The sequence below is a fragment of the Oryx dammah genome, unplaced genomic scaffold (genome assembly GCF_014754425.2).
Source record: "Oryx dammah isolate SB20612 unplaced genomic scaffold, SCBI_Odam_1.1 HiC_scaffold_20, whole genome shotgun sequence".
In the NCBI taxonomy this organism is placed as follows: domain Eukaryota; kingdom Metazoa; phylum Chordata; class Mammalia; order Artiodactyla; family Bovidae; genus Oryx; species Oryx dammah.
Window position 1 is genome coordinate 40047879 of NW_024070204.1, and position 72089 is coordinate 40119967.

Below are 72089 nucleotides of genomic sequence, written 5' to 3' on the forward strand. Positions count from 1 at the left end.
TCCATCACCAACTCCCAGAGTTCACTCAAACTCACATCCATCAAGCTGGTGATGCCATCCAGCCATCTCATCCTCTGTCGTCCCCTTCTCCTCCTGCCCCCAATCCCTCCCAGCATCAGAGTCTTTTCCAATGAGTCAACTCTTCGCATGAGGTGGCTGAAGTATTGGAGTTTCAACTTTAGCATCAGTCCTTCCAAAGAACACCTAGGACTGATCTCCTCCAGAATGGACTGGTTGGATCTCGTTGCAGTCCAAGGGACTCTCAAGAGTCTTCTCCAACACCAGTTCAAAAGCATCAATTCTTTGGCGCTCAGCTTTCTTCACAGTCCAACTCTCACATCCATACATGACCACAGGAAAAGCCATAGCCTTGACTAGACAGGCCTTTGTTGGCAAAGTAATGTCTCTGCTTTTGAATATGCTATTTAGGTTGGTCATAACTTTCCTTTCAAGGAGTAAGCATCTTTTAATTTCATGGCTGCAATCACTATCTGCAGTGATTTTGGAGCCCAGAAAAATAAAGTCTGATACTGTTTCCACTGTTTCCCCCTCTATTTCCCATGAAGTGATGGGACCAGAAGCCATGATCTTCGTTTTCTGAATGTTGAGCTTTAAGCCAACTTTTTCACTCTCCTCTTTCACTTTCATCAAGAGGCTTTTTAGTTCCTCTTCACTTTCTGCCATAAGGGTGGTGTCATCTGCATATCTGAGATTATTGATATTTCTCGGACTAGATCTGATAGATAGAGTGCCTGATGGACTATGGACGGAGGTTTGTAACATTGTACAGGAGACAGGGATCAAGACCATCCCCATGGAAAAGAAATGCAAAAAAGCAAAATGGCTGTCTGGGGAGGCCTTACAAATAGCTGTGAAAAGAAGAGAAGAGAAAAGCAAAGGAGAAAAGGAAAGATATAAGCATCTGAATGCAGAGTTCCAAAGAATAGCAAGAAGAGATAAGAAAGCCTTCCTCAGCGATCAATGAAAAGAAATAGAGGCAAGCAACAGAATGGGAAAGACTAGAGATCACTTCAAGAAAATCAGAAATACCAAGGGAACATTTCATGCAAAGATGGGCTTGATAAAGGACAGAAATGGTATGGACCTAACAGAAGCAGAAGATATTAAGAAGAGGTGGCAGGGGTTCTTAATCTGCTAAAAGAAAGTAGGCTTGGGATGAGTAGAAAACAGTTTATTGGTAGAAGTTCTCCTGAGTAGCCAGTATAACGGAAGTGGCTCAAGAGAACAGTAGGCTGGGAGGTCAGATCAGTGATACAGCCAAGAGAGAAACATTACAAGAAAGGAGAATATCTATAGAACAGAGAAAACACACACGTACAAGGACGATACAGCATAAGTTGTACTGACACAAGTTCTTCTGCTAAGAGAAGGAACAAAATGGTGGCATGGGAACTTGGCCACTATATCTCTACAGGTTAGAACCACTGCTTTCAGAGACCACTTAGAGGACAATAAATGTTTCTGATGGTGGAGGTAGGAACAAAGATAAAGCCACACTTAAAATCCGAAGTTACTGTTTAAGCAAGGAGACATGGTCAAAGTGAGTTCCCACTCTAATGAAGTTAGGACAACCTTCAAAATGCCCATGTGACATTCTTATTTAAGGCCCTATATTTTATATTAATTTGTTTAATACAGAGAAGGGAAAAAAGGGAGAGTTGTGTAATTCAGTCAGAAAAATTACACAAGATAACTTTATTTCCACGGATTTCTAAAATCAAAATGCTTTTAAAAAATCTCTACCTTAATCAATTTACCCCCACTATATAATGTATACTATTAAACCAACCAAATTGACACAGTAATTGCTCTGGAAAGACAAGAATGGATTGTAAGGGTGAATTATTTTATAAAATATAACAGATTGCCACTAATTAGTTAATAATAAGAAAAACTAAAGAGGCTGACCCTTTATAACAATTTACAGAACTCTGTTTAACTTAAAAGAAAAATCTGTTTTGGATAAGGCATTGCTTCATCACTTCTCAGAGATTAAGGCACAAAATCACCAGCATTACAAACTCAAAATGTGTAAGAAAATCTGAAGACAGCAGCTGGTACAGATGCTACAAAAACAAAAACAGGTGCTTTAGGGGCACTGACTTATATCAAAGTAACATTAAACTGCAAATGTAAAGCTTACAGCAACTCAAGTTTTCCTTCTCCAATGAAGGTTAATCATTTTTAACAGAAAATCAACTTAAAGAACAGAGGAAAAAGCCAATCTCTTAATACTACCTTTTTTGGAAAAAAAAAAATTGTCTGTCAGTATCAGGCAAATTTTTAAGAAATGATTTAGCTGGTATAGTATTTTAGAATAGCATATAAACAAATTGATAGCAACTAAAGCAATTTTAATGGCACATTCAGGAGCTTACATTTGAAATGACATTATTGGTTAGGTCCTTTTTTGTGAATTCTATGGTGATGGGTCAAGTATCAATATTTTGTTAATGTTCACTTTAAACAAATATTTTGTTAAATTTAGTTATGTTTTTCAAAATAGTTAAAACTCCAACACATGAGATTTGATGGCGAAGATACTGAAAAATAATACTTTGGTAGAATGTTACTACAGCCAACACGTTATAATAATTTCCCAAAGTTATTTCTGAAACAATAATCTAGGTCTCATGCTATTGTCTTTTAAGAATATTATAAGTGCACTAAAGCAGTTTCTGGCAGTAGTCACAACTCACTAAAGCACTTGGCAAATGAGTCAGGATCAAAATATATAAAATGAAGAAACGTTAGCATTCATTATACATCTTATTCATAACGGCATTTACTTTGCCCATTTTCTTGTTTCTATATCTCAGGAAAACTGGGATCCAAATAAAATGCTAACGTTCCACAAATTAATCATCCTAAAATTTGAGCTGTTTTTCATCAGGAAATGAAGTACCTTAAAGGTATATTTCCAGAAAACTTAGTTGGATATTAATCTAATAATATTAGTAAAGCCAGATAAAGAAAAGAAATAATAAAATATACCACGGAGTGAGTGAAGCTCTGATATTGCACTACAGTGTTATAGAAGAAAGGAATACAAATACAGATAATTTTTTAAGAAATGTACATGCCTCCTGAGCAAGAGGATTTAGGAATTATAATAATTACTGTAAGTACCTAACATGTGTTTTGAATTCACTTTAATGTTGGTTGTCATTGTCTCAACCAGTGGTTCTCAAAGGCTTCCACATGGTTACCTCACACATCAATATGAACTCCATGTTTTGAAGACATCATTTGTCTTGTCCCTGTGAAATACATGATGAATGAACAGATGTGAGGTAGAGATGATGTGATTATTACATAAAGCCAAAATGGCAAAGGAGAAGTTTTTCCAAATGGGCATATCCACAAGCCATGGCGAATTCCATCTCGGATGTGGTGTGAGGTCCAGGATATAAATAACATCCAGGGAAGAAAGCACCATGAGTCTTTGAGCTTGAAGAAGTGCATTGTAAACTTTAGGGTCAGAACCACAGCGGGTATCACAGTAGAACAGTGAAGGAAAGGGCGTCGTGGAAGACTCAGAGCAGCCTGCAGGGAGAAAGCAGTAGCTAGTATCATCTCCTTGGCAAACAACACTTTATAGATGCTGCCTAACATCGTAAGCATGTGTTTTCCTGCAGGCTACTGGAAAAGGGAACATTTTCTATGTCACCTCCAAATACACTTTGCACTAAAAATGAAATCAAGATCTCAAGAACATGTGACTTTTTAAAGTTTCCTACTATGTGCTCAGAAAAGTCACAGTACAATTTATATCCTAAATGTGTGGTTAGAGTAAATTTGGAGTTTTAAAGAATTGTTTGGGGGCTTTGTTGTTGCTGCTGCTAAGTCACGTCAGTTGTGTCCAACTCTGTGCGACCCCATAGACGGCAGCCCACCAGGCTCCCGTCCTTGGGATTCTCCAGGCAAGAATACTGGAGTGGGTTGCCATTTCCTTCTCCAGTGCATGAAAGTGAAAAGTGAAAGTGAAGTCGCTCAGCTGTGTCCGACTCTTTTTAACCCCATGGACTGCAGCCTACCAGGCTCCTCCATCCATGGGATTCCCAGGCAAGAGTATTGGAGTGGGTTGGGGCCTCTAAAAGCAATGAAAAAGTTTCACAATTGAATAAAATACACTTCAATTAAACATAAAAAACTGTGAGGTATAGTTGATTTACAATGTTATATTAATTTCAGGTATACAACATAGCTATACAATATTTTTATTGGTTATATTCCATTTAACATTGTTATAAAATATTGGTTATATTTCCTGCTCTGTATGCAGAGACATTACTTTGCTGACTAAGGTCCGTCTAGTCAAGGGCTATGGTTTTTCCTGTGGTCATGTATGGATGTGAGAGTTGGACTGTGAAGAAGGCTGAGCGCCGAAGAATTGATGCGTTTGAACTGTGGTGTTGGAGAAGACTCTTGAGGGTCCCTTGGACTGCAAGGAGATCCAGCCAGTCTATTCTGAAGGAGATCAACCCTGGGATTTCTTTGGAAGGAATGATGCTAAAGCTGAAGCTCCAGTACTTTGGCCACCTCATGCGAAGAGTTGACTCATTGGAAAAGACTCTGATGCTGGGAGGGATTGGGGGCAGGAGGAGAAGAGGACGACCCAGGATGAGATGGCTGGATGGCATCACGGACTCGATGGATGTGAGTCTGAGTGAACTCCGGGAGATGGTGATGGACAGGGAGGCCTGGCGTGCTGCAATTCATGGGGTCGCAAAGAGTCAGACACAACTGAGTGACTGAACTGAACTGAACTGATGTTACATCTTTGTATTTTAATTATTTTATACTTAGTAGTTTGTACCTCTTAATCCCTTTCTCCTATTCTGCCTCTCCCCCACTCCATTCTTCAATTAATAAATGCATAAAGGGGGGTATTTTTGTTGTAACTATTTTATATTGGCCTTGAATACTTTCAAATTTATTTACAAAAGCATTAGAAAGAGTGCATTATTTTAAACATGAAAGTTGCGTTAAATAAACTAATAGAATTTCTAAACTATTGTAAAAATGTAATCAATATCTAAACAAATGCAAGTTTTTCAGGCTTAATTCGTGAATGATCCATGGGAAACTCTTGGAGATGATGAAGGACAGGGAAGTCTAGCCTGCTGCAGTCCATGGTGTCGCAGAGTCAGACATGATTTAGCGACTGAACAACAACAACTTGCTAAACATCAATCAAAGAGTTTATTTATTCTACATTCTTATTCCCTCTCCCTTCTCCATACTTTTAGTTGCCTATTTCTATTTTGTCAAAACATAAAACATTTCTGCATATGCCGTTTTAGTCTCTACCTCTGTTTTTAAGTTCCATGCTGTGCTGTGCTTAGCAGCTCAGTCATGTCCAACTCTGTGACACCATGGACTGCAGCCTGCCAGGCTCCTCTGTCCATGGGAATTCTCCAGGCAAGAATATTGGAGTGGGTTGCCATGCCCTCCTCCAGAGGAATCTTCCCAACCCAGGGATTGAACCCAGGTCTCCTGCACTGCAGGTGGATTCTTTACCATCTGAGCTATCAGGGAGCTACTGGAGTGAGTAGCCTATCCCTTCTCCAGGGGATCTTCCTGACCCAGGAATCAAACCAGGGTTTTAAGTTCTATACCCACAGCATAACATGCTCCCCAGTAACAGGGCAGGATGGGGGCGCCTATGGTAGTCACTGCTTGGAGGAGGGCAACAGCCTCCTGTTGAGATGATTAGTAGTTATGCTCTGAATGTGTGGACAGATATTGACTATTTATATTAACAGTTTCTAAGGAAGAAACTTTCCTGGTGGTTCAGATGGTAAAGAGTCTGCCTGCAAGGCGGGAGACCCAGGTTCAATCCCTGGGTTGGGACAATCCCCTGGAGAAGGAAATGGCAACCCACTCCAGTATTCTTGCCTGGAAAATCTCATGGACAGAGGAGCCTGGGGGGCTACAGTCCAAGGGGTAACAAATAGTTGGACACAACCAAGCGACGAACACACACACACAAGGAGGAAACAAGATATTTCTGTTGCTTGCCTGATTTTGAAAATATTCATGCAGAACCTTTATTCATAGATAAATAATAAAAGAAGGATATATCATAAAATCATAGATGTAAAAATAGATAGGTCTTCCCAGGTTGCACCAGTGGTAAAGAACCCACCTGTAATACAGGAGACTTAAGAGGTCCAGGTTCCATCCCTGGGTGGGGAAGATTCCCTGGAGAAGGGCATGACAACCCACTCCAGTATTTTTGTCTGGAGAACCCCATGGACAGAGGAGCCTGATGGGCTACAGTCCATAGGGTCACACAGTTGGATATGACTGAAGTGACAGCTTGCCCGCAAAAATAGGTAAATTCCTATCAGTCCTGCTCTAGGACATGATTTTTCCTGGTTCTGTTCTTCACTTACTTCATATCCTGTGCTTGTCAGAAGTATGTGAAATGCTGCTCTGATATTATTCAATTAGCATTTGTCTTTATACTTGTGCCCTTGCTTACTGCATATGTCACTTACAGAAGCAGTTTGAGAGGCTCTGCAGGGCTGGAGAAACCATGCATTCAGGAGGCCTGTGTGCAGTTGATAACACGAGATACATGCCTTATGAAGGTAGTCAGTAGACAAATCTATAGCTTTGCTTCTCTACATTCTGATACCATGAGCTAATGGGAACAAGATTTAGGGGGTCTTAAGTCTGTGGGGTCGCACAGAGTTGGACATGACTGAAGCGACTTAGCAGCAGTGTGCTAATGGGCTTTCCAGGTGGCTCAGCAGGTAGAGAAATTGCCTGCAATGCAGAAGATGCTGGAGATATGGGTTTGCTCCCTGGGTTGGGAATATCCCCTAGAGGAGGGCATGGCAACCCACTCCAGTATTCCTGACTGGCGAATCCCATGGACAGAGGAGCCTGGCGGGCTACAGTCCATAGGTTGCAAAGAGTCGGACAGACTGAAGCAACTAAGCACAGCACAGCATAGAACTTAATCTTTCCTTCAAGACTTGGCTAATGGATAACCAACAATGTCCTAGTGTATAGCACAAGGAACTCTATTCAGTATGCTGCAATAAACCATAATGGAAAAGAATATTTTTTTTAAAAAAGAATGTATATATATGTTTAACTGAATCACTTTGTTGTATAGCAGAAATTAACACAACATTCTAAATCAATTATACTTCAATTAAAAAAAAAAAAGACTTGGCTAAAACATCTCGTATAAAGCCAGAATGGAACCCTCAGTTACAATCATTGAACTTTGCTCTAGGCATATCCACAGCACTTTGTGATGTGATATAATGTGATCAGCAACATATCTGAACCCTCAGGAAAGTGTTTGGTGCTCAAAATAATTGGATGAATGGGCTTTCTTGTTTTAAAATAAGGCTAATCTTCTCTAGCTCTAACTAAACTGATGCTATAAATATCAATATCATGGCATCAAAGAAATCAAAGACCAGAAAAATTAAACATATAGGCTTCTTACCTTTAAAGACATGGATCCAGATAGCAAAAAGTGGTCTATATCAATAACAGAGGCTAAAAATCCAGCTAAAATGATTTCTCCAAAGTCAGTCTTCTTCCTGATTCCAATGACTATTGCCCATGACCACATGCCAATCATGCAGTGTACTGAATTATCTGAAAGTGCACGAAGCCAGGCATTTTGTTGAATTATGGGAAACTGAAGAAGTCTGTCAGCTACTGCGCAGAATAAGCCCAGACCAAGGCTGGAAAGAAGAGATTCAGTGCTGCACGACTGGAGTAAAGCATGAGTCTTCTCAGTCTCTGATGCCATTGCAAACAGTACGTCAGTACATGCTAAAAGCCATCACAAAACAAACAGCTTGTTCTTGTTTACATTCCCAGCCATCCTAAAATAGAAAGGAGAGAAAAATATTAATGAAGACTATGGGAGGCCATATGATATATAAATAAAAAAATATCAGCAATAATTCTAGAAGTATAAAATCAAGTTGTAAAAATTGGTCTTTCTTCAACTGCTTGCTTAGTTTTGGCTGTGCTGGGTCCTCACTGCTGTTCAGGCTTTTCTCTAGCTGTGGTGAGCGGGGGCTCTCTAGTTGTGGTGCAGGGGTTTCTCATTGCGGTGGCTACTCTTGTTGTGAAACTCAGGCTCTAGGCACGTGGGCTTAGTTGCTCTGCAGCATGTAGAATCTTCTCGGACCAGGGATCAAATGAGTCCCCTGCATTGGCAGGTAAATTCTTATCCATTGTACCACCAGGAAAGTCCTTTTTCCTCTGTTATCTGTAATTTCATTTCCCCCCCCAGCTTTATTGAGATATAACTGATACACAGCATTGTGTAAGTTTAAGCTGCAGAATGTGATGATTTAATATACATATATATTGTGAAATGATCACAATACAATTAGCATATCCATTACTTCACATGGTTACCTTTGAGTGTGTACAGTGAGAACATTTTATGATATACTGTCTTAGAAACTTTCAAGTATTGAAAGAAATAGTATTTCTTAAGTTTATATATAATAAGCCACGTGGCCCAAAGAGAACAGATTAGCTTTGTAGGAACAACTGTTTAGATGGTAGCATGTATCAAGGAAAATTTAAGAAAACCTGCTGACTAATCTATTACTTTGAAGTCATCAAATCTTTCTTTCAGCAATGTGTACTACAGAGTAGTGGGCATCCACTCCAGCAACTGCTTTCCATACTTTTTCTGATAACAGCATCACCTTCCTTTGGGAAAAGTGCTCATCACAATACCCAGACTCTGGAGCTGACCAATTAGAACTCCCTGCCTCCCTTACTAGTAGTAGTGATTAAATAGCAATGACTAATTAGTAATAATTTTATAGTAGTGAATAGGAGTGATTACTTTGCTGATGAAGGTGACCCTGGCTAGGCCAACTGGACTCCTTATCAGAATTTTTCCAAGTGGAGCTGAGGGAGAAAGTTCCTTTACTTCTTATGTAGCATGGACTCCACTACATGGAAGGGCCTAGGAAAAAAGAATCATAAGGACATCAAGTTCTCAGGACCAATCTCTAAGGTTCTCAGAGCTGCCCTGGTTCCTGCAACTCACCTTTCACTTCTATGAGCTACTTCAGGATTTTCTCAATAAGTCCCCTTTTCCTTACTATTATCTCTAACCACAGGACCTTAACTGGCATAAAAAGGCAATCATAATTCTGAGTGCTCACCTGGCATACAATATTGAGGTCACTTATCAAGTTATTAATATTGTGTGATACCTGAAGTTTTTGATTTGTATTGTTGTGCCTTAGTTCTGAGCATTAAAGACTAAATGATTTATTGAGAATGACTCAACTTCCATTCTGTAATAAAAACTATACATAGATCACTGTATATACTCTATATATATATATATTCATTCTAACAGTTTATAGAGAAATGCAAAACACCTAGAATAGGAAAACACCTTTAAAAATGTCTAAGTTGAAGGACTTGCACCATCTGACTTTAAGTCTTACTATAAAGTTACATAACCAAGAATGTGGTGCCATTGTGAAGATGGACAAATATATCAGTGCAACAGACTAGAGAGTGGGTTCAAACAGATCCACACACATGGTCAACTGATTTTTGACAAATATGCAAAGGAAAGTCAATGGAGAAAAGACACTCCTTTCAACAAATGGTGCTATAACAACTGGATAACCATATGCAAAAATAATGAACCTCAATCCATACCTTCCTCCCTATATAAAAATTAACTCAAAATGGATCACAGTAAAAGTAAAACAAATCTATAAAACTTTTGGAAGAAAATACAGGAGGATATCTTTGTCCTTGGGTTATACAAAGAGTTCTTGGTAGCAGTATCAAAACTCTATTGTTTAAAAAAGTTAATAAATTGAGCTTCATTAAACTTAAGAACTTCTGCTCTTTGAAAGACAATGTTAAGGGAATTAAAACACAAGACATAGATTGGGAGAAAATATTTGCATATCTCATATTTGATAAAGGATTTGTATACAGAATAAAGAATTCTCAAAACATGATAACAGAAAAACAGGCTGATACAAAGATGTATGAAAGATTTGAAAAGGTACTTTACAAAGACGATATACAAATGGTCAATAAGCACATGAAATATGTTCAACATCATTAATTACTAGGGAAATGGAAAGTAAAACCACAGTGAGATTCCAAACGTAACTATCAGAATGGGTAAAATTTAAGGCTGACCATTTCCAAATGTTGGCAGAATGTGGATCGATAAGAACTCTCATACATTATTGATAGAAATGTAAATGATACAACCACTTTCCAGTTTCTGAGAAAGTTAAACATACTCCTACCATATGACTCAGTCATTCCATTCCTAGGTATTTACCTAAGAGAAATGAGAGCAAACATCCACACAAAGACTTGCACATCAACGCTCATAGCAGCTTTTTTTTTTTTTTTTTTTAAATTAGCTTCAAACTGGAAAAACCCAACTGGAGAAACAAAATATGGGGGGAAAAAAAAGCCTACAGTAAAAGCCCATAGGGTGCTTCCTAGATGGCACTAGTGGTAAAGAACTCACCTGCCAATGCAGGATCCCTAAAGAGATGCAGGTTCCATCTTTGGGTCAGGAAGATCCCTTGGAGGAGGGCACGGCAACCCACTCCAGTATTCTTGCCTAGAGAATCCCTTGGACTGAGGAGCCTGGCATACTATAGTCCATGGGGTCACAAAGAGTTGGACATGACTGAAGCGACTTAGCACAAAAACTTATAGAACTGTACAAAGAATAAACCCTAATGTAAACTGTGGACTTTAGTCAATAACAACATATCGATACTTATTCATTAATTGTATCAAATGTGTGTGTGAAATGTAATGTGTGTGCATGATCAGTTTTGTCCAATTCTTTGCAACCCCGTGGACTGTAACCTTCCTGGACTGACCCAGGAAGATCTGCGTCTCCTGCATTGCAGGCAGATGCTTTACCGCTGAGCCACTGGGGAAGCCAAACAAACATGCCACACTCTTGGAGAAAGTGTAGAGGAAGAATGGATATATGGGAATACTTTCTACTCTGCTCAATTTTTCTGTAAACCTAAAACTGTTATAAAACAAAGTATTTTTAAGAAGCAAATAAAGTATGGGAAAATGTTATAATTGTTAAATTTAGGTAATGAATATACTTTAGTTCATTATACTCTACTTTTATGTTTGAATTTCTTATCTAGAAATGTTTTTTTAAAAAGTACCTAGTATGATCCCACTTATATAAAATTCTAGAAAATGCAAGAAAGGAGGGGCAGGAAGGATTAAAAAGGAACATAAGAAAACTGGAAAGACAGATTCATTACTTCATTACCTTGACTGTGGTAACAGTTTCATGGTTCATAGTTTCATAGCCACACCAAAATGTATCGAATCGTACATTTTAAATATATGCAGTTTATCATATGTCAATTATACTCCAATAAAGATGTTAAAAAGTTAGGAAAATATACTTTATTGTCAGTAACAATAGCAACCTTTCATGTAAGGAGCAATCTGAAAACAAGGAAGAGATTATGGAAATAAAAAACCTGACTGCCCAAATAAAAAGTTAAAACAAGCAACGCATAGTAAAATGAATGCTTCAAAAAACACAATTAATAAAAATACATTCAAAGAATTTTCTAAAAGCTTGAGGGAGAGAAAAAAAAAAGGTACAAAGAGTTGGACACTGAAAGAAAAAACAAATTCAAAAAATAAAGAGAGGACTTCCCTGGTGGTCCAGTGGCTAATACCCCATGCTCCCAATGTAGGGGGCCCAGGTTTGATCCCTGGTCAGGGAACTAGTGGAAAAGGAAATGGCACCCCACTCCAGTACTCTTGCCTGGAAAATCCCATGGACGGAGGAGCCTGGTAGGCTATAGTCCCTAGGGTCGTGAAGAGTCGGACACGACTGAGCAACTTCACTTTCACTGTTCACTTTCATGCATTGGAGAAGCAAATGGCAACCCACTCCAGTGTTCTTGCCTGGAGAATTCCTGGGACGGAGGAGCCTGGTGGGCTGCCACCTATGGGGTCACACGCACAGAGTTGACACAACTGAAGCAACTTAGCAGCAGCAGCAGGGAACTAGATCCCACATGCTGCAACTAAGATCCTGAGCAGCCAAAAAAATAAAAATAATAAATACTAATAAATAAATAAAGATAAAATCCTTAAGACCCAAAACAGCAACAACAGTTATCTGCGAAAGAAACAGAATGTAATTTACACCAACACTGAACATTGTGGGACAATTACAGAGCTCTGAGAGAACAGGACCATGACAACAGGGACTCTAAACATAACCAAATTATAGCATCTATGTGACAACTGTAAATTTTAAGTTTTTTGCCTTAGAAATTATAATACTTATATATAATTTTTTGGGAAAAAATAATCAAGGAGGTTTTTAAAATTTTAATGGGAAGAGAAAAACACAGAAAACGTGCTGAATATAGCAAAGCAGAAAAGTAAACTATGAAGAAGACAATTTTACTCCCAGCCTCACATACCAAAAAAAAAAAAAGGAAACAAACACGTCAAACACAAATACTATAATAGATGTGAATGTATTAAATTTGTCTATAAAGAGACAGCTTGGAAAAGAAAGAAACATCTATTAAGTTACTGTTCATAAGAAAACATCTCAAACAAAAAGTCTCAGCAATATTGAAAATAAAGAGCTGAAGAAATAGCTAGAAAACACAAACAAAATTAAGCAGCAGTGGTGTTAGGCTGGTGCAAAAGTAATTGTAGTTTTACATTGTTGAACTTTGCCATTTGATGTTGGAATACACTCTTAAATGTGGTTATGTTATATACCATTTCAATGTACATTTCTTGCTTTGTTTTTCACCAATGACTTATTACTTGCTGTTTATTTTACATTTATTTTAGACTATGGAAATGATGTTAGACAAAAAGCAAATTTGAGTGATTTTTAAAATCGAGTTCCAAATGGGTCATAAAGCAGCAGAGACAACAAGTAACAGCAATAACACATTTGGCCCAGGAACTGCTAACAAACGTACAGTGTAGTTCAAGAAGTTTTGCAAATAAGACTAGGGCCCTGAAGCCAAGAAGCATAGTGACTGGTCATCAGAAGTTGACAATGACCAACTGAGAGCAACCATCAAAGCTGATTCTCTCACAACTACGTGAGAAGTTGCTGAAGAACTCAACATCAACCATTCTACAGTTGTTTGGCATTTGAAGCAAACTGAAAAGGTAAAAAAGCCCAATAAGTGGGTGGCCTCAAGAGCTGACTGAAAAAAAAAAAAAACCCAACACCATCATTTTGACGTGTTGTCTTCTTTTATTCTACGCAACAACAACAAACCATTTCTCAATCAGATTGTGACCTGCAAGGAAAAGTGGATTTTTTATGAAAACCGGTGGTGACCAGCTAAGCAGCTGGACAGAAACGAAGCTCCAAAGCAGTTTCAAAAGCCAAAGTTGCACCAAAAAAAAGGGTCATGGTCACTGTTTGGTGGTCTGCTGCCAGTCTTATCCACTATAGCTTTCTGAATCCCAGCAAAACCACTACATCTGAGAAGTATGCTCTGGTTGCGGATGCTCAATAAGTATTTGTTGAATGAATTAATGAAAATTCATCATACACTGTATCTATTATCCACCAGGTATTGCCTAGTAAAATGCAGCATTTTTCCTGGAAATCTCCATTTTTAGCAAGTGTGAATACCAGGTAATTCTTATGTTCACTAAACATTAAGAATTGCTAGGTTATAAGAAACCAAAATGAATGAAAACCAAGAAACATTACCTTTAAAGTCAGACACAGGACAGCTATTATAATACTGTTCTGGCATTTCTAATCAATGCGATGAAGCAAGCGTTGACTTGAAAAAACAGTCACAGCCTAAAAGTTGAGAGTTACGCTTTATTTGGTGGGGATTTTTAGGACTTCAAGCCCAGGAGATGGGCATCTCAAGTAATCCTGAGAGAACAGCTAGGCTTGAGAAAGAGAGGGGCGGAGGCAGGTTATATAGAAGTTTTACAACAAACGGCAGGTAGTCTGAACATCAAAAGATTACTGTTAGTTAAACCAGATATTCCAACTTAAGGAATTTAGTGCTTTTCTATGTATGAGAAGATGCAAGAGTCTGGGCTCACTGAAATCATTCATTTGCATCGCAGCAATCCTGGGCCAGTATCCTGTGTTTTTCACATCTTGAGGTCTCTTGAGCTGACTCTAGGCAGTGGCTGCAATCTGATGGGTATGAGGTTGCAGGTATTCTTCTCTTTCCTGAGTTCCCTTAGGGCTCAGGAATTCACAGTGGAGAACTGAACAGATGATGACTGTGAAATCCTTGTTTACTGGCAGAAAATACTCCATTTCTTGGGGCTTCCATCTGCCTGCAGTGCAGGAGACCAGGGTTCAATCCCTGGCTCAGGAAGACCCCCTGGAGTAGGAAATGGCAACCCACTCCGGTATGCTTACCTGGAGAATTCCAGGGACAGAGGAGCCTGGTGGGCTACAGTCCACGGGGTCACAAAGAGTCGACACAACTGAGAGACTAACACTTTTACTCCTTTTCTCAGAAGAGATAGAGGGAGGGAGAGTGAAAATGTATCATTACCCTCCTCAGGAAGAAAAAGACAATTACATTAATTTGTAAGTAAAATGACTGCCTATTCAAGTAATAAATTGAAAATTGTGAGAATTTAGAGCTTCTCAGATCTCGCTAGTGGTAGAGAACCTGCCAGTCAATGCAAGAGACAAAAGAGATGTGTGTGGGTTCGGTCCCTGGCTTGGGAAGATCCCTTGGAGGAGGGCATGGCAACCCACTCTAGTATTCTTGCCTGGAGAAACCCATGAACAGAGGAGCCTGGCAAGCTACAGTCTATAGGGTTGCACAGAGTCGGACACAACTGAAGCTACGTAGCCTATCCTAGAATTTAAGTTGCAAAAGGTGGCTTAGCCAAGTCTAGAATTTAAGTTGCAAAAGGTGGCTAATTCAAGATAAATTATACCAGCAATAATCGTAAGGGGAAAGTACAGGAAAATGAACATTCATAACAGCAATAAAAACTCAAATATCAAGGATAAACAGATAATGCACCACACGTGAAGAAATGACAGAACTGTATTATGTCAATTAGCTATGTAGAGCTCTGTGGCTTTGTGCTATTTTCCAGCTAAGCTGGAAGTACACTTCCCAGAACCCCCTTCCTCGGATGTGTAGTGCCGTCTCTAGGAGACTCTGTACACGGAACTTGGAAAGCAGAAGTGAAGCAGTAGCCATATTTTTAAACTCTGAAGGTTGGTGCTAGACACACTGTGGAGGTTGCACGTGTTGTTGCTGATCTGTCAGCTCACTTTGCTTGCGTGAGCAGGCTAGGCCTGCAGTTCCTTCAATTCCCACTATATCTTCTTTCACCCTCTCCAAGTCCTGGGCCTCTCCTGCAGGTCACCCACAGCTTCGAAACTAAAGCCGGTGAGAGGCCAATGCAGATTGCAATGTCCTTGTTCTCACCCACATCCACCTTCCCGTCCCAGCTGTCTAGCTGACATGCTTCAGGCCCAAAAACAGACTCAGAGGCAACTGCCTGCTCTCCCAGTCCCTACAGTTACAGGTCTTTCTTATTCATTGGCATGCAAAGTGGTTTTGCTTCTTTGATGAAACTTCATTGATAACAAGAGCCAGACCATTTTACTGAGTAAGAAGACAACATGGATGGTATTGCTGTCCTCATATTAATCTATAAATTTAATCTACCTCTAATCAAAATCATAACAGGGATCTTCTTTTAGCAGCTTCACAGACTGTTTTCAGACTGGCATTCAACCTCAGGTGGTGCTAGTGGTAAAGAACCTACCTGCCAATGCAGGAGACATAAGAGAAGCAGGTTTGATCCCTAGGTTGGGAAGTACCCCGGAGAAGGAAATGGCAACCCACTCCAGTAATTCTTGCCTGGAGAATTCCATGGACAGAGGAGCCTGGCGGGCTACAGTCCCTTGGGTTGCAAGGACACGACTGAATAGACTTAGCAAGCAAACTTGCAAAAGAAGAGTGATGTGAACACTGAAAGGTGAACACAAATTCTGAGACAGATCAAGTGTGTGTTTGCAGAAGGGGGAAATGTATGTACCATTCCAAATTGGTAAGGAACAATTATTATTTTACTCAGATCCTATGTCAGTTAGCTTTCTTAAGTACATGGAACAGAAAGCAGTCTGGCAATAAAAGCAAAAAGCATTTATTAAAAGGATACTGGGAAATCACAGACTTGCCAGGTTTCAAGAAACAAGTTTCACACTATGCCTCAAGCACCTCAGTGCACAGGACACCAGACACTTGCAGTGAAGACTTCCCTGCCCCTGAGCCCAGCTTACACTGCTTAACCCATCACCAGATATTATCACTGGCATTGCTGCTAGTTCTGCCTCATCTGCTGCTGTTATAAAAAAAGTCTTGGAGTTCTGCTTCTTTGCTCTCAATACAAAATTCAGAGTTGGGCGCTGGCTGGGCCTAGATCACATGCCCATTCCCGAGCTGCAAGGGAGGTTGGAAAAGATAGTATTTGGCCTTTTCAGCATAACTAGCAGAAAGTGGTTCTTTTCTCCTTCTACATGCGCTAGAAGAGGAATCTCAAATATATACTATACTGAGCAGGATAATGACCAGTCTGCAATGGTAATGGGTTCTGTTACAAAAGGTTTTAATTGCTAAGTGGTACTGAAAAGGCAATCATCAGGTGAAACTTGAGATTGGATCATCTGTACAATGCTCATTTTTAAATGGCAGAGTTGTTTAAACAACTTTAGATTTCAAAATGTCACATTCACATGGATTAGAGTGTTATATTAATAATACAGACCATTTCTCTGGTTAAATTGAGAGGGAATCAGTTTGACTGACTAGCTGCCTGGAAATTTTCCATGGTCAAGAGAGCTTTTGTAAGGGATATTTACATGAATTTGTATACAGACTTCTACATAGTCCAGCTGGCTAGACTTTTAGAGAGGAGCTCAAAAATATTTTAAAAATAGTGACAGACACTATTGTATAAAAATGTAAACTGTATGGCAAAGTTAAAGACTAATACATGAAGGAAATTTTGAAAATTTATGATGGAGAAAGATACGAAGCCTTACTTTACAAAGAGTTTTTAAGATTAACGAGAAGATGGGACGGCCCAGTGGTTAAGAATCCGCCTTGCAGTGCGCGGGATTCAGGTGCAGCCCCTGGTCACGGAACTGAGGTCCCATATGCCACAGGGAAACCACACTCACGCGCGACAACTGCTGAGCCTGCGCGCTTTGGAGCCCACACACCACACACAGCTAGAGTTTGTGAGCCACAATGCAAGACCCCACATGACACAATGAAGACCCTGAGCGCTGCAACTAAGACCTGATGTAGCCAAATGAAGAAGAAAAAAAGATTAACACAAAGAAAAAATAAGTATCTCAGTGATAACATACCTATGTCTAAGAAAAGGCAATTTGGAAAAGGAAGAAATACAAAGATCAAGAAAAGTATTAAAATATTTCAACTTTATTGGTAATCAATTGAATTTAATTTAAAACAATGAGATTTCAATCTAAGATTGACAAAAGATCACTAATGATCTGTTAGTGGTGGGGAAATGATCACTTTATTATAATAGAGTATCAGCAGTTGTATAAATTGGCATAACTTTTCTCAAACAATTTGACAATATGTACCAAAAATGATTAATAAATGAGCAAACACTTTTGACTCAGCATTTCCATTTCTACAAAATTATCCTAAGAAACTAATTAGATATATACAAAGAGTTACATGTGGATGTTCAGCATGGCATTGTTTATAAGGAAAAGTTAGAAACTGTATGTCCAAAATACAGGACTACTGAAATAAATTCCATATTATTATGCAGTCATTAAAAAGTACTTATTCCCAATTTACTGACATACTAGATATTAAAATTTTAAAGGTATCCTATAAAATAATACATAAAATATTACATTTTTGTTAAAAATATGTACATACATGTAAAAAATCAGGGAGACTGTTCATTCGACTGGTGGGCTTACATGTGATTATTTTTTTCCTTTCTTTGATTTCCCCCAAATTTTTAATATATATCATGAACACAAAACCAATAAAACTCCTTTGAAAAGTTAGTTAGGATTAATTAAACTCAGACCACAATTTTAAACGCAGCTTCATAAAAGTGCAATTTTTTAAAATGCAGAAATATATATATATAGCATTATAAATGTTAATAAAAATATTAGACTATACAACATTAAAAAATATTAATAAACATGAATAAAGTTGTATGCATGCATGCATGCTGTCACTTCAGTTGTGTCCGACTCTGTGTGACCCTATGGTCTGTAGCCTGCCAGGCTCCTCTGTCCACGGGATTCTCCAGGTAAGAATACTGGAGTGGACTGCTATGACCTCCTTTAGGGGATCTTCCCAACCCACGGACTGAACCTGTGTCTCTTACATCTGCTGCAATGGCAGGCTTACCACTAGTGCCACCTGTGAAGCTATAAAGTTGTATGTAAATCTCATAAGTCCAATTTATAGTATAATATAAAAATAATGTATTTACATTTATGTATTGGTTGGCACATGAAGTCTGTATGAAAGATTTCTATATCTCTAAATGAAATAAATTTAAGAGGGTTCCATTAATATTTTTAATTAATTTAAATTATTATTTAATTAATTTAAATAATTTAATTAATAGTGTGAAGAATACTTGCTTTGTAGAGAACAGCTATTTTGTTAATGATATTGGACCCTAAAACAATCCTCAAATTCTTTTGTTGTTTAGTCCCTTAGTAGGGTCTGACTCTTTTGTGACCCCCTCATGGACTACAGCCCACCAGGCTCCTCTGTCCATGGGATTTCCCAGGCAACAATACTGGAGTAGGCTGCCATTTCCTTCTTCAGAGGATCTTCCCAATTCAGGGATTGAACTCTTGTCTCCTGCATTGGCAAGCAGATTCTTTACCACTGAGTCACCAGGGAAACCCCCTCAAATTCTTAGTCATTTTCAAAAACGAAAAAATGAAAATTGTTCTCTAAAGCACAAATATTGAGTTATAGTCTACAGATTCTTCCAGGATTAGGAAATAATGATTTCAAGGTATTTTCAACCAAGAGATACAACCAAAATGCAAAAGAGACCTCCAAGGTCATAATCCTTTCTATATACCTTAAGATTTATAGCTCCATAAGTCATGAATCATTTGTTTCTACTTTGCAAAGTAAGCATTTGACATCTGAATGGATAAAGAAGTCAATGTGTTTAAAGGCTCAGTATATATAAAGGTTATAAAATATTCCTTGAACCAAAGATAATGTCATTATCCACTTAGCTGGATGGAAACTGGGACACACAAAGCTTGAATTAATGACCAAGCCAGAGATGTGCCACAGCATCAAACAATATCCCCCTCCTTCAGTAAGCTGTGGCCTGTAAATTAGCCCTAAGGAGAAAGGCGGCCAGTCAGGTGGATGAGTGCGAGGAGAACGTAGGCTGTGCACAGTATGCACAGAGTCCTAACGGAACAGCTCTTCTGCCACTCAAACTTTGCTTCCATATGCATTTAATTACAGATTCACTGTCAAATCTCATCCCAGAAAGCATACAGAAATAAAAGGTCATCATCCACCTAACTGCAAATTGCATCGTCTCTGTAAAGCCATTTCATGACATCCATCTTTTTTTCACTCACTAAACAATTTTCACACCATCAATAAATATATTTAAATGTTACTCACCATATATTTTACTTGATGAGTTCAGATACAAAAATGATCAGGTAGCTAATGAAGTGTCATGACCAAAATGAAACAAGAGAAGATCACTTAAAGTATTTAAATGATGATCCAAATTTAAAGTGATCTGAAAAAGAAAAAATTGTTTACAAAATAACTATATAGTAGTTTATGAATAGGAACGGATACATGTAATAGGGTAGCACAAATCGCATTTTAAATGGAAGGTGTAAGCAGCTTGCTTGATGAGAGAGGAATAAAAAGCACACTTGAGTAAACTCCGAAGCAGATCCTTGAGCCCCAGTCAAGCCTTCAGATGCCTGCAGCCCTGCCAACATGTAGAATTACAACTTTGAGACCCTGAGCAGAACCACCCAGCTAAGTCTCTTCCAAAAGTCCTGGCCCAAAGATACAGTGAGGTAGCAACGGTTTACTCTTTTAAGTCTCTAAGCTTTGCGGTAATTTGTTTTGCAGCATGGATAGCTAAAACAGTAGTTTCTCTTTTCAAGAAAGGTATAATTATGGCCCCAGAAACACACAACTTGAACATCTATTCCACTGCAACTACTGGTGCAGATGTATAGAAGATTCTGGGTATGAGAAATTTAGTAGGTGTACTTCCTCTTACTATCTCTGATTAGAACACTCAGTCCATGGGGTCGCAAAGAGTGATTCGGTCCATGGGGTCGCCGAGTCTGACATGACTAAGCGACTAAACTGAGAACACCCAAGTGTCCCATTTTTCATTTCCCTTCCAGTTTCCCCACTTCCTGCTCCTCCCCCATAAATAGAATGGGCTCTAGAACCTCTTAAACTGTAAAACAGCTTAACGTTTATTTTACATATTCAATTTTGTTGGGCAAGTTCATTACAAGAATTGTAATTTTCTTTTAAACTTGTCATGCATGAAGCTAATGTGCTCAAGGTGTTTAATAGGTCATTATACTAATACAAGGGGGAAGCAAGTTAGCAATCCTCAGCCTGTGAACCAAAGATATTATTTGTAATGATATCTGCCATTAACAGCCAGTTACCCAGATCATCAATTTCCATGACTTGCAGGAGACACTTTCTGCAACAGCCAAACACACCATCTCCATTACAGTATAATGCCATCAACTATGGGGCCTTCAGGGCTTCCCAGGTGGCGCTAGTGGTAAAGAACTCTCCTGCTAAACCAGGAGACACACGAGACACAGGTTCAGTCTCTGGGTCAGAAAGATCCTCTTAAGGACACGGCAACCCACTCCAGCATTCCTGCCTGGAGAATCCCGTGGACAGAGGAGCCTGGCAGGCTACAGTCCAAGGGGTCGCACAGAGCCGGACACGACTGAGCGACTAAGCACTTGAGCCGGGGGCGCATTAAGGGCCCTCGAGCCCGGTAAGGATGGCAAGGGGCAACGCAAGTAAGAGCGCCGGCACCCCGCCCAGACCCAAAGAAAAGCAAGGGGCGCGGAGCTTAGGTGAGGGCTGGACGCCTATGGCACCTAGAAGGCGCGACAAAGCCGAAGGGCTCCGGGCCACTGCCCGTCGAGCACATTCCACCTGCTCCCGGGTCCCATGCGCCTGCCGCCCCGGCACGCCTTCCCCACCGGGAACCTGGATCTTCTAGACTTTCAGATTCAAGTGGTCCCCGCTTCCGGCCTCCCACCTCAGGACGCAGTTTCGCGGCGTCCATACAGTCTGTTCGTGGCTGAGGACCAAAGGCAACCACCATCTGCTCCGCCTCCTGAAGCAAGCCTGCGACGCGAACGGCGGCCCCGCCCCCGTATACCCCCTCCACCCGCCTGTCGGTACCATAGAGATGCCGGCCGCAGGCCAGAGCGGTTACATCACCGCCCGACGCCTGGCTACGCCGTTACGGAAGGCGAGAGGGCGCCGGGATACTAGTTCCATCCCCTCCGACCGGAAGGCTACTTGAGTGTTCGTTAGCCGTGAGGGTGGGTATCTCGTGTTAACCTCGAAAGTAGCGCTCCCCAAAAGGAGACATTTGGGACAATGGGGTGGGAAGTGAAAAGTGCCTTATTGGTTTCCATCTTCAACATGAGGATTCGTTTTCGGCTTAGCCGGAGCTGTCCACAGCCCACCCAAGCTGCGGCGGGAAGCGGGGACACATAGTTAATTAACCTCACCAAATGCGGGAAGCGTGGCCTTAGACACTTGAGCTCGGAGACACCGGCTGTCCCGGATGTATTGAGATGTTTCCGATTTCCTGCAAGGGATCCTTTACGGCTGGCGTAGGAGTTTTTCACTCCGCGAGACCGCGCGACTTTGTAGGCCTGAAGCTCTTTTGTGGCGCTCCACCGCCCCCTTGGGGAGTTCTTGATAGTTACTCTGCCGTTTGTACAGTGGACTTTGGGGGCCGCTCCTTGTGATCGGCAGTGACAAGGCTAGAAGGCTTAATCATGACTGTTAATTCCCCCGAGTTAAAAAAGAGACAAAGGGCAGCTTGACCTTGATTAACTGGGCTGACAAAGTGCAGGTGTTTAGTAGGTCTGACCAGTTCCCATCCCGACTCCCTGCCTTGAGAGTGGTGGGTGCTCTCCAAGCACCAAGGAGACATCTAGCTTGACATTTGACCCTAGGAAGTACTGGCCCAAAAGAAGGGACTCAGAGGAAAATTTCTCCTTCTTACCTACTTTCTCAAAACAAGTGTTGGATGTAGTGCAAGGGCAGCAGTGGGATTGTATCAATACTAATATATAGTTGAAGGAGACGGTAGAAAATTGGAATCTTCCATCTCAAGCAAACTTCTAGGTCTCTCACAGATCCTTAAGGTGTGGCTCAGTTTTTGCTATAGAAGTTTACATTGCTTGACACACGCTTCAGTTCAGTTCAATTGCTCAGTCGTGTCCAACTCTTTGCGACCCCATGAATTGCAGCACACCAGGCCTCCCTGTCCATCACCACCTCCCGGAGTTCACTCAAACTCACGTCCATGGAGTCGGTGATGCCATCCAGCCATCTCATCTTCTGTCGTCCCCTTCTCCTCCTGCCCCCAATCCCTCCCAGCATCTGAGTCTTTTCCAATGAGTCAACTCTTCGCATGAGGTGGCCAAAGTACTGGAGTTTCAGCTTTAGCATCATTGCTTCCAAAGAACACCTAGGACTGATCTCCTTTAGAATGGACTGGTTGGATCTCGTTGCAGTCCAAGGGACTCTCAAGAGTCTTCTCCAACACCACAGTTCAAAAGCATCAGTTCTTCGGCGCTCAGCTTTCTTCACAGTCCAACTCTCACATCCATACATGACTACTGGAAAAACCATAGCCTTGACTAGACGGACCTTTGATGGCAAAGTAGTACTCTTGGTTTTGAGCTAATGGGAATGACTGAACTGAGGGAGGAAATTATACATATTTTACCTGCACAGCTTAAAAGCTTATTAAACATATTTATCACTGAATACATTAACCACAGTGCTTTTAGTCATGTTACGGGCAGTTTTTTTTTTTTTTTTTTCCTGTCTGAATGCAGTAACAATTTGGCATTACCCTTATGGCAGCATGGGTACATGTCTTACTATAGTCCAGGCTTTCTGGAGTTATTTAGGGACGACATAGATGGTTTCCTGCGACCAAAACGGAACTGTTATTTCTGTGGTCAGTCTACTGCCCAAAGGGGCTATTCATTTACACACACAGAGTGTTCCCAACATGCCAGACACTATGCTTGTTAATAAGACTATAAAATAACATTATGGGGCTCAAATTCTAGTGGAAGATATAGACCACAAAGAATAAATATGGTGATGTAATAGTAACTGGGGGAAGCCCCTCTGAGGGATATTTGTGCTGATACTTGAAGGTGGCAGGGAGCCCAGTGGGAGAGAACCTGAAGAAAGCATGGTGCTCAAATTGCTTACATTGTATCTCCTAACCTGTTACACTCTGTCCCCCCCCCCACCCCCCCCCCCCCCCCCGCACTGTTTTTCTTGTTTCCTCTGTTGCTTCTTCCCTTTTATGTGAAGAGGCTGGTCTTCTCAAGAAATCATAATTTGAACATTTCTTGTTATATTTGGTATAATCCTGAAGTCTTTTTGTAAGTATGGTTTTGTTCTTTCCCAACAGGTGCAATAAATAGTACTTTTGGTGAGCTTATTTCTCTTTTGGTTTCATGTATTTTGTAGCATAAATCTTTTGAGGTGTTCAAAACAAATGAAAATATTTGGTAACATGAGACAAATTCAGATAAAATTTAGTCTTAGCTGAAGTGCTCCATTCTTAGCTTGCAGGAATATTGCCCACATTAAGGTTTTTTTTTTTTTTAAAGAGCTGATTCTCTTCTCATAGATCTGCTGAAAAATACTTGGAGTAGACAGACTAAACAGCAAATGACCAATGCACACAATTCTGCATATTAAAATTAAAAAAAAAAATCTTGATTAATAGTGAATGCTCCACAAGACAAAACAGCAACAACTCTAAAGTTTTATAAAATTTTCTTCTCAAATCTGAGATAAATTGTTCAAATTTCTTAAATGGTTCTTTATTAATAATATACAAATATATATTTTAAAATTTACAAGTTAGATAAAACACCTCCAAAGTTAGATATCATTTCTCATATAATCATTGTACACAAGTCATGTATATATATAATTTCTTGGCTTTCTAATAATATTCTACCAATCACTTGAAATAATATCCTCAGGGTTTAATAATATATTGTACTAATTCCATTTTTCACCATTTAGAGTTTGATAGAAGATTGTCAATATCCTGAAGGATTTCAGAGGTTTTTTTCAATGCCACTGATACACTCTTTTCATTAACTTCTTTTAGCAAGGTTTCTGAAGATTTTGGTTTACAACAATCCAAAGACTGTTTGTTTTTCTTGTTAGAAATCTGGTTTAGGACACCACTATTCTCCAATAACACTAAGTTGTTTAGTTAAGGAGCTTTCCCCCTCTACAGAAAACCTAGCCTTCATATTAAAATATTATTTTTCTATTGGGAGGAAGATCTCTTGGATTCATAATAGAGTTGGGACGTCAGAATTTATCAAGTCTTATATAAATGAAGAAACTAGAATATACGAAGGGGAAAGGAAAAGACAGTATGTATGTCTGTATTTGGATGGAAGTTTGGTGACAGGGAGGAAATAAAAGAATTAAAATCTTAGTAACATTTCTTTAAGGGCTTCCAGGTAGCTAAGAATCTGCCTGCAATGCAGGAGACTGAGGTTCAATCCCTGGGTAGGGCAGATCCCCTGAAGGAAATGGCAACCCACTCCAGTATTCTTGCCTGGGAAATCCCATGGCCAGAGGAGCCTAGGGGGCTACAGTCCATGGGGTTGCAAAAGAGTTGAACATTACTTAGTGACTAAATAACAACAACATTTCTTTAAGTGATGAAGTGATTTGGGAATGAAAGGGAACAAAGTAGGGGTGAGAGGAATATGAACAGTCTGTGCAGGGTATTTTTAAATAACTTAAAACATCTAGAATGAAAATAAATGTATCCACTATTTCAGAGCTGCTTTATTTGAATAGGATTATGGAAAAATTAAGAGGATAAAAGAAATTTAGATGAGTGGGGTAGGAATGCACAGAACAAAAGGTCTAACAAGAAAAAGAAGTAGGAGTCCAGTCTAAGCTGGTAACAGAGGAAGTTCCTGAACTCACCTCCTCCCACAAACACACTGAGTCTATGCTACATACAGAGCAATTCTCACTGTCAGAAATGCAGGAACTACCCAAGTGACTGCTATACACTGAATGAATAAGAAAACATCCACAATAAAAGAAATGGGTAAGAATGAGACAGGCTTTCACTATAAACCCCACCCTCAGCACAATAGGGGGGAATTCACAGTTCCCAGCTTCACCCCGAGGAGTAAAGGGTTTGGACCCAAGATCTAATGCTTCAATTTTTTAAGACTTCCAAGTGTGGGACAGGCCCCTAAAACTCCTAGCTCTGAGCAGACAAACACTCATCTCCCAATCTTTCCCTAAAAGCGGCCTATCTGCTACTTTAAAAGCTTCTAGGACTTCCCTGGTGGTCCAGTGGCTAAGATGCCACTCTCCCAATGCAGAGGGCCTGGGCTCCATCCCTTGTCAGGGAACTAGATCCCACATGCTGCAATTAAATATCCTACATGCTGTAAAAAAGATCAAAGATCCTGCACGCTGCAACTAAGACCCAGTGCAGACAAATAAATTTTTAAAAAGTTTCTAATTTAGCACACACCTTGGGGCAGAGTATGATCCCCCCCCAGAGGAAGGCTGGCAGGTGATATCTCCACATTCCTTCTCTGGCCTGCTCTAGGTTGTTTCTGTCTCCCGGGAAGGAGCTTATACACAACAGAAAAGATCAATGAAAAAAAGCTGGCTCTTTTTTTTTGCAAAGATAAAATGAACAAAACTTTAGCTAGACTTATCAAGAAAAAAAGAGAGCTCAAATTAGTGAAAGAGGGGAAATTACAACCAATACCATATAATACAAAGGATCATAATATACTCTGAACAATTATAGACCAACATATTGGACAACTTAAATGGATGGTTTCCTAGAAACATACAACCCATTAAGAATGAATCCAGATCAGCTGCTAGTAAGGAAATTGAATCAGTAATCAAACACCTCCCAACACAGATGGTTTCATTGGTGAATTCTACTAAATATTTAAACCAATCATTTCCAAAAAATAGAAGAGGAGAAAATACTTCAAAACTGATTTTACGAGGCCAGGATTACCTTGATAACCAGAACCAGATAAAGACACTACAAGAAAAGAAAATTACAGGCCAATATTCCTGATGAACACAGATGCAAAAGTCCTCAACAAAACATTAGCAAATTGAATACAATAATATATTAAAATGGTCATACACATGATCAAGCAGGATTTATTCCAGGGATACAGGGATGGTTCAACATATGAAAATATGATACACCACATGAAAAATGAAGGAGAGAAGTCATATAATCTCAATAGATGCAGAAAAACACTCAACAAACTGGATATAGAAGCAACATACTTCAACATAATAAAGATCATATATGATTAGCCCACAGCTAATATAGTCAACAGTGAAAAGTATACCACAACAAAAGATCCTCATGCTGCAACTAACACCTGAGGCAGCCAAATACACAGACATTTTTAAAAAAGAAAATAAAGTTTATATATATATATAAAAGACATAACGAGTGTCGGTAAGGATGTGGAGAAAAGAGAACCATTGTGTACTTTGGGAGAAATATAAATTGGTACAGCCACTATGGGAAACAGTATGGAAGTTTCCTCAAAAAATTATAGACAGAACTACCATATGATCCAGCAATCCCACTTCTGGTTATACATATATCCAAAAGAAATGAAAACAGTCTACTGAAGAGAGATCTGTACTCCTAGGTTCACTTAAGCATTAATCATAGTAGTTAAATATGGAATTAACCTATTGTTGTCCATTGTTGGATGGATAAAGATGAATCCCACATATATACACACAATAGAATACTATTCAGCCATGAGAAAGAAGGAAATCCTGCCATTTGCAACACCATGGATGGACCTAGAAGGCATTTTGCTAAGTGAAATAAGTAGAGAAAGACAAATATCAATACTATATGGTGTCGATCATATATAGAATTTTTTAAAAAAGTCAAACTCACAGAAACAGAATGCAGAGTAGTAGTTGCCAGGGGCTGGGTGGTAGGGAAAGAGGGAGAAGTTATTAAAAGCATATAAGCTTTCAGCTATAAGATGAATAAAGTCTGAGGATCTAATGTATAACATGATGACTGTAGTTGATAATATTGTGCTGTATGACTGAAGTTTGCTGAGAGGGTGGAAATCAGATGTTCTCATCCCTCTTGTCCCCAAGAAAGAGAGAGGTGGAAGACATGTGAAGTGATGCTTGGGTTAATTAACAAGATAGGGTAATCCTTTCACAATGCATATGTGGGTCAGGTCACTGTGAGGTACTATTTAAATACCTTACAGTTTTTTCAATTATACCTCAATGAAGCTGAAATTTAAAATAAAAAAAGTAAATAAAAATCATACAGATTTTACAAAAGAAAGAAGTCAGAGACAGTTCTCAGTTATAATGTTAGAACATAATTATATAAGTGTGAAAGTCTCCATAGGCTAGCTTAAGCCTACAAGGGAAAGAGAGAAATTGTGCAGGACATTACATTATGCTTAAAGGATACAATTAAACTTCTGTATCTTTTCAAGTTCAGAAGCCACAGACCTATGCCAAAAAAAAAAAGGTTAATGCCAGTTGTCCGATTCTCTTATATCCACAATAGTTCAAATAAGCACAGTTAATTTTTTTCATAAAGATTAAAATTTTTAACAGAGAAGAACCTAGAAATTAAGAATTCTCTTTATATTGACTTTAGTTAGCCACAGATCACCTTAACTCAACTGATAGTCTTTCACGAGTTAGGGGGGCTTCCCAGATAGTGCAGTGGTGAAGAATCTGGTTGCCAATGCAGAAGCTGAGGATTCAGTCCCTGGGTCAGGAAGGTCCCCTGGAGGAGGAAATGGCAACCCACTCCAGTACTCTTGCCTGGAAAATTCCATGGACAGAGGAGCCTGGCGGGCAATAGTCCATGGGGTTGCAATGAGTCGGACACAACAGAGCGATTGAAGATGTACCCAAGCATGAGTAAGGCAAGTGAATAGAAATCCTCCAAGGACTTCTGAATTCAGTACAGAGGTTGGAAGGTAATGAGCCTTCCTGGTTTAACTCAGTACTGATCTGGCATACCTTCTACTTTCCTCCACAAGGTTTACTCAAACTTTAAAAAATCTACTAAAATCTCATCACTTCTATGAAAGAAATGCTCTCTCCTTGAATTCCTATACCATTATGTTAATTAATCATAAACTTCTTTGTAATGCCTTTTCTTGAACAATTTAACTTTTTAATCTTCATACCTAGATAGTTTCTTTGGAGGAGAAGGGATCTTACACATACAGTAAAACCCCATTTATATGGAACTTTTAGGGAATGGATGGTCTCTAGAGCTAACTTTTTATACAATTGAATTAGGTGTCCAAACATAACTATTTTCTATTAAATTTCTTCTGGAATAGACTAATCATTTCATTGTTTTCTTAAACAAAGTATACTAAACATTCTTTTCTCTTTGGCTTGAAGGGTTAATACTGACTCTTACCATGTTCCATAGAAACAGACACTGGCAACCAGTATTGGGGAGAGGGCTGAATGTATACAAATCCAGGAGAACCTTTCATGCACATGTTGCCTGTTCCCTCATCACTAGATGAAACATGAGCACTGGCATACAACTAGAAAACAGTGTAACTATACTAGCTCTCTGCAAAATTAATGAGGACATTCACGTCTAAAACATCTCTATATCCAAGTCACTAGAAAAGTCTTTTCACAGTTCACAAAAGGGTCTAAGACTTGTCTGCTTTACTGACTTTATTATATACAATGAACCACATGCACCTTGTCAGCCTGCTCTCTTCCCTTGTACTCCAGCCTATGGATGGAGAATAAGAGAAATATATCATCATTTTAAGCGTCTGTAGTAAAGACTTGGATGTGACTTACTCTAAAACCTGCTGACTCTTCATCATTGCCAAACACACACTCCCTCCACCCTTTCACACATGAGAAACATTTTCTGGGTGTAAGCAACAACACGAACTACCTTTAATGCTGTTGCTCATATGATAAGCCAATCTCTTATGAAAGATCTCCTATTTTTTGACAAGCACCCTTATTAAAAAGTTGAACCAGTAAGTTAATAATAGGAGTTGGAAAAAAAAATACTGAAATACAATTTAGGTAGTTGTTTATTATGTGACCTCTTCTCTTCCTTCAACCTTTTCACTTTTATAAGAAAACAAGAATCACAGTGCAGATGGCTTAGGCTTTGCGAGGGGAATGGAGCTGTTGCATGCGCCGTATTTCCCGTCCCCACTCCTCAATTTCTTGTCTCCCCTCTGCTCTGCATTGCTTCTACCCATAACTGCTTTCACCATTCTGTACTTCTCTCAACCACTTAATTCTCAGTCTGTCTTGACAGCTACCCTCTTCTAAGCTTTCATACAAAAAGGCTAACGTTTTACAAATTTTGACAGCTAAGCAATAATGAAGTAACCAATTTTATAGCTATTTCCTACATAGCTGAAGAGATGGACCAAAGCTGAATCCTTAAGATATCTGGATATTCAAATAACATCCACTGATTTGACTGTACCTCTTTCTCTAAGTAACTCAGGAAAACGTTATCACCTTAATGTTTATATTTTTCACCACACTATGCTAACTACCTTACAACTTAAGTTTATTTTTTGGCCATACCACATGGCATGTGGGATCCTCTTCAACCAGGGATTGAACCCACACACCCTGCAATGGGAAGCATGGTGTCTTCCATTACTGGATGGCCAGGCAAGTCCACAACTTACTTAAATTTAAAGCTTCCTAAATTTTTTCTGGTATCCTTCTTTTGTAATATATCCACAGTGACACTAACTTTCCTAAGGATCTTTCTTCTTGTCATTTTTTTCCCCATATCAGTTCAGTTCAGTTCAGTTCAGATATAGGAACTTAAAATTCTGTGAAGTCTGAATTCCCCTTATAAGATTTTTCCTATCCATCAATGTCACACTACACCCAAAAGACAAATGTCTGCTCCACAAAAACTTCTTGCTGTCTCCACAAGCCAAAATATCCTTTTCCATTTCTACACTTGCTTCCTCTCTAAAAGTCTTAACTCCTTCAAAGCTCAGTTCCAGTCCTCTGCACACAGAAGGGCACACAGGAGGGACTGAAATCTTGCTTTATTTGTTGATTTGTCAATTAATTTGAGGGAGACAATTAATATAATATAAATTATTTAAAAATCAAGTTTTTCTGAAAGCTTGTTAGTCAACATTTTATTTTCTCTAATATTACTAAAATATAAAAATAAATCTCCTCTAAAGTTTTCTATAAAGTATCCAGGATGAATTTTTTACACTAAGAGTCACCCATTTTAATATGAAGTTTTCAATGCAGTTTTCTGATCTTTAGGTGAAACATACTATGATGAAATATAATAAATGAGACATCCAATTAAAGATAAATTATTGTCAATATTTAAGCTATCAAAAAAAATCTTACTGGTTAAATATATTTAACTAAGAGAGAGTTTTCTTGGGAAGAAGAGTCAGTTTACCATTTAACATTTTCTTTTTTTTTAATCTAGTGTTTTTATTAGCTGGCTCTGTGACCTTGGCCAAATAGCTTAACCTCTCTGAACCTCTGCAAGGTGATAATCTGAGGCCAGAAATAACCCTACAAATTAGTAGTCAATATTCAACAGGGCACAAAGACAACGGGAAAAATAGTTTTTCAACAAATAGGAAATGTCCAGAATAGGCAAATTCATAGACAGAAATTAGATTAGTGGTTGTCAGGAGCAAGGTGGGAAAGAGAGGAAGGGGTGAGTGCTAATGGGTACTGACTTTTGAGAATGTTCTGGAATTAGTAATAATGATTGCAAAAACTTTGTGCCATTTACTAGAAACCACTGAATTGTACACTTTGAGAATGAATTTTACAGTATATGAATTATATCTGAATTTTTAGAAATTAAGTACACAAAGAAAGAGAAAGGTCCATTTCACAGGGTAGTTGTGAGGGTCAATTGTTGCCAAGTATGGGAGTGGCTGTGCTGCCTTTGATGCTGAAAGGGTGGCTGTGTATCCACCTTTCTCTCCCATTAGAGTGTCAGCTACGCTTCCCAGGTGGCTCAGTGGTAAAGAATCTGTCTGCAATGCAGGCGACCTGGGTTTGATCCCTGGGCCGGGAAGATCCCCTGGAGAAGGAAATCGCAACCCATTCCAGTATTCTCGCCTGGAGAATTCCATGGATAGAGGAGCCTGATATGTTACAGTCCATGGGTCACAAAGAAGATACAACTTAGCTACTAAACAACAACCCACCCTCAGAGAACATGATACCAGCGACAAAGCTAGATGATGAAGCCAACATTGCAAGTTCAGTCAGCCTGACTCCATTTTTCCCATACCGATTGTCACCATCAATGCATTAGGGATCGACAATCTCAGTGTATAAAAGCAAGGGGATGGCAAGCTAATATTAACAGATAGCTATTTCCGACATAAACACAGGAAAGAAATAAGACCAGCCAACTATGGGAGGAGACGCCAACGTCATGGTTAGTCTTTACTGGAAAGAAGACATTCTGCATCATATTCTGAGTGCATCAGTGCAATGGCTCAGTGGGCCAGCTGGTGTGGCACCAGCTTGTAATGGGTTCCACAGCTGAGGCATCGCTGGGCCTCACCTTTGTGCAGCCAGAACCAGATGACAGTACTGTTGTCTTCTTCACAGATGCAGCCCACTATCCGCTTGTTGCTGATGGAGGGGACTAAATTAGGGTCTTCCTTGGTACCTGAGGTTGCCTTTGGGGCAAGTATATTGTATGGGTCCTGTCCCTTGCGAGCAGCCAGCATGACCTCCCTCTCTAGCCCAGTCGCCTGCTCTTCATCAGTAGGAACACCACCTCCAGACGCCATAGAGCGCACCATGGAGACTCCATTTGGACCCCGGGCCCTCAGGGCCTGGGAGGCCAAAGCTCCAGCTCCACGGAGTAACCTTGACGCCATTACGCCTGCTACAAACACCAGCATTCACCATTTAACATTTTAATAACTGAGGATTAGTTGGCTCTTCTACAAAGATTAAGTTTAAAATAAATATAAATACCAGCTTTCTTCAGGAACAGAAGATGAAGGATGTATGGGTATTTCTTGCTGACTAATCTGGGTCAGCCTTCTGCACCATGATATTACTGTTGTCACATATCTAGATTGAACACATTAAGAGAGATGTTTGAAAAATGAAAATGTAGAATATTTATAAAAATCTTCAAAAAATTATTAACTTGGGGAAAAGATTCTAAAGTAGGGTTATTTGAAAAATTTTTTTCATTGGTTAAAGAAAAAGGCCAGTTTTTCTCATTCATCAGAAATGATTTACATTCATGATTAATAAAAATGAGATTTAAGAATCAGAACAAAGGTAACACTGAGATTTAATTCAAAGTTCAAATGCCTAAATTCTCCTTTTAATTTCTAAAGTAAAATGAGTTTCATTAAATTTTATCACGAAAATATCTCTACATATATGACTAAGTGAGTATTTGCTTTCTAAAATTTAAACCAGAACACACCTATTAATACACACACATATTCATAATTATATATAACTCACTAGATATACAAAGTAAGTATATCTTTATAAAATGAATGATCTGGAATGACTGGCTGAAATAAACAGTATGCTCGCTAAATACAAATTTGCTTATCTTTTGAGGCAAATTATTCAAACTACCAATAAATGCTGGAGCATTTAAATTAAAATGCAATAAATCCCAACAGGAAAATAAATTAAGAGGTAAAACAGCAGTTGTTTTTTGAAGATACTCAAGTAAAATTGCTAACATGTCAAGAACATCACAAGAAGAATGATTATTATAACAAATTTCATAAGCCAAAAAAGAAAAAGCACACTCATGAAAAAGCTGATTTCAATAATCTTCGCCATTAAAAAAAATTATTATTTACTTATTTATCTGCTCTTAGTTTGCAGCATGTGGGTTCTAGTTCCCTGACCAGGTATCAAACCCTGGTTCCCTGCGATGGAAGCACAGAGCCTTAGCCACTGGCCCACCATGGAACCCCTAATCTTTTCCATTTTAAGAATAATCATCAGCTAGTTTATTTCTCTTTATAGAAATATACGTAAGTTTAGCTATTTGTGGCTGTGAATCGGTTAGCGGATTAAGGGCTTCCCAGGTGGCGCAGTGGGTAAGCACCCACCTGCCAGGGCAGGAGACATGGGCTAGCTCCCTGGGTCGGGAAGATGCTCAGAGTAGGATACAGCAACCCACTTCAGCATTCTCGTCTGGAAAATTCCATGGACAGAGGAGTCTGGAGGGTTACAGTCCATGGGGTTGCAAAGGGTCGGACACAACTGAGCATGCACACACTAGGAGATTAATTAGTTAATTTGTTAACACAGCTGACCACAGTCCAACCTCTGTAACAAGCCAGTTACAACATATTTATTTTGAAAAATCACTAGAATACAAATGGAAATGATTAAAGCTGACCTGATCTATTTAGTTATGCTAGAGGACAATATAATTGTAAATTCTGAAACCTGCTGAAATGACTTCAAGTCACATGGAAAAACTAAAAGTATATATATAATATTTAAATGTTTATATGCTTCCTCTTGGTCTAAAACTAAGTTAAATAATATAAATGCTTCCTCCATCTAAAAGGAAGATATTTACTAACATGAAGTTATTTTTTTAAATTGTTTTTCAGTACCTTTCATATGGTCTGGGATGTTGAATTTGAATTAACTGATTTTGTCCATCAGGAAAAGTTAACTTACACCAACCTAAGGTGAGACCTTGATTTACCTGAAGAAACAAGGAGGAAAGGTAAGTTTTATTATTCTAGAACTGAAAAACAAAACAAAACGTCCTTCTTACTTAATTTTCAATTAAAATAAGAAGAAGATGAATCATTAAAACTTTATTTTGATGAACTTAAAAGTTATATTTTATAAGGGATATGGATATTATTTAACCACCACTCTTATATAGGTAATTATCAAAAGAACAAAAATACTAATCCTTTTCTCTATAATGAAGTTACCTTTATAAAAATGAGGATTTGTCATACCTTTCTGATTTTTGATAGGAAATCCAATGAGCTTAGTAAAGCCTCTTGACAGATTTTATACTTCAAAAAATAAACTGAGATAGTGTAGAGTACATCATGTTTTCTTTGTACTATTTCCACAGATTAAAAAAAAAACCGATAAAAGAGTGATTTCAGCCTGAAGTATAATTACCTGTCTCTTTTCAATAAAAGAGCCAAAATTCCAATTCAGGGTTAAAGTAATGCCATCTAAAAAGATAGCATGTACTTTGTCATCTGAGTACGCAAGAAATCTTCCCACACCGGGCACGAACGATTCTCTCAAAAGCAAAGGCAGTACACTGCTGTCATTTATCCCAGGCACCTAAAACCAGAAAATAAAAACAGCAGGAAACAGAGTTATGCACTAACAAGACTGAAATGATAAATGAACTCTGAGGCAACTTCAGATTCTCGTTCAGAAGGTGAATATTGCGGAATTCTTAGGCATGTTCTGACTTTCCCAGAAGTGGCTATCCAAGAGTCCATTATAAGCAGATTAAGTTTTAGTATCTTTGGAAAGTCACCATTCTGCTAAACTTTACACAGAAAATAGACAAAGAATAGGAACTATAGCAACATAGAGATTTATAATCAAAGTAGTATAAATACAGAAATCAAGGTCTGAGAATCACTTCCTCAAGTCAACATTAAAAAAAAAAACTTACTTTTACAGTTATGAACACAGAGTAGTGTAACATGTTTTAAAAGAACTGTTTTTACATACTTCAAATCCAATCAAGAAACAAAAACAAACTATATACAATAAAAGTGTAATACAACAGACCAATTTTGTAGTGTTTATTAAGTGGATTTTTTAATAAACCAGTATTAAAGTGACAAAGAATTTCTCACATGACTTGGATGAAAGTAATTTGAACTTATAAGTATGTACACAATTAACAAAACGATTAAAAATATCTTGCTTTTAAAATAAGATACCATTTTCCAGCAGCATATATGATAGTTATGGCTTAAAGAGAGCCTCATCTTGGCACAATGCTGAAGAATTCTGTGAACAAGAAAAATACTTAGACATTTGCAAATATTGTCATTTTCCAATTCTAGCAACCCATTCTCACTGCTATACAACTTGAGGCAAGTAACTCATTTCCACAAAAATATGTTTGGACCTCTTTTCTTCCTTAAGCCCCTATTATTGTTGCTTCTCTTTGTGCTAATCTTACACAGTTAAGGTTATTCCTCTAATTTTTGGCAATGAAAAGAATCCAAAAGGAGAGAATTTTCAGAATTTGCTCTTTTTAAGAAGTGACAGACGCACAGCACATGAAAGGTTCGGTATAGACTAAGGGTGGTGGGGATGTCAATCAACTGTCCCTGGAAAATCAAATGACCAATTCTGCTCCTTCAAATCTACTTTGGAAGCTGCTTAGACATAAGTCTATAAGAACAATTTAGTTGAACAATCCACTTTCATCCCTCTAGGCACCACAGACTGATTAAGTAATTAAAAAACACATGAGCCAGAGAACCAAACTACAGTTCGTCTTCTGTTCACTCTCAGAAATCAAGATCACTTCTAGGACAGTAAAGAAGTAGGAGAATTTAGAAGTACCATCACATCTTCAGCTTGACACCGAGGGGCAATAATGATGCCCCAAGAGCCCAGAGAAAAGGCACATGTTTTCTACTAGCAGTTGCTCACCACATATGGATGTTTCTCATATTTAATTTCAAAGCCAGAAGTACTCTTACAATGACATCGTGAACATTTTATTTTATAAATGATGAGACCAGAAAAGCTGACAGATTTTACTAAAGACATTTCTGCTATACCTATCAATTCTTAAGCTTATCCTAAGCACTAGAAAATGCATCATGTTTCTCACACATACAACACCGAATTCAGTTGAACAGGAAGCACTTACCTGGTTGCCTGTTTAATTAGAGAACACACAGAAAACGGACTTCCTGGCCTATCCGGAGGAAGGTTATTTACTGAGTAAGTTTTCTCTTCTCTCTGAAAATTAGTTTAAAATTAAAAAAAAAAAAAACACACCAAAAACCTCAATAATAAAATTTGGCATTACTTAGCTACTTTTTTCTTGAAATATTTATCTACATAGTGACAAGGCAAGCAGTTATTTTAACTTAATCAAAAGCCCATAAAAGGTAAATTTTAAAGGTATTTTATGATGCTTTTATACTTTCCCAATTTTTTTAAAGTCTAAAATTCCTCCTATCAAAAGTCATCCTATATAAAAATTATAGTCTAATAGCCTATAACTTACTGCTCAATTTAAATCTTGGCTATACTCAAATTAACAAACTAATTTCCCTGTGCATTAATAGGAAACCTACTATATAAGTACCCTTTTCTCTTTAGATATACCCAAAAGGCTACTGTATAAGCTTACAAAATTATTTTAATTGAATGAATATATCATTTTGTCATTAAAAATTTTTTTTTATTTATTCGGTTGAACCAGGTCTTTCTCACTGCAGGCAGGATCTTTAGTTGCAGCATGTGTGATCTAGTTCCCTGACCAGGGATCAAACTCTGCACTGGAAGCACAGGAGTCTTAGCTACTGGACCACCAGGGAAGTTCCCACTTTGTTGTATTTTATTAATGGAAGAACAACTACCAGTTTGTGTTAGATAATAAGATAATATTATTTACATGTTCAACTTCTTGAATTAGGAAAAAAATGTTTTTGTTATTCCTCTGAATAAATAAGTATCACAACAGCAACAAGTAACATTTATGAAACAGATACTATGTGCTGGGTGCTATGCTATGTAGTTTGCAAAGGATCATCTCATTTACTCCTCAAAAAAATTATGAGATATGAACCTAATGCTGGAGGGCGAAGTAGCAGTAGAGATCTGAACTAAACCACAAGAGAATGTAGCTCATACTTTACTATCAGTGAGAGAAGATGGGCTTTGAAGTCAGAGCTGGATTCATTTCACAGGTGTGCCACTCACTAAACTACAGTGATGGGCAGGTTAGACAAACTTTTGTAAGCCTCAGTGCCCACAACCTATGAAACAGGAATACTACCTACAATCCAGATTGTCCCAAGGATTAATGAAATAATGCATTTACAAAGCACCTGGGACAGAATTTAGTCTACAGTAGGTAGTCAAAAAACAGTCTCTCCTCATTTATCCTGGACTATAGACTCGAGTATCTAAGTCTCTACTGGATATCACAAAGAATTTTCAGCTTCAACATATCAAAAATGAAATTACCTTCACTCAAAAGCTGCATTTTTTCCCCTGCTTCTTGGTTTTCATTATAATCTCAATAGTTTTATACTTAATGGTGGTCTGCCCAGCTAGAATGGAGCTCCATGAAGGCAGGGGCTTTATCTGTTTGCTGACTTCAGTGTGTGCTGTGCTTAGTTGCTCAGCCATGTCTGACTCTTTGTGACCCCTTGGATTGCAGCCCACCAGGCTCCTCTGTCCATGGGGATTCTCCAGGCAAGAATACTGGAGTGGGTTTCCATGCCCGCCTCCATGGGATCTTCCCAACCTCAGCATCTATTAGCACAGTGTGCTAAGTCACACGGTAGGCACTCAAAATATCGCCCTTCAATTATTTATGTTTTTTTCTGTTGGATATTGAGTCCCTTGAAGGTGCTTATCTTTCCTACTGCTCTATTTCATTAATTCTAAAGTGCTTACTTTTCACAATTTAACCTCTCGGAAATAAAGACACATCTTATGAGTTTCTTACAACTGCTATCATGAAGATGGGAATGAGATATAATAGAATTTAAATCTCTTATGGACATCTCTTGGTAAGACCAAAAAGTGCCATCATCAATACACTTTAGGTTTAACAAGTTTTTGATTTAATCTATTTCCTGGTACCCATACTCATTGATTAATTCAATAACTTGGTATGATTTTCAACTCCCTCCTCATCCCCAATATCCCATCAGTCCTTAATATTTCTTGGGTTCATTCTTATCTTTCCATTCTCATGACCACTGTCTGGCCCTCACACTTTCTTGTCTACACTACTACAAATGTCTTCCAACTGGTTCTATATCTTGAAGTGCACCTCTTCCTCACCTCATCTTCCTCTGAAAACAACTAACAAAAACAGGATGTCACTTCCCTACTTAAATCCTTCAGAGGCTCTCTAAAAGCAATGCCCCATTTATGAACTGGCCCACCTTAGGGTCTAATCCCTTCTCTGGACATTTCCTCTACTATCTTACCTGTTTTAGTCTACTACAACCTACCACAGCATTTCATTTCTTTCAGTACTCAGTACTCGTCCCCAGACTCTAGCCTCCACTTAAATGATATTTATCTACCATTCTATGCACTAGCAAAATAGTGTGTTGAACAAGACAAGGGTTACATCTAGATGGCTAAGTTAGTAAACAAACATCAATCAATATGAAAATGTCACAAAGTACTAAATGTCACAAAGTACTAAATGCCCCAAGAAGAAAAAACAGGAAGGTACCCTGATAGGGAATGTTAGGCATAGCTCTGATAAGGAGTGTTAGAAGTAGCTTCTTTAATTTGGACAGTCAGGAAAAGCCTCCTTAAGATGCCACTTAAATAGAAATTCTAATGACAAGAAGCCAGCCAGCCAGAACTAAGCAAAGACAGTGTTCCCTTAGCTATATGCTCCTCAAACTCTGCCCTCTTTTGCATAACTTCTCCTTTAGCATGATAAACCCTGGCTTAGCAGAGACTTCCTCCAGAATGCTTTTCTGGAACCTTGGAAACTGGTCAGGTACCCCTCCTTATGTGGTCGCAAAGCACCAAGGTTTTATCTCTATGGAAGCACTTACATTGTGAGTCCCTGTCAATCTTTCCTCTTTAATTTTTCAATTATATAAGCAATGATACATTACTAAATTTTGGGAAGGGGAGAGGGAAAGAGTTAAAAAATATAAAATTTAAGTCCCTCCTGACTTCTCCCTCACAAAATCCCAGACTCCTCACCAAAAACCACTTCAGTTTTTTTTAATCTGCCCAGACCTTTCCCTGTGCACTTACACAGGTGTTATATATACAGTAATATAATTGGGTTTGGAGTTTGGTTTTTGTTCTTTATGCAAAATATATCATAGTACATGTTTGTTTGTTTTTTCTTTTTGGCCACTCCACGTGGCTTGTGGGATCTTAGTTCCCTGATCACCAGGGATTAAACCCTGGTCCACAGCAGTGAAAGCACAATCTTAACCACTGGACCACCAGGGAATTCCTTGTACATGTTCTTATGTAACTTTTTTTTTTCACTCAACAGCATCTTGGAGATTTCAGTTTCTGTCTCTCTAAGCGTCTACATCTTCCTCATTCCTTTAAACTGCCCTGTGGCATTCCCACCATGTGCCAACCATAGCTTAGTTCACTATTTTCCTACTGATGAACATTTAGATTGCTTCCAGTGTTCTGCTACTACAAACAAGACCACAATTCACATCTTTGGCCATGCTCCTCTGTATATATGTGCCAATATTTTTCTAGGATAGATGTCTAAGAATAATTTTTAGCCAATTTCACTTAATATTGTCAAGTTGGCCCTCATGAAGGCTATAAATTGACTGATGAGAGCACCCTTTTCCACACACCCCTGCTGGCAGTAGATACTATCTACCTTTTGACAAGTTGATGAATGAAAAATGTTATATCATTGTCATCTTAATTTGCATTACTTTGATGCAAGTAGTAAGTTGAACATGTTTTCAAATACTATGGGTTACACAGCACAACCATTCTTATCCTTTACTCATTTTCTATTAGGTTTTTTTTTTGGTCTTACACTTAGCCTTTTAATCCATCTGGAATTTATTTTGGAGTGTGTGTTCAAGTAAGGAACAAACAATTTTACTCCAAAAGGAAAGCCAGCTGTTTCTAGATCTTTTCATTCAAGTAGACAGAGAAGAGTGAATGTGTTGTACACGGGGGTCTCAGATGTGAACCCAAAGCAGTCTACCACAAAGGCACAACTTGTCTGGAAGTTCTGTTTTATCCCCAAAACACATGCTGCTATTCCATGATACATTTGCTTCATTATAAAAATTATCAGCCCCTCCCTATGATACCTCTGAGTAAAACTGAAGCTCCAGGAAGATATTCTGTATTTACCTTGTAGTTTTTTGAACTCTGACAGATGGAAGTCAGCAGGGTAGATATTTATGCGTACCACTCTTATTTGCCTGTTGATTATCTCATGCACTACATGTGTACATATGCACACACACAACTACTGGTCATGCTTTCATCTCATCTGCCCGTTTGCCTATTGACTGACTACTAGACTGTGGGCTCTTGAGGACAGGAGCTCTTTGTCTCTACCCAGTACTTAGAAGTATCCTGCCTTTGAAAATTCAATTAGTATTTACTGAATAAATAAATACTTTCCTATAAATAGACTTCAGGAGGGAATCTGCTCTAATATATAGTAAAATATTTATGAATGAAATGATCTGAGGTATTTACTTAAAAATAAACAGGGAATAGAAGGGGCAGCAGGAAGTACAGATGGAACATGCTGGGTAATGGGTCATGAAGGTCAGTTACACTTGTCTTTCTACTTTTGTATATATTTGAAATTTTCCCTAGTTAAAAAAAAAAAATCTGCTTAAGTTTTAAGTCTTCTCCCTAGCAATCTAACCACTCAAATACTCCACTCTGTAAGTACAGAAAACATATTGTATTCCATCCTGCAAAGCAAAGCTGTGTGATACTATGGTGACCCTTATAAAAGGGTGGATTTCAAGTGTCAGAATGGGAACAAGTAAATTTAGATTATTAACAAAATTTCCACGATTATATTTTGTCCTGATATATTAAATATATCATGTGTTTTAGTGTTTTCAATGTCAGAACAATTCTGTTCAACTTTCTAATTGTATATAAAGATTTAAGAGTTAAGAAGTGTTTTAAGTACTTCTGGTGGGGGAAAAAAGAATGTGCTTCTTAATGTGCAAATATTAATTCAAAGAAGTATCTGTCCATCTGTCCTGAGTTGTGTCCAACTATTTGCAACCCCATGGACTGCAGCCCATCAGGCTCTTCTATCCATGGGATTCTCCAGGCAAGAATACTGGAGTGGGTTACCATTTCCTTCTCCTGGGGATCTTCCCGACCCAGGGATCGAACCTGCCTCTCTTATGTCTCCTGCACTGGCAGATGGGTCTTTACCACTAGGGCCATCTGGGGAGCCCTCAAAGAAGTATACTGATTCAAATACCACTAGTTTCAGTGTTTCCATTTGATGAGGTCTATGACAAAAGAAAATGGCACCCCACTCCAGTACTCTTGCCTGGAAAATCCCATGGACAAAGGAGCCTGATAGGCTAATCCGAGGGGTCCCAAAGAGTCGGGCACAACTGAGTGACTTCACTTTCACGTTTCACTTTCACCCAACGGAGAAGGAAATGGCAACCCACTCCAGTGTTCTTGGCTGGAGAATCCCAGGGACGGGGGAGCCTGGTGGGCTCCCGTCTATGGGGTTGCACAGAGTCAGACACAACTGACGTGACTAAGCAGCAAGCAGCAGCATGACAAAAGAATTATTGGTGGTAAAATTATATTAATTCTCTAGACTAAGAAGTCGTAGCAAGAAATGCTATAGAAAATCAAAGTTCCCATGTATATATTCAGAATTATTTGGAAACAGCTATCTATCAAAAATCTTCTTGGACCTCCCTGGAGGTCCAGTGATTAAGACCCCTTGTTTCCACTGCAGGGGGCATGGGTTCCTGTTTGGGGAAGTTCCCCATGTACACACTGTGGCCAAAAAGAGAAAAAAAAATCTTATTGATCTTATTGTCAACATACCTCTTCTGATTCTTCTTGAATGGAATAATATGTAAAATAGCTCCCCAAATAAGCTCCTTCTGATTTGAAAACAGATCCATCTCCAGGATAAATCTCTGTTGAGTTCATATGTTTATGGGTTAGTCTAGGGAAAAGAAATAATCATTGAAATTTTTTTTTCTTATTGAGATTAAAACATACATGAAGGCAATTTATAGAAGTCAGGCCTCTTGTCTTATCATCCTGGTATCCCACTGACAGTCATAGTGGCTGGTACAGTAAAGTCACCAAAGCAATGCCTACTGCATAGGAGTTAAATATGACAACTCTAGAACCTAAAAATAATATTCTGTAATAATGAAACTAGTAGAATCAATACCTGATGAATCAGATTAGCTATGTGTAAATGGAGCCACTCTAAAAGAAGGTGACTGACTGTACCTGGAGCAGCCAGGTACAATAAAGGTACTGGGTATATAATGTATAAAAACTCAGGCCAAGTCAATTTATTGAAACATGTATAAAGAATATATTATCATAAGTGGGTGGGTTTAGGTCCCATTTGTTTATTTTTATTTCCATTACTCTAGAAGGTGGATCCAAAAAGATATTGCTGTGATTTACATCAAGAGTTTTCTGCCTATATTTTCTTCTAGGAGTTCTATAGTATATGTATGGTCTTACATTTAGGTGTTTCAATCCATTTTGAGTTATTTTGTATACAGTGTTAGAGAATGTTCTCATTTCATTCTTTTACATGTTTTTTAGCACCATTTCTTAAAGAGGCTGTCTCTTCCACTGCATAGTCTTGCCTTCTTTGTCGTAGATTAATTCACCATAGATGCTTAAGTTCATTTCTGGGCTTTCTATGTGTTCTAGTGATCCATGTGTCTGTTTTTGTCAGTACCATACTGCTTTGATTATTGTAGCTTTGTGGTATAGTCTGAAGTCAGGAAGCCTGATTCCTCCAGTTCTGTTTTTCTTTCTCAAGATTGTTTTGGCTATTTGGTGTCTTTCGTATTTCCATACAAATTTAAAAATTATTTGGTCTAGTTCTGTGAAAAATGCCATTGTTAATTTGATAGGGATTGAAAGTCAAAGAGGAGAGTGAAACAGTTGGCTTAAAGCTCTACATTCAGAAAATGAAGATCATGGCATCTGGTCCCATCACTTCATGGGAAATAGATGGGAAACAGTGGAAACAGTGTCAGACTTTATTTTTGGGGGCTCCAAAATCACTGCAGATGGTGACTGCAGCCATGAAATTAAAAGATGCTTACTCCTTGGAAGGAAAGTTAGACCAACCTAGATAGCATATTCAAAAGCAGGGACATTACTTTGCCAACAAAGGTCCATCTAGTCAAGGTTATGGTTTTTCCTGTGGTCATGTATGGATGTGAGAGTTGGACTGTGAAGAAAGCTGAGAGCCAAAGAATTGATGCTTTTGAACTGTGGTGTTTGAGAAGACTCTTGAGAGTCCCTTGGACTGCAAGGAGATCCAACCAGTCCATTCGAAAGGAGATCAGTCCTAGGTGTTCTTTGGAAGCAATGATGGTAAAGCTGAAACTCCAGTACTTTGGCCACCTCATGTGAAGAGTTGACTCATTGGAAAAGACTCTGATGCTGGGAGAGATTGGGGGCAGAAGGAGAAGGGGACGACAGAGGTTGAGATGGCTGGATGGCATCACCGACTCCATGGATGTGAGTTTGAGTGAACTCTGGGAGTTGGTGATGGACAGGAAGGCCTGGCGTGCTGCAATTCATAGGGTCGCAAAGAGTCGGACATCCATACATGACCACTGGAAAAACCATAGCCTTGACTAGACGGACCTTTGTTGGCAAAGTAATGTCTCTGCTTTTCAATATGCTATCTAGGTTGGTAAGCATCTTTTAATTTCATGGCTGCAGTCACCATCTGCAGTGATTTTGGAGCCCCCAAAAATAAAGTCTGACACTGTGTCCACTGTTTCCCCATCTATTTCCCATGAAGTGATGGGACTTAAGTAGGTTTATTCCTAGGTTTATTCTTTTTGATGTGATGGTAAATGGGACTGTTTCCTTAACTTCTCTAAATGAAATTTCTCTAATCCTAATTAAACATAAAAGGTTTGCAGAGCAAAGGAAATCATAAATAAAGTGAAAAGACAACCTATGGACTGGAAGAAAATATTTGAAAATGATGCTACTGACAAGGGGTTAATTTCCAAAATATACTAACAGTTCATGCAGCTCAATATAAAACAAAATAATAACCCAATCAAAAATGGGCAGAAGATCTAAGTAGACATTTCTCCAAAGAAGACATACAGATGGCCAAGAAGCACATGAAAAAATGCTCAAGATTGCTAATTATTAAAGAAATGCAAAACTATAATGAGATATTACCTCATAGCAGTCAGAATAGTCATTATTTAAAAAATGACCACAAATAACAAATGTTGGCAAGGATGTGGAGAAAAGGAACACTTATACAATGTTGGTGGAAATGTAAATTGGTATAGCCATTATGCAGAACAGTATAGTGGTTCCTTCAAAAACTAAAAGTAGAGTTACCATATGATACAACAATCCCACTCCTGGGCACATGTCCCAGGAATAAAGATAAACACACCCCAATGTTCAATGCAACACTATTACAATAGCCAAAACATGGAAGCAACCTAAAAGTCCATCTACAGATGAATGGATAAAGATGTGATCTACCTATCTGTGTATGTATATACAATGGAATGTTACTCAGTCACAAAAAAGAATGAAATACTGCCATTTGCAGCAACATGGACGGACCTAGAGATTATCATACTAAGTGACATAAGTCAGACAGAGAAAGACAAATACCATATTTTTTTCACTTGCATGTGAAATCTGAAAAAAAAAAGATAAAAAGATACAAAGGGACTTATTTATGAAACAGAAATAGACTCACAGACATAGAAAACAAATTTATGGTTACCAAAGGGGAAAGAATCAAGGGGGTGGATAAATTAGGAGTTTAGGACTAATAGATACAAACTACTATAATAAAATAGATAACCAACCGGGACCTATTGCATAGCACAGGGAACTACACTCAATATTTTGCAATAAACTATAAGGGAAAAGAACGTGAAAAAGAAAAAATATACATATGTATACTGAATCACTTTACAGTACACCTGAAACTAATGTAACATTGTAAACCAACTGTACTTCAATAAAATTATTTTAATAATTTTTTTTTTTAAAGAGAGAAGGGGGTGGGTTTTCATGCAGGAAAAGAACCCAAAAGAAAAAAAAATTTCACAAATTTCTTCTAGCATTATTTACAGAAGTGAAACTCTGAATCTAGCCAACACTAAGTACTCCAGTCACTAGAGGTATACTTTGTGGTAGAATAGGGATAATTCTATAGAATAGTTTAGATACAGAGGAGATGGTCAGTGAATATTTGCTGCATGAATGATGTCCAGAATCTCTCCTGGGCTAGTGAACTTCTTCCCTAATTCCATGCTCAACAGGCAACCCTCTGATATGTCTAAGATGACAAGGTCCCCTTTTCTTAAAAGGGGTATCCTAAATAACTGGCAAAACATTTCATTCTCAAGCAAAACGAATCCCTCACTGGCTCTGGTGTTGTCACAAAAATCTTGTGATTGTGGTTAATGTGAGTCAGTCACAAAGCCCCTAGGTGCGCTATGAGACCTGAAAAAGATAGGGCCAACACAGGAAAACGGTGGTCCTGGCAACACTGTATCCTCTTGGGGCTAGTTCTATACCCTCTGTGATATCACTAAATAGTTCCAAATTAACACAAGAGCCTTACCTATAGGTAACACCCTTGTACCAAACCACTTTGACTAGTTCATGGTAGGAATATTCTTCTTCACCAAACTGTTTCTGTGAAAGTGAATCAGAAAAGTTCCACCTGTGAAGGACAAAAATCCAAACTATTAACTCTGGCTGCTTGATAGAATTACCTTTCAGTTCAGTTCAATTCAGTCGCTCAGTCGTGTCTGACTCTTTGTGACCCCATGAATCACAGCACTCCAGGCCTCCCTGTCCATCACCAACTCCCAGAGTTCACTCAAACTCACATCCATCGAGTCAGTCATGCCATCCAGCCATCTCATGCTCTGTTGTCCCCTTACCTTTAGAAGTCAACAAAACAGTGCTGCTGTAGTGAGACTTATTTCTTGCTTATATTAGATTTTTAAAAAAGTAAAAATACAAAAGTACATTAATGAAATTTAAAACTACAGTTGACCCTTGAAAAACATGGGGGTGGGGGCACTGACCCCAGTTGTAGGGAAAGAGCAAATTAGCCAAGATGGCGTGGTCAGGCTCTCGCCCCATGGCCTCTTGCTCTTGTGCCGTTTTGTAAATAATGATTATGTAACAGCTGAGATCATTTATAATGCTGCGCATCAGAAGGTACTTGCTTGGTCTCGGGTTACTCTGTGCCACATGCCTGTGTGAGCTCCACCACGAAAGCCCTGGCTGCTGCTGGATCAGGGTTACACTGGAGTGGTATTCATGGTCATGTCATATGAGGTTGTGTTATGCCCGTGTTATGGCTACACTATGGTTATGTTATGGCTGCTACTCTGGCTGCTGCAACAGCCAGGAGAGACACTGTGTTACGCCAGCCAGGAGAGAATAACGTGTCTGCAGTTCGTTCCTACAGCTCGTCTTCTTCCAGCCTCTTAGCTCACGCCTTGCCTACCCTGGGTTCAGCAAACAGTGTGAAGAGCAAGACAACTGGTGCTGTGAATGGGATCAGGGATACACCAGTGCAGTAGGAAACCAAGTACTATTATCTTTGTTTCAAAGACAAAGGAGCTGATAAACGACTCACCCATGGGCAGGAAGCTGAAACACTTTGGCTAAAATCAGGACTCAAACCCTAGTTCTGCTGATTCCACAAACTGTGATCTCTAGTCAAACACAAACTCTCCCCCATGTTTAGTAATTTAAAGATGTAAAAAATAAAAATGCAGGTACTATATTTATTGAAAAAATCTGCATATAAGCGGACTCACATAGTTCAAATCTGTGTTGTCCAAGAGTCAACTGTAATCTTATTTTTCCACATATTTTCTTAGTATTTTTAATAATCTCACTGTTGAATCTCAGCATAAATATATGTTAAGTTTTACTAACCTTAAAAATTTAGGATTCAAACAATAAATATTTACTGAAATACTTATGGTGGGCCAGATACTATGCTACACACTGTGGATATTACACTCAAGAAAGCAGACATGGTCCCTGCCCTCAGTGGAGAATTTTATCTAGCTCGGAGAAGGAAATGGCAACCCACTCCAGTGTTCTTGCCTGGAGAATCCCAGGGACAGGGGAGCCTGGTGGGCTGCCGTCTATGGGGTCGCACAGAGTCGGACACGACTGAAGTGACTTAGCAGCAGCAGCAGCAGATATTAAGCAGTAGATACTGAGCATCAAGAAAGAACTGCTGGATGCTGTGGACTGTATGGGCTTCCCTGATGGCTCAGCAGTAAAGAATCTACCTACAATGCAAGAGACCCAGGAGACGTGGGTTTGATCCCTGGGTTGGGAAGATCCCCTGAAGGAGGAAATGGCAACCACTGCAGTATTCTCACCTGGGAAACCCCATGGACAAAGGAGCCTGGTGGGCTAAACACCAAATGGTCGCAAGAGTCAGACACAACTGAGCACACACACACACTTTGGGCTTCTCTGGTGGCCCAGTGGTAAAGAATTTGCCTGCTATACAGGAGATGCAGGTTCAATCCCTGGGTCAGGAAGATCCCCTAGAGAAGGAAATGGAAACCCACTCCAGTATTCCTGTCTGGGAAATCCCATGGACAGAGGAGCCTGGAGTCCATGGGGTCATAAAAGTCAGACACGACCTAGTGACTAAACCACCACCATGTACTGTATACAGTCTAGTCCTATCTAAGAAATAAGGCTTATGCTAAGACTTGGAAATGAACATAAGTTAGTGAGCTTAGAGAGGGAAAGGGAGTGTTCCAGGCACAGGAAAGAGCAGGTGGTAAAAGAAAGTGGTAAAAGAAAGCTTGGGCAAGCATTTGAGGGATGGTGAGAAATTCAGTTTAGGGATTTCCCTGGTGGTTCAGTGGCTAGGACATCATGCTGCCAATTCAGGGACCTGGATTCAATCCCTGGTAAGGGAACTAGATCCCATATGCTGCCAACTAAAAAGATTCAGCAAGCCACAACTAAGACCCAGCACAGCCAAACATACACACACATTAAAGTCCAGTTTAGTACAGAGAGAGCAAGGGCAAGAGTGGTGAGGATTACAGATCCAGGAATGGACCAGATAATGGAAGGCCTGTTAAGTCTTGTTTAAGGATAATCAAGTTATTGAGAAATTATTCATTTAGAAGCGTTAATCTCTTTTCATGTATACTAACAATACTGGAATTCCCAATTCTAACTAGATAATCATGATAAGCCTAAAGTCCTGCATTTTGTTTTTCAGTAACAAATAAGTACTCAGAAAAGGACCTGAGATCATATCCCAATTCTATAAGCACCAGTTGTGAGACTTTGGTTGGGTTAACATTTCCATGTCTCAAGTTCCTCTACAGTGTTGGGGGGTGATAATAGTACTTACCTCAAGGGTTGACTATGAGGATGAAATAGCTAAAGTATAACTGCACGTCACACAAAGTAGTGGTTTGTGCTAGCTATTATCATTATTACCATACTACTTATACAGAGTTCATGTTAAAAATCTGTAACCATTAGGTTATTCATCTCTTAGTGATGGTAAAAGGTTTGTACCTAGCCATCCAGAAGTTTCTCCATGTTTATCCCTTTTGAAATGGACATATTCATGTATGGTGCACACGTGCTAAGTCACTTCAGTGTGTCTGACTCTGTGTAACCCTATGGGCCATAGCCTGCCAGGCTCCTCTGTCCATGGGATTCTCCAGGCAAGAATACTGGAGTAGGCTGCCACCTTCTCCTCCAGAGGATCTCCCTGACCCAGGGATTGAACCCGCATCTCTTATGTCACCTTCACTGGCAGGCAGGGTTTTTACCACTAGTGCCGCCTGGGAAACCCAGATATTTTTACACTGAGTTAACCAAAAACAAGGGTATTCTCTGAGGCTATATATGAACAAGGAACCCATGATCACAAACTTGTCAGGTCCATGCTCTAGCAACAGAAGTAACAGGGTCCACTGAGCAGCAGCTGACATGTCTTAGAGCTGGTTCCCACAGAATTGTGTGCCATCACTTACTGCACTTTATCAAAATTTTCGGTGACAAGGATCCTTACTAGACTCTAAGCTCCTAGAGAGCACAGACTCTGTCTTAGTCATCTCTACAGTCTCCACGCTTAACAAAGTACCTAGTGTAGTATATAAAGGAAGAAACATAAGTAACACATTAGCTAGGGACATTATTTCCTATCTGTTATAAGCAAAGTTTAAGATCAACTGAACTTTCTTTATGCATGGTATCAGATGATTCAGATAGATAAATGATCCTTAGGTGAGGTCTGGTTTTGACGAAAGTGTTAGGACAAATAAGTCATTCTTCCATTACCTGTGCAAGTGTGGGGCAGGACAGCTCAGTAACAGGGCCCTAGGAAGAACAGAAACTTCTTTTCCTTGTTCCTCAGAAACATCAGAAGTTAACATTCTCTTCTGGGTGATATCTGCATCAATTCCAGACATACTGCTGATTTTATTATGAAAATGAAGTGCTAAAGACAAAGGGTATTTCCATTCCTCTGGACAGGAGGCCACAGACCAGCACTGCTTCACCCATGTGTACACACATTTGTCTTTCATACAAGGTAAAGACAGCACCTCCCTCCCTTTGGCTCCATCCACACAACTCTTCTCTGAATGTTCTTCGGATTTCATGATCTGATGATAAAGTTCATTTTCTTTATTCTTCAGTTTCTGTCCTGATAAACTTCCATGTGTACAGATTTTTCCAGCTTTTTCAACTTGTTTGTCCTTTTTGCCTTTATTATTTTTTTCAGACACTTCTATAGATGAGTCTGGCTGCTGGCTTACTTTACACAAAAAATGTACTGTAAATTCATGCTGAGATTTGGGCAGGCAAAGGTATGCGTGACCATCTAAAGATGATATCCTCACAGTGCCACTCTGCATACACGTCATGCCATCATCAGTGTCAAGACCAGGCCATCTCACTTCTGAGACATCAATCAAGATACGCTGAGACGAGGGGAAAAAAAGGAATGGTATTTTTTGTTAACAGTACACGTTTTCCATCATTTGATACTTAACATATTATGGAAGAAAGCTCTTAAAAGTTTTGTCCTTTACTATTTAGAAAGAATGAAAAATGTCAGTCTATATATGGTTTTCCAGAGAACATTTGATATTATTATCTCTCTCAGAAAAGTAAGAGACAAAACACACACACACACTGACAAACAGGACAGAAAAGAAAAAGAAAAATCATCTTGATTATTTTTAATGGCAAACATATTCTGATTTAAAGTGTATAATGCATCAGAGATAAATAGATTTGCAGCCCTTCCCAAAAAGTCTATTCTGAAAAAAGAATATAAATGAGAGAAGACCAGCACAACTGTATGAAAAAGCAACCATACCATAAATGGTATGGAACTAGCACAAAAATCATCAACAGAACAATTTAGAGAATATAGAAACAGACTCAACCATATCATAAAATGTTATATATGGTAACATAAGGTTTTCAGAACAAGGGGGTAAAGGGAGAATTAAGTATTTAACAAATGGTACTAAAATTATTCAATAGCATTGGGAAATGCTATCTTAAACGATTAGCACATGGACTAAATAGGATAACATGTATTAAGGTACTTGTCCTACAGAAGTACATAACACACTAAAGTAAATTCCAGGTGCCTTAAAAGGTAACATTAAAAAAAAAAAAAAATCAAATTGCTCAAAGGTAAACTGCTCTGAACCAACAGCAAACAGATTTGCAATAGGTAACAGAGCCTGCTGCATCTTTTCATATAAGATAAAAACAGTGAGTGTTATATAACAGTCTTTTAATCAGTTAAGCTTGCCAAATCACACATTTCATCTTCCATTTATATAAAACCTTAAAACTTACAAAAGCCTTGTAAATTTACAATGCTGTCTGTGTGTACAGATGTTAGTGTGCTAAAATTAAGGGTAGCAGTCACGTCATTTGCAGCAACATGGATGCAACTAGAGACTGTCATACTAAGTGAAGTAAGCCAGACACAGAAAGACAAATACCATATGATAGCACTTACATGTGGAATCTAAACTGTGGCACAAATGAACCTATTTACAAAACAGAAACAGACTCACAGACACAGAGATCAGATTTGGTGAGGGAGTTGGGAGAGATGGACTGACTGGGAATTTGAGGTTGGTAGATGCAAACTATTACATTTGAATGGATAAACAATGGATACAGCATAGCACAGGGAACCATAGCCAATCTGCTGAGATAAGCCATAATGGAATAGAATATTTTGAAAATGTATATACGTGTAAAACTGAGTTATTTTGCTGTACAGCGGAGACAGCAGAGACTAACACAATATTGTAAATCAACTATACTTCAATTAAATATTAAAAAAGCAAGGCCAGTATTCATTGATGGCAAAGCTGCTTTATAAGGATGATCAGTTACGACAACTGTTTTTTCTAGAATTAGACTATCTAATGCAGCATCAGCAACAAGCTATGTAGTTTCAGTGAATTGTTACTCAAAAGATATAGTGGAAAAATGGCCCTGCAAACAAAGTTACTGGCTTACAATTTTTGACTCCTTTGCCATAAGACAATGTAATAGAAAATTACTCAGCAGGCAAGCAAGCATCATGTCTACAGCAGAAAGTGGTTAAGAGCCACAGTCTTCAGAGTCAGATAGACTGGGTTCAGATCCTGACTTTGCCATTTAGAAAAATTTCATGGACAAATTAGGTACAGTCTGATTTTAGTTCTCTCATCTGTAAAAAGGGGCTGGTAGTAGTCAATATACCTGTTCTGATTGTTTGAACATCCATTTTGATTAGCAGATACCCATGCCATACTGAAGCTATTAAAATTTTTCTCTATCATTCCTAGAACTTGGCACATAGTAACCCCTCAAGAAATGATGGTTATTATTACTCCTAAAAGTTGAAAATAGAATAAAAGAATAAAACATGTATACCCATAAGTAATTACACATCTCTCCTACACATTAACTACACATAAGTTACTGAAAATGACCACATAATTTCTTAATTTTGATACCTTTGAGAATCAGGAAATCACCAATCTATAAAGTTCTGAGTATAATCCTCTGATACAAAAAAGAGAAAAGGGAAAAAAGGCACAGAGGTACACTATGTAACTTCTGTGTCTCAGGGAACAAAATATCAGTTGAAAATATCAGTCTGTTGAAATGTACAGGCCTATCTATGCATTGGATAGCAACATGTCCATGCTCAGTGACATGAAGAAAAAAACCTAAATATTAAACTACCTGTTTGTAATCACTTGTCCTCAAATATTTGTTTAAAAAATATTACCGTTTTCATTTCAGAAGGTATGATGCTTTCAGATAAAAAAGGACAGGTAGCAAAACAATTACGAAAATCGAGGGCTCGTTGTAACTGCTCCTACAAAACAAAAACAGAAAGTAATTTTTAAAAATGCCTTGAAAATCAATTTAGAATGACAGTAATCCAGAATACTAGTCACTTTCTATATTCTGGACACCTCAACAATATTTTAATATGAAAAAGTGTAGTTTTTGTGTCATCTTTACTTACTCGGTAAGCGCTAATAACAAAGTGTGTCCTTTGGCGAATTCTTTCTGGCTGTTGTAAAGGATGTGCTGAAACAGGAGGTGCCTTTTCAAATAAAAATTCAGAGCCACAGGGAGAAAGCTGCAATCTGGAACCATCAATATATTGCACTTGCACTGAATCATCTTCATAAAGTACCATTTGCACTTCAGCTGCCATTACTGTGACTGGATAAAATGTCCTTCCAAGGCAAAGGCTGAAGGAAATAGCAAATACAGTAGCACCAACAGTTCTCTTCACGTACAAAAGTTCTATCAAAATAAATGGATGAACATAGCACAACACACTGCCACTAAACTTACTTTTTTGGATGAAAAGTGATGATCTTACCCTGACCTGACCTGAATGCCTTGATTAATCCTGAGGGCTTTACCTCAGTAGTGTGGGAAGATAATTGAGAGGGAGAAGACAGCCCACCAAGTTATAACTGCCCTTGTCATTTTAGTAGCTTTACTTCTGAAAATTGGATGCTCAGGATCTCACTTCAAAAAACAAGCAAATTCCATCTTTGCAAAAAGAATACAGCAAATCAGAGACTTCCCTGGTGCTCCAGTGGCTAAGACTTCACGCTCTCAATGCAGGGGTCCCGGGTTTGATCCCTGGTCAGGAAACTAGATCCCACATGCTGCAATTAGGACCTGGGGCAGTCAAATAAATAAATAAACATTTTTTAAAAAGAAGAAAAATGTAGCAAATCATTTGTAGTACATGTAAAAGGCAGGCCAAAAGTAACTATTTGGCCCACTTGAAAATAACACCTGGATTCCTACCACTAACTAGGGCTTCCCCGGTGGCTCAGAGGTTAAAGCGTCTGCCTTCAATGCGGGAGACCTGGGTTCGATCCCTGGGTCAGGAAGATCCCTTGGAGAAGGAAATGGTAACTCACTACAGTACTCTTGCCTGGAGAATCCCATGGACAGAGAAGCCTGGTGGGCTATAGTCCACCGGGTCGCAGAGTCGGACAGGACTGAGCAACTTAACTAACTTTAGCCTGGCATTATGCAAGTACCTCCATGTCACAACTCAGAAAGCTAACTAATCACCTAGTGAATTAGATTCATCTTATTCACTGAATTCAATTTCCTCTTCTTTACCTCTAAACTGTCTCTCTATTTCCATTTATGCTTTCCACATAGGTATGATGGAAGGGGAATGAAAGGGATGGGTTCCATTCACACTCTACCAGTTGCTAGCTATAAACTTCAGGTTGGTTGTTTCCTCATTTGTAAAATGGGGGTAGTAACAGGATTGCTGTGAGAATTAAATGAGACAACATATGTAACAGTGCCAGTAGTGTGAATGCTGCTTTCCAGGAGCTCAATAAATTTTGTAATTCTTTCTAAAACTAACTGCATCCCCTACTAGGACATTATCTCCTTCTGTTACCCAGGTGATCAAGTTTCACCTGATCAAAAAAAAAAAAAAAATAGTAACTTTCCATAGATATCACTTTCCCCAGCTTACCTCTGTTTCCTACCAATAAACTTCTCAGGTGTAGTATTCACTCAGTGTCAACTTTCTTTTGTCTTTTTTTTTTTTGGCCGAGCTTCGAGGCATGCAAGATCTCAGTTCACTGACGAGGGATCCAACCTAAGCTCCCTGCATTGGGAACATGAGTCTTAATCACTGGACTGCCAGGCAAGTCCCAGCGTCCACTTTCTCTCCCAACAATCTTCAGTGCATTGCAATCCAGCTTCTTCTGTCACCTCACTAGAGAAATTGTTTCACAATGGTCACCAGTATCTTCCTACACCCAATGACTTCAGTATTCATCCTACTAAACTAGCCAATATGTGACAGTGTTTTCTGTCTGTCTTTGCACCAAACTCTCTTCTTCTGCCTTTTATGTAAAAGGGGTGGGGGTGCCATGGTTCGCCCCCATCCCCGCCTCTATATCTGTTCTTCTTAATAGTTTAACCATTGCTCTTCTTCATCATTCTCTTAAATCAAGGGATTCATCAACACCTGACCTTAGTTAGTCCCCATTTTATCTCTTCTTACTAGATACACTTATGTTGCTTTTATGCCCACCCTTAAAAGGCTTTTATGCCTTTAAAAAAAATCTTACCCATTTCACTGTATGTAATTAGCTACATATGATATAGCCTACAATCTTTGGCAGAGTATGTCAATATATAAATATTAAACCACATGATCTCTCCTGAGGAAGTTCACACAACTTTAATCATTCTCTTTCTCTAGAGAACTTCCAAATCTACCTGACCTCTCTTCAGAGCATCCAGCTGCCTCCAGGAGCTCTCTCCATGTCCTGGTTCCACAGATAAATCAAACTCAACATCACTTCCACTCAAGGAAGACTTCTGTTAATACCCTCGAATTCACTTTCATTCTTAACTCCCTCAAGGCCAATCTACAAACAGTAGCTAGAAGGACCTTGTAACATAAAAATGAGATTTAACCCCTTCTGACTTAAACCCAACATTTGCACTTAGAATAAAATCCGGATTCTTAACCACAGCCTATAAAAGCCATACAATCTGCACCTATCTACTTCTTCAATGTCTCCTCCTAACTCTCTCCTTGTTCAGGACATTTTAGCTACACTGGCTTTTTAAATGTTTTTTTAGTAAGTTGTAACGCATCTCAGAACCTTTGCACTATTCTTTTTGCCTACCATGCACTTTCCCCAACTCATCACATCTTTGGCACCATTAATATCTCAGCACAAATATCTAACTTCCTCAAAGGCCTAACCTGACCAGTTAAAAGTTGTTTCCAACCATGACTTTTTATCCATTTCATCATTTTTCTTCATAATATCTACTACTATAAAAATGGGTTCTATTTATGTACTTGCTTTTTGTCTTTTTTCATGGGACTTCCCTGGTGGCTCAGATGATAAATAATGATAAAGGAGAACCGGGTTCGATCCCAGGGTCATGGACAAAAACTCAAGGAGAGCAGGGACTTCATCTTTCTTACTGTATCCCTGGCATCTAAAACAATACTTGGCCAATAATAATAAAGGCGCAATAACTATTTAATCATAAATATATAAGTAATATATAAGAATATATAAGTAAATTTTAAAATTCTTGCTTCTTAATTTGCAATTTGAGTCAATGGCATCTCAAATTGACTTCTTAGTGTTTCCCTTCACACCCTTGTGACAAGTCCTGTTGATTTTGTATGTCTCTCCCATAAATCTGGCTCTTACTTTTCTATTTCTGGTCAACTTTTCCCTCCACTCCTGTAAACTGTCTGGGACCTTTTCCTAGTTTTCCGCCTCTCCAATCCATTTCCAGTATTCCCCTCATTGGTAATCTTCCACAACCCAGACCATACCAACCACTTTACATCACTTGTTTACATACTTGTTAACTGGCAATAAATACTCATAGCATTAAATATATTTATATTGCGGCTATATGTATCCTTTATACGTACGAGGTCCACTTGCTATTTCAGAAAAAACAGGTGCAGATACACAGTCGAAAAATATACCAACTGGAAAAAGGCCTCTATCTTAAGCCAAGAATTTTTTCCAACAGCTTATTCTGGTATAATTGTTACTTAGATTATTTAAATAATCAAGCAGACACAAGAAACAGTGAGAATATCTTAAGTTCTTGCCACCATTAATGATAATAATAATCTGGCTCCAACCTACATTTCCAGCGTCATGTCTACTTTGATCAAAAATTTTGTTCTCGACATTAACGGGAACTTCATCAAACGCGTATCTACAGAAAAAGCCTCATACAAACAATCAACGTCTTCGACTCACACAGCAAGCAGTTCTGAGCTTTAAAGTCGTGGAAACGAGGCCAGTCAATGGCCCTTGTGCTTTAGTTTGCCAAAATACTCGGAGTAGCAGCTTGTGCTCCTGCCTACGACGCTTCTCGTGGAGTATTTCTTGAATTTGACAAGTTACCAGCAAGTGATGTTTCTCGATGAAAGAAAAGTCATAACCGAGAGGAGTTACGGCCACAGGGAGGAGGTTTGGCGGTCTCTCGTCAAGTCCGAGTAGCCAGGGACAGCGGCAGCTGTGACCGCGAAGACAAACCGGAGGCAAACGGTCGAAATTCAAACCTTCCCGCACCCTAGGAAACTCGCCCGTTTTACAAAGACCGGAAGTCCAGACCTAACTGAGCCCTCCTCTCGCAAAGAAGGGCGGGACCGGAAGTAGGGGAGGCAGGGGCTCTCAGTACGGAAGTTAGTCCTCTACTCTCCAGTTTTTACTTCCGGCACCCCCCAAGGAATCGGCCAGACTTGGTTGTGATAAAGCTGGTGAGGACGAGCATTTTGATGCTCTAGCCGAGATAGCTACAGATTTGGAATTTAGTGGAGTGATACTATTTAAATGATCTAAACAATTATACGTCAATAAAGCGGTTAAAAAAAAAAAAACTTGACCGAAGATAGAGACGTCTGCTTTCCTAGTTTGATGTCAGAAAATGTCGCTCAACTGTCTTTGCACCTTTAAAATTTTTGTTTACAACAGCAAATGGACGCGTCTGCTATATTTTATTGCCACTGAAACAAACATTTGTGGAGAGTCTACTATGTACTAGGCGTGCTCCGTGGATAAAGCAGGGAATGAGATCCAGGGTCGAGGATGGGGGCTAGAGATAAACTGGAAAGAAACAATTAGACTAATTTAATCACAAGTTTGGTAAGTGTTCCTAAAATAAAATACAGAGGTTTGTGAGAGTTTTATGTGTGCGAGTCACTCAGTCGTGTCCGACTCTTTGTGACCCCATGGACTGTAGGGCTCCAGGCTCCTGTCAATGAAATTCTCCAGGCAAGAATACTGGAGTGGGTTGCCATTGCCTTCACCAGAGGACCTTCCCCACCCAGGGATCGAGCCAGAGTCTCATGCATTGCCGGTGGATTCTTGACCGTCTGAGGCACCAGGGAAGCCCTGCTGCTGCTGCTGCTGCTAAGTCACTTCAGTCGTGTCCGACTCTGTGTGAACCCCACAGATGGCAGCCCACCAGGCTCTGCTGTCCCTGGGATTTTCCAGGCAAGAACACTGGAGTGGGTTGCCATTTCCTTCTCCCTGGTGAGTTTATAGTGGGCAACCTAAACCGCGGTTCCCTGGTGGCTCAGCTGGTAAAGAATCTGCCTGCAATGCGAGAATCTTCTGGGTTGGGAAGACCCCCTGGAGAAGGGAATGGCTACCCACTCAGGTACTCTGGTCTGGAGAATTCCAGGGAATGTATATAGTCTATGAGGTCGCGGGGTCGGAAACCACTGAGCAACTTTCACTTTAATCCAGGCTGAGGAAATATTTCCACTGAAATCCAAAGAGTAAGTAAAAGTGAAGTCGCTCAGTCGTGTCCGACTCTTTGCGACCCGTGGACTGTAGCCCACTAAGCTCCTCTGTCCATGGGATTCTCCAAGCAAGAATACTGGAGTGGGTTGCCATTTCCTTCTCCAGGGGATCTTCCCGACCCCACATTGATTGCAGGCAGACGCTTTAACCTCTGCACCACCAGGGAAGCAGCTAAATACTGTAGAGGGGGAAAGTGTTTCAAGGTGAGATTATGGCATATGTTAAGGCCCTGAGGCCCAGAGGAAAAATCTGGCCCCTCCCTTAAAAGTATTGAAAGAAAGCCAGTTTGTTCTAAGTATGCTTAAAGAGGATAAAAAGGCTCTTCTTGGGGAAGAGAAGCTTGAAACTGGATTATAGAGATAGGCAGTACAGGTTTATGAATTATGGACTTTATCTTAAAAGCAGTGGTAAACTATTACAAGGGCTTTAAACAAAGGTGGCAGCACTAAGGGACTAAGAGAAATAAAACTCCTTAAATTCATCTCCATTTTAAAAAGTCTGATATGCAAATTGACTTCAGTCTTTTGTCAGGTGTCATAACCTCAGATAACCATGATCTGTAACCTGTTTTATTACACACTGCTAACTTAGGCCCTATCAAACCCCCATCTTTTCCCCTTCCACTGGGTAAGAACCTCCTATATATAAATTTTGTCTACTACAGAGGGGTTTTGTGGTGCTTTTTGCATTGGATTTTTTTTTGCCAATGCAATACTTAAGAAAAATTCCTGCAAGTGCTGAATGGAGAGTGAATTGAAGGATATGAGAACAATGTATGGCTCTTTCAAAAGGCTTTTGAAAGAGCAACAGCAGAGACGAGAGAAGTTCAGACTCAAGACTAGACAGTGAGAATGGAGAACACAGTTCCAATATTTAGGAGATCAACTCTTAAGTCTTGGCGATGACTTAACAGCGAGAGTTAAAACAATTCCAGGGGTTTCTGGCTGCGGAAAGTGGATAGGTGTCAGTGCCCTCAATGAGAGGTGGGTGTTTAGAATAAGTTCGGGGTATAGTATGACATAAGTTTTGTGAGACCTCCCAGTGGAAACAATAAAGGTCTAGAATCAGGATATTAGAAATAAATATGGAGGTCAGCAGTGATATTGACCTCCGTATTTGAAAGTGATAGCTGCTAATTGAAGCTTTGGGCTAACATGAGAAAAGAATGCTTAGGATTGAGCTTTGAGGAACACCAGTACCAAACCCTGAGAAACAGCACAAAGCTATGGAGGAAGCAAGCTGTTGTATTCTAGATGCCTGTGTGTGTATTAGTTGCTCAGTTGTCTTTGCAACCCACACGGACCAGAGCCCATCAGGCTGTCTGTCCATGGAATTCTCCAGGGAAGAATACTGGAGTGTTACCCGTGCCCTCCTCCAGGGGATCTTCCCGACCCAGGGATTGAACTCCCATCTCCCAGGTCTCCTGCATTGGCAGGCAGGTTCTTTACCACTAACGCCACTTGGGATGTTTTCAGTTTTGGTGTTGACAGTGTCAGATATTGCCTAGAGAACAAGCTAAACAATTAAGTGTTTATTCAATTAAATGGCATGGATGTCATCATTGACTGTAATAAGGGCTGTTGTATATACTAGTGGCAGAATATACAGTGGGTTTGAAGAGCAAATAGGTAAGAAAATGGGAAAAAAAAAAAGAGAATACTTGGGAAGTCTGATGAGGAAGCAGAGACAGGACTGTTATTAGGGAGAAATGTGAGGGCCAGATTTCTTTTGATGAGAGGAATGGCATATTCAAACTCATGCAAAGGGCCAATGGAGAAATATTAAAAAAAAAAATACAGACCAAGTAACAACAGAGTTTGTGAGAGTGAGAGGGCATGGAGTTCAAGCACATGTTGAAAATTGTTCTTTGATAATAGGAAGGATACTTCCTATAGAGGAAGAGGAGGGATGAAGTGTATTCAGATGCATTTGTGAACATCTCTCCAGTGATCTTTTTTTTTTCTGTGAAGCAAATCATCAGGGAATAAAGAGGCAGACAGAGTACACACGGTTTGAACTGAGCAAGAGAATGAAGAAACACAGATTACTGGCAGCCTAAATGAAGGTGACTGTGGATTGACAGTAGTACAAGCCTAACAGAAGTGACCCCCCACAGCCTGATGCAGCAGCAGCGTCCAGCTCACCCCAGGCTGGCGTTTTGCTAGGCTGACCCAATCCAGCAGTAGTGTACATGCCCTTAAATGATTTGTATCTGCTAAGGTCTAGTCAGCTAAAGACCACTGGGCTCCAGCCTGTAGTCTGACAAAATATTTGATGTGCAAGCAAGAAAGTACACTTCAAATGAGGCTCTCCACAGGGGGAGGAGCGCATCTTCGTTATAAGGTCTGGGTTCCTGCTGAGGAATTCTGAGGCAGCTATAAGGGGAGAGAGACCAGTTCCTGGTTGGATGCTCTTTCTAAGGGACTGGCTGCTATCCTGAGGTGAGGGCAGTTTAGCAACTGGGTATCCCCAAAAAGATGGATGAGAACTGCAAAGCAGGTTTGAAAGCATCAGTGATAACAAAGCCCTGGTCTCACACACACACACTGGGGGTCATGACCTTGGAAAAAAACGTTGTCTATTAAGCTGCAGCTGGCTTTATCTGTGTCTGACCTCCCAGCCTGATTAACAGGCAGGGCTGCTGCTTTTTCAGTTTGAGCTGATTTTGTCCTTCAGCCCGACAGTTTTCTACTCTACACCAAGCATCCTCTCTTAATAAATTGACAATTAAAAAAAAAATAATGACAACTTAATCCATACCCTACTATCCTGACAGATAAGACTGAATAAAATACCTAATCATAGAATTCCCCTGCTTTCTGACAGCATCCAGGCTAGAGCAAATCTCCAGTTTCTTAGGCCCTCTCCCAAATTATCCAATCAAAGCCCCAATCCTATAATAGGTTCTTTTGAACACTCTTATTGACATAATGGCAACCCACTCTAGTGTTCTTGACTGGAGAAGCCCAGGGACAGGGAGCCTGGTGGTCTGTCTATGGGGTCACACAGAGTCGACACGACTGAAGTGACTTAGCAAGAGTTCCCCATGGTGGATACTCTGCCTCTCGACAAGTACTAAACTCAACATATTCAGGTACAGGTGTGGCCCTGGTAGTCTCGGGCTGCAGGGCACTGACAATACAGACAGAGGGTCTAACTTAATGACACAACTTCCAAGACTAATACTTGCACTTTGTTACAAGACTAACATCCACTGGCACCTTTGTGTCCTTGCTCGTTAAAGATTTGTACTAATAACCCCTGTTACAAAAGATGCACGGATCTGCATTTCTGTGGAAGACATGGCAATCCGAAAGGCCAACTCTTCCTTTCAGTATTTAAAGCATGTCCACACGTTCCTTGAAGGCCTCCTATCTGATATGGCTTTTTAGCGAGCTACTCAGAACCCAAAGAGACTGTAGCAGAAGCAGTGCTGCTTGCAGCTTCTGAATGCAGCTTCTTCCCGGGTCTTTGCAATGCCCCCTCTTAACCAGCTGCCACGCTGTGAGAAGTCTAAGCCACGTGGACAGGCCAGGTGTAGGTGCTTCAGGTCAAGAATGGCTTCAAGTCACCTCAGCCCAGTCATCAGCCATGTGCGTGAAGACAACTCTAGAAGATGACAGCAGCCAGCTGTTCCAGCCACCCCTAGTCCTTACTTTTCCCAAATGTTGCAGACTAGAAAAATAGTACCCCCTCTTGTACCCTGTCCAAATTCCTAAGCCACAGAAACATGAGCATGATAAAATGGTTATTGTCTGGGTGGTTACTTAAGCAGCACCAGTAACTGGAACATACTGATCCTATCGCTAGCTGTTGTAAGCATAGTATATTAGTAACATTTAGCAGATAAAACTGGGTGGTTATTCACAGAGTAACTGCACAAAGTTTTAAGTATATTCAGTGAGCATATTCTTGGCCCCAGCCTAATGTCCAGCCTTTTTTCTACACGCCCTTCCCCTCATCCCTGAGATTCATTCACAGTGAGCATAACCTTCAGAGAACTTCAGATTGAGGCAATAGCCACCATGTTAGCCACCATTTTGAAAAAAATTCTATTATTACATATATACTTGCCTTTTACAATAAGAACACTAAGAGTTTACATTTCATAATTGCTAGTTTTTCCAAGTAGATGTGAATGTTTATTGAAACTCATTCAACAGACATTGAATATCTTCTATCCTAGTAGTTTGATTTCAAATCTTAATTTTATGATGTCATGTAAAAAAATTCAATAGAAATTCTTTAGAATTCCAGGATACTACTCCAAAAACTTAGAGGAAACAAAACTATTTAGATTTTTTTTAAAGTCTAATTTTAATCCAGACCAAACAAACAAGCCAAAAAGTGAGAAAGCTAATTGAATTAGCAGACACAGATGTACCAAATGTAAAACAATGGGTTATTAACAGAACTATTTACATGCATATTTACAGGCAATCTTTTTGTACATAAGTTTTAGTTAGTTGGAAAAAGATTTTTGACATAGGTATAAATATTAAGGTAGGCTGAGGTGGTACCACATTATAGTAAAAGTATTAGAAAAGTGGTTCAAGGTTTATTGATTATAAAGCAGATGAAAACTTGAGTGACAAAGATCTAGTAAAATTCTCTAGTAAAAAAGTCAATGCAACTTATGCTATAAAACAAAAATGAGAAAGCCATATAAATGAAGCAGAATAATATTCTAGGTTTTTAGAGTAATGAGGTTAGGTTAAAAAAAAAATTCTAGAACTGCAACAAATCCTCAGTGAAGATCTTGGTTGTTTAGTTGGGAGTTCTTACTTTTTTTTAAAAATGCCATTTTAAAAGCCCTTGGTATCAAATAGCATCTGGACATGTAAATCAGTTGTTAATGACATTTCTAAGACTTCAAGTCCTAAAGATATTTGTGATTGTGATTCATACTTGAGACTCAATTCATTGAGACTAAATGTAAAACTAAGTGAAAGCTGTAATACTCATATCTAAGAAAGGATGCTACATTTTGCAGTTATATGTATTTCCAGGCTAAGAATTTTTCCCTCAAGAAAAGTAGAATTTAAAGGATAAGCTACTAACCAGCTAGCAAAATTTACTTTCAACATTTTTCATTTTTTTCAAAATCGATTTTATTGCAGCCAAAACAGTGGAATTAACTGTACATAATAAACTATTATATATATATACACATTTTAAGTTATAGGGAATAAAGTTTATTTTGGCAGAGAGTGTTAAACAAAATTAAAGTTGCATACATTAGTAACATAACTCAACACCCTTAATTTGGTTTAAGTGTGACATTTTCTTGTTTTCCTGTGTTCTGCTAAATCACCATAACCTAAACTGCTTTATAAAATGGATACGCTGAAATTTAACTTTACTGTTTTCGCTTACGCTCTGATTCCAAACAAAACTTTTCATAAGCTTCTTCTATCTCTGGGTCCATCTCATCATCAATATCATCCAAGTACCTGTGAAAGCAACACAGATGAGGTTTATTTTTTTAATTCAGAAAATGTCTAAGATACTAAGTCATAAAAGTGTGTATCTCCCCACCCCAAGGACCCTTTCCACCAACACGTGACAAAATTATTTTGCCAGTCCTACCAACTGATGGGTCTTTCTCCTTCTTCCCTCATTTCTAGTACAAGGCCACATACTGAAATGCCACAAGTTCATTAGGGCAAAGAGAATATAACGCTTACCAAGCTAAACTTTAGAGGATAACCTGACATTTAATGGCAAGGACAACTTTCAGTTTCCACTGGTGATCTCAACAGGGTTCAACCTTCCTAACTGTGCTTGGAAGCACATCCCTGTATTTTTCTCTATTAAGCTAGTATATAAAAGTATGACACTATCAGAAAATCAGACATATTTAAAATACACAGAACTGTACAAAAAAGATCTTCACAACCCGGATAATCATGATGGTGTGATCAGTCATCTAGAGCCAGACATCCTGGAATGTGAAGTCAAGTGGGCCTTAGAAAGCATCACTATGAACAAAGCTAGTGCAGGTGATGGAATTCCAGTGGAGCTATTTCAAATCCTGAAAGATGATGCTGTGAAAGGGCTGCACTCAATATGCCAGCAAATTTGGAAAACTCAGCAGTGGCCACAGGACTGGAAAAGGTCAGTTTTCATTCCAATCCCAAAGAAAGGCAATGCCAAAGAATGCTCAAACTACCGCACAATTGCACTCATCTCACACGCTAGTAAAGTAATGCTCAAAATTCAAGCCCGGCTTCAGCAATACGTGAACCGTGAACTTCCTGATGTTCAAGCTGGTTTTAGAAAAGGCAGAGGATCCAGAGATCAAATTGCCAACATCTGCTGGATCATGGAAAAAGCAAGAGAGTTCCAGAAAAACATCTATTTCTGCTTTATTGACTATGCCAAAGCCTTTGACTGTGTGGATCACAATAAACGGTGGAAAATTCTGAGAGAGATGGGAATACCAGACCACCTGACCTGCCTATTGAGAAATCTGTATGCAGGTCAGGAAGCAACAGTTAGAACTGGACAAGGAACAACAGACTGGTTCCAAATAGGAAAAGGAGTACATCAAGGCTGTATACTGTCACTCTGCTTATTTAACTTCTATGCAGAGTACATCATGAGAAATGCTGGACTGGAAGAAACACAGCTGGACTCAAGACTGCCGGGAGAAGTATCAATAACCTCAGATATGCAGATGACACCACCCTTATGGCAGAAAGTGAAGAGGAACTAAAAAGCCTCTTGATGAAAGTGAAAGAGGAAAGTGAAAAAGTTGGCTTAAAGCTCAACATTCAGAAAACGAAGATCATGGCATCCGGTGCTATCACTTCATGGGAAACAGATGGGGAAACAGTGTCAGACTTTATTTTTTGGGGCTCCAAAATCACTGCAGATGGTGATTGCAGCCATGAAATTAAAAGACACTTACTCCTTGGAAGGAAAGTTATGACCAACCTAGATAGCATATTCAAAAGCAGAGACATTACTTTGCCAACAAAGGTCCGTCTAGTCAAGACTATGGTTTTTCCAGTAGTCATGCATGGATGTGAGAGTTGGACTGTGAAGAAGGCTAAGTGCCGAAGAATTGATCATTTTGAACTGTGGTGTTGGAGAAGACTCTTGAGAGTCCTGCAAGGAGATCTGACAAGTCCATTCTGAAGATTAACCCTGGGATTTCTTTGGAAGGAATGATGGTAAAGCTGAAACTCCAGTACTTTGGCCACCTCATGTGAAGAGTTGACTCACTGGAAAAGACTCTGATGCTGGGAGGGATTGGGGGCAGGAGGAGAAGGGGACGACAGAGGATGAGATGGCTGGATGGCATCACTGACTCGATGGACATGAATCTGAGTGAACTCCAGGAGATGGTGATGGACAGGGAGGCCTGGCATGCTGCGATTCATGGGGTCCCAAAGAGTTGGAAATGACTGAGCAACTGAACTGAACTGAACCTGGAGAAAGAATAAATGTGATTCTTTTTTTTTTCCTAACCTACAATACATGAGATGGGGTAAGAAAAACTAAAGTCACAGATTTATTTCTGCCGTCTGCTTATGAAGAGGAGAATCTAAGTAGCCTGTTCAAATTCACATGAATTGTTAACAGAACTGGGACTAAACCTCAAGTTCCTGGTCCTTCTATATACAAATGTAGTATGATCTAATGATAAGTGAGCAATATAATAAAAGTTTCTTTTGTCATAAAGAATGGCAGGTAAAGACTGAGATATGGGATATAGGACTATAATTTATATGTCTATCAGTCCAAACATTTTCATATAGTTATCGGTGTTCTAATTTTTAATCCCTTAACAGCCAAGCTTTGAGACTTTTACTGTGTGCCAGGTAGCTACTCCAAGTTATTTATGTGTCTCATTTAGGTCTCAAAAAAATTCAAGGAGGGGTACTACTATTCCTATTCAATAGATGGAGAAAAAGGCATAGAACTTGCCTAAGATCTTATAGTATTAAAGTTAATAGAATCTATTTTATAAAAACTGTTTGAATATGCTACATTAATAGTTTTTTCACCTTAACTATATTTAATTTTCAGTGTTTTCTCTAATATGATTTTCTGAAAGTTTCTGATAAATACTATGTATCTACTACTTTAACATTATTAAATCAAAATGCACATTCTTTCATCATCTTTTCTAGTCTGTAGACTCCATCCACAAACTATGGCCACAGGAATTCACAAAGAAAGCAGTTAAAGATGGAAATTTTCTGGCAGTTCAGTTTTGAGGACTCCGTACTTCCACTGCAGCGGGGCTGCGTTCAATCTCTGCAAAGCGAACTAAGATCTCGCCTGCAAGCTGTATCACATGGCCAAACAGAAAAATGAAAACAAAAATTTAAAAAAAAACCCAAACCCTCAGAACAGAAAAAGGATCTAAAGAACTTACGGATCACCACCCCCTGATAAATCTGTTCCATTTTCTTCATAATCTGGAAAAAAGTCTTCTCTTTCAAGTAACTCTTGATATTTCTCTTGATAGTCTATAAAAAATAAAAAATTTTAATACTGAAAAATATTTGTATGAAACGGCCAAGTTACCCCTAGATTTTTTTTTTAATATTATGATTTTTAAATAGATACATTTAAATAGCAGTTAAGGTTCCATTTACATATTTAAGAATATCTTTTACACAACTTACATTTTAACTGGCTTGCTTTATCTCTCCCCTGTATACCATGTGCTCATAAATTATATAATTGACCCTTATTGGTCACTGACCTTCCACACTCTCAAAAATCCATATGTAACTTAGTTGGCCCTCCTTATACACGGTTCCTTTGTATTTGCTGATTCAGCTAACCCTACGTAAGTACTGTAGGACGTATTTAGTGAAAAAAAATCACACAGACCTGTGCAGTTCAGAGGTGAACAGTATAATATTCCTCTAAATATATGATGGGACTCAAAGCCACTATGAACATATCAGAGTACACTTCACAGCCATGTATATGCTGTTTACAGTCTCTGTTTCTTTTCATCAGAAAAGATACTATCCTAACTTGTTTCTTTCATACTGCTGTTTGTCCTTCCACAAGGAGGGATTTCAATCGAACCTCCTAGCTTCTGGCTCCATTATTCTTCAGCTATCTGGCTAGCAGGTAAGAGCCATCATTGCTCGAAGTTCAGAGGAGGCTAACCTAGCAAATGTTCTGAGTAAAGGAGATTTTCTTTTCTTCCCTCTCCTTAGAGACAGATGGAACGTGGAAACAATAAATGTCTCAGCTATACCAACTTTCCGTTCGGAGAAGGCAATGGCACCCCACTCCAGTACTCTTGCCTGGAAAATCCCATGGACGGAGGAGCCTGGTGGGCTCCAGTCCATGGGGTCACTGGGAGTCGGGCACGACTGAGCGACTATCACTTTCACTTTTCACTTTCATACACTGGAGAAGGAAATGGCAACCCACTCCAGTCTTCTTGCCTGGAGAATCCCAGGGACAGAGGAGCCTAGTGGGCTGCCATCTATGGGGTCACACAGTCGGACATGACTGAAGCAACTTAGCAGTAGCACCAACTTTCCCTTGGTTGGGCTTTCTAAGACAGTAAGAAGGTGGTATTATAGCTCTCTCTCTGCCAATGTCTTAGGCAGAGTTACTGAGGATCTTTTAAGATGAGCAAGTATGTATAAAGCCTTTACCCCTTATTAGTAAAATGGGTCAGTGTAAAATGGGTCAGTGTATATTAAAACTAGTTATCTTACAGTCAATTTCTTGTGAACAGCTACCTCAAATTTCAAGAGGATGATATAATTACATTAAACTTGACAGAGACTATATTTTTCCAAGATTGTCAGTCTCTATAAAACTAATTCTAGTTTAAAGGGTTAGTGATATTTTTGATACCCAATCTTGGTATTTGAGATAATTTTAACTATAAGACGGTCCTGCAATAAATAAAGCAACAGATAAAACACTCTCTTAAATGTATGAATGAGTTCACATTCACTCACTTACTCATACACACATCTCCTCACATCACCAGATGACATAACTCTTACAGCTGGGAGGCTGGTAGACCAAGTGGTCTTAGGAACAAAAGGCTTGGATTTTTAAAACCCACAGATGGTCAGAAGGCAAGGTCTTGAGTCCATGTGAAACAGGGAGATGGAATTCATGCCCCACGTCCATCTCACCTACACAAATCCAGGACAAAGAACTGGTATTTCAAGCAAAAGGTGAACCAAGAGAAAAATGAAAAACCTCAGTTGTAAAGGGAGATGGCAAAGAAGCTTGGCTGTCCCTGCCTGCGTTTGGAATCAGGACAGAAGTACTGTGAAGAATCTGGTTCCCTAGATAATTTTTTAAAATTATTTTTAATTGAAGGATAATTCCCCAGAGAATTTTTAACAATGGGTATGAATTTCAAATTTCTATTATCCACATAAAGAATCTCTACGACAAGAAAATAAAAAAATGTGTTCCAAGCCAGTGTTACCCCTGCGGCTCCTGACACAGCAAATACAAATTCCCCTTTGGATACATGTTCCTACAATCCAAGTTGCAAGGCTTTTTCATAAAGAAAAACAAACAGGCAGTAGTTAGAATGCTGGAGCAGTCATGAAAGGGCCATAATATGTGTAACTTCAAATGATTTAAGGAAAAAGAGTGAATGTGGAAAGAACAAAGGGTTAAACAGAAAACCCTGTTAACCAAAGAGGTACATCTGAGTAAAAGGCAGACAGATGGGTGTTCTTTCTACTGTTTTTACTTTTGTAGCTTTACAATAAGTTTGAAAACATTTCAAAAGTTTTAAGAAAGCTAAATTATGAGATTGCAAAAAATATCACAATATAAAGAAGTAATTTTGTATATGACAGAAGTAATAGCAGGGCTAGAATTAAAAATATGAACCAAAACTAAGCATATTTAGAATAATGTGAAAAAAGGCCTTGAAACTTTAAGATCAAGATACTTTGAGCAATTCAGAAACAATACTGTTTGAAAACTAAAATGAATTTCCAGAGTCACCAGAAATAAGTAGGAAAGACAGATTAGACAAAGAGGAAGATCAAAGAACCAAAATGAATCAAGGCAGCTTCAAAGAATAAGGGGAAGAAGGAAAATCTGTCTCACCAGACACAGCAAGATTTACAGTATGTTAGAATAACTAAGAATGCAGTATTGGGACTATCCTGGTGGTCCAGTGATTACGAATCCACCTGCCAATGCAGGAGACACAAGTTTGTTCCCTGGTCCAGGAAGATCTCACATGCTATGGAGCAACTAAACCTGTGTGCTCTAGAACCCCTGAGCCATGAGACAAGCCACCACTCCCCACAACTAGAGAAAGCCTATGCAGCAACAAAGACCCAGCAGAGCCAGAAAATAAAATTTTAAAAGAATGCAGTATTGATGTCAAGACAAATAGAAGATCCACACTCACAGACACAGGAATAAGACACAAATTTATAGGGAGTTACATGGTACACAGAGGGATATTTTATCCAAGAAGAAGCATCCTCTCTGTTGACATGAGGAACTACAGAATATTTAATTCCTACCATATCTCACATACAAGAGTTAGCCAGATGGATTAAACACCTAAATATAAAAAAACACGGTTTAGAACACAATAGAATTTGACTGTAGTAAGGAAACGAAGTCATAGACACACCTAAGATTCTTTAACACTCAAAGCTTCTACATAAGACAAAAAATGGAAAGATAGCACATACTGGGAGAAACTAAGGATCACTTTCCAGACCATGTAAATAATTACAAATCAGTAAGAAAAGCAAATGATTCAACAGAGATATGTGAGAAGGACACAAGCAGATGATTCTCAAACAAAGAAATCAAAAGGTTAAAAAAAACAGAAAACAAACCAGAAAAAGAGGTCTGGTGAAAGAAAAATAAGTCTGGTAACAGTAAGTGTTACCAACAATGGGAAACAGGAACTTTCATATGCTGCTGGTGGGAATATTAAGCTGTATAATCATGATGGAAAGCAGCTTAGCAACATCTAGTGAAGCGGAAGATGTATACTGCCTATAATCTAACAATTCTACTTCCTTACCCTAAGGAAATTTCTCTATATGCACAGACTCTTAAAGGTTTGTTTGCATGGTATTATGGGTAGTAATAAGTGCGAACCACCCCCCATTGTAAAAAATGGGGGGGCCCCAAGGGGGAGGGAATCTATAAATTGTGGTTTACTCTCAGTAGATCATCATTTGGCATTTATATATATCAACACAAACAAATACCAAAAATACCGAGTAAAAAAATAAACTGCAAAAAGACATGCACAATAAGGTACCTTTTAGGTTAATACTACTGTGTATGGTAATACCTATAACTCACAGAAATAAGTAAAAAGACAATACAATGACACCAACGTCAGGATAGTAAGTACCCTAGGAGGGAAATTATGGAAGGACTGGACTTGAGGGTGAAAGATCAATTACAGTAACATAAAACGGCTTAGTATTATCTATACAGTTTTATTTCTTTGAAAAGACCCAAGATATACAGTGATATAGTGAAATTAGTTTATCTTGACAGTGAATCAAACTGGCCAGTTTTGAAATACTCAACAATATAAAAACCACCAAAGAGGTCAAAAGAACAGCTTAATTTTCAACTTTAAATTGTACTTATGTCTGTAATTCATAATTTAAAGTTGAAAAGTTAAGCAGTTCTTTTGACCTCTGTGCTAGAGGCATAGGACAGTCAGTGTCTGCAATCCAGAGGAAACAAATGAGAAAATTCTGATAAGCTGGCTGTAAGGTTGTATTAAGTGGGAAAATTTTCTTTTGCTCACAGTTCAGTTCTGTTTAACACAATTAAAGCAATCATTTTACAAATGGCCCTTTTCTGGAAGAAGTGTGCACAGATTTAGATTTTAATTAACTGACCCAACTATTAATAAAATCCACAATTCTTAATATCTGCAAGTATTAACCTGTACCAATGAAAGCTACAGACTACATAGTGAACTAGAACCATCCTTCCCTTTCATTCTAACTACCTGAAAGTTTAGAGTATTAAAGTATTAGAGAAAAGATAAAAATGGTTGCATTTAATTGAGGGATTCTTCCAATCCTTCACTGTTAAGGTGACAAGGTACTATATACTGAATCAGATATTCAACCTGAAGTGGTTCCAAACAGTAACTGTGAGAATATTCTAGTGAGACAAAACTTTACCCTATATTTTACAATGATGTGAACTCAAAAAGCTACAACTTCATGCCGGTGAGGGTATGGTTTTCTGTAGTTCAATATCTTACCAATAAGTGGGCAGAAAATGCCCGAGATGACATACCTGGATCAGCTGCAGTGAAAGGAACACCATCAGATGTATAAAATGTTGGCTCATTCTAGGAGGAATCAAGAGTGATTAAAATATGTTATTTCAGAATTGATTTTTTAAAATCACATTAACAGAACATGGCTGAGGACACTCAACTGTACCTGATAATGCAATAACAAGCAAAAACCTTCCTAGCAGCCATTTCCATTTCACTGCAAAAGTCTACAGTCTTTAGAGGACTATTTCCTTGTCTCCAGTTCCTATGTCTAACCCTGTCTACTGCCTGTCACACTCTAAGTGAGTTGGTCTGTTGTGCATTGTGACTTAAAGTCAACTGATTTTCAGCTGTGGTTCCCACCACCATTTTTTCTCTAAAGCCATCTCCAAGACTGGATTATAATGAAAGCATCCCTCCATGGTTTCTTTACGCCTGTCCTATTGAGAGCTTCAGAGCATCACTGGCCTGGTAGCCATTTTCATTTTCTTAATTTACTACAAAATGCCAGTAAAAGTTTGA

General features: G+C 39.0%; 4 protein-coding genes across 12 annotated transcripts in view; all 4 read right to left on the bottom strand.

Annotated features, from left to right (window-relative positions):
- Positions 1-1684: 1684 nt before the first annotated feature.
- On the bottom strand, positions 1685-21997 carry TMEM267 (transmembrane protein 267). 2 transcript variants are annotated; one of them, XM_040262447.1, is made up of 4 exons: positions 21875-21997; positions 19746-19869; positions 7496-7883; positions 1685-3567 (listed from the first exon to the last, which is right to left on the bottom strand). In XM_040262447.1, the coding sequence occupies exons 3-4, from the start codon at positions 7805-7807 to the stop codon at positions 3232-3234; spliced, it is 648 nt and encodes a 215-aa protein (XP_040118381.1). In that variant the 5' UTR covers positions 7808-7883; positions 19746-19869; positions 21875-21997; the 3' UTR covers positions 1685-3231. The 2 variants fall into 2 exon arrangements, with proteins under 2 accessions (XP_040118381.1, XP_040118380.1); XM_040262446.1 differs by lacking the exon at positions 21875-21997 and adding an exon at positions 21394-21512.
- Positions 21998-23662: 1665 nt separating this feature from the next.
- On the bottom strand, positions 23663-57236 carry CUNH5orf34 (chromosome unknown C5orf34 homolog). Of its 6 annotated transcripts, XM_040262454.1 has the most exons (15): positions 56765-57236; positions 54481-54615; positions 52981-53654; positions 52738-52827; positions 52203-52335; positions 49761-50404; positions 46024-46125; positions 42243-42366; positions 36352-36443; positions 35405-35474; positions 34617-34787; positions 34085-34179; positions 32454-32552; positions 27904-27944; positions 23663-24620 (listed from the first exon to the last, which is right to left on the bottom strand). In XM_040262454.1, exons 5-15 carry the CDS (start codon positions 52221-52223, stop codon positions 24427-24429), a joined length of 1653 nt encoding a protein of 550 aa, XP_040118388.1. In that variant the 5' UTR covers positions 52224-52335; positions 52738-52827; positions 52981-53654; positions 54481-54615; positions 56765-57236; the 3' UTR covers positions 23663-24426. The 6 variants fall into 6 exon arrangements, with proteins under 6 accessions (XP_040118388.1, XP_040118387.1, XP_040118386.1 ...); XM_040262453.1 differs by lacking the exon at positions 52203-52335 and having other exon boundaries at positions 56912-57236; XM_040262452.1 differs by lacking the exon at positions 52203-52335 and having other exon boundaries at positions 52981-53212; positions 56648-57236.
- LOC120879443 (cytochrome c oxidase subunit 5B, mitochondrial-like) lies at positions 31715-32377 on the bottom strand. Its single transcript, XM_040262458.1, has one exon. It carries the CDS (start codon positions 32375-32377, stop codon positions 31964-31966), a length of 414 nt encoding a protein of 137 aa, XP_040118392.1. The 3' UTR covers positions 31715-31963.
- Positions 57237-62589: 5353 nt separating the features above from the next.
- PAIP1 (poly(A) binding protein interacting protein 1) overlaps positions 62590-72089 on the bottom strand; it is a 30266-nt gene continuing 20766 nt past the window's right edge. For all 3 annotated transcript variants that reach the window (XM_040262457.1, XM_040262456.1, XM_040262455.1), the window contains exons 9-11: positions 71585-71639; positions 66705-66798; positions 62590-63768 (exon numbers count right to left, since the gene is read on the bottom strand). In XM_040262457.1, the coding sequence (XP_040118391.1) occupies positions 63675-63768; positions 66705-66798; positions 71585-71639 (243 nt within the window). In that variant the 3' untranslated portion in view covers positions 62590-63674. The remainder of the gene's footprint in view (positions 63769-66704; positions 66799-71584; positions 71640-72089) is intronic.

What these genes read in the sequence shown, in the direction of transcription:
- LOC120879443 (XM_040262458.1), bottom strand. Translation starts at nt 32,377, where the DNA reads ATGCTGGTGTTTGTAGCAGGCGTAATGGCGTCAAGGTTACTCCGTGGA.
- TMEM267 (XM_040262447.1), bottom strand. Translation starts at nt 7,807, where the DNA reads ATGGCATCAGAGACTGAGAAGACTCATGCTTTACTCCAGTCGTGCAGC. An exon ending in CTGGATCCATGTCTTTAAAG is followed by an intron (nt 3,568 to 7,495) that starts GTAAGAAGCCTA and finishes TTCTCCCTGCAG; the next exon opens with GCTGCTCTGAGTCTTCCACG.
- CUNH5orf34 (XM_040262453.1), bottom strand. Translation starts at nt 53,175, where the DNA reads ATGGCAGCTGAAGTGCAAATGGTACTTTATGAAGATGATTCAGTGCAA. An exon ending in CTTTTATTGAAAAGAGACAG is followed by an intron (nt 34,180 to 34,616) that starts GTAATTATACTT and finishes TTGTTTCTTCAG; the next exon opens with GTAAATCAAGGTCTCACCTT. An exon ending in TCTGTTCCTGAAGAAAGCTG is followed by an intron (nt 27,945 to 32,453) that starts GTATTTATATTT and finishes TTTTTGGCATAG; the next exon opens with GTCTGTGGCTTCTGAACTTG.